The sequence below is a fragment of the Diorhabda carinulata genome, chromosome X (genome assembly GCF_026250575.1).
Source record: "Diorhabda carinulata isolate Delta chromosome X, icDioCari1.1, whole genome shotgun sequence".
Classification (NCBI taxonomy): Eukaryota; Metazoa; Arthropoda; class Insecta; order Coleoptera; family Chrysomelidae; genus Diorhabda; species Diorhabda carinulata.
In genome coordinates, this window is record NC_079472.1 from 44495142 (window position 1) to 44567230 (window position 72089).

The following is a 72089-nucleotide window of genomic DNA, read 5'->3' on the forward strand; positions in this document are numbered from 1 at the left end:
TTTGGAAAACTTTTGAACATTAAAGATGGACTATATATTCAATGTTGAGATCTGAATTCACCGTACGCGAAAGTGTCGATATGAAGAATAACACTACGTTTATAATTAATTATTAAATAATTGTGTTCCTAGGTCGCAATGATAATGGGGATTGCGGGAGCCTACAGGAAGGCTGAACTGATGTTCCTACGAGAAGGATAAAAAAAGAGAGAAAAAGTATAGAAATATTAGACCTCCAGCTGTTAAGCACGAAGAATTTTTGTGTGATATCGTAATGGAAAATATGGCATACAACCCATGTGCATAAATAACATTGGAAAATTACGGACATTCTAAAAATAAAACAACATAGAGGATGGAAATCCTACAATGTAGCCAAAGACAATATTGAGAATTCATTAGAAAATAAGAAAATTTCAAAAAACATTCTGGGCCAAGACCCTGGTGTACATGTAGATATCATAGCTTCAAATGAAATAAGCAGTGAACAAGAAGTTCTAGAGAATATTCACCCAGAAAATAAACTTAATTTAAATAACTGTGTCTTTTAAATTAAAATAATAAGTTAATTGTTAATCAGTTTTAATATTGAAATATTTGTCAGTTTTTAAAGTATTAATAAATTATTTTACATTTACGTGAAGTTATTAAATAACTACTTTTCATAATTGATATATGAAAATTATGAAAAATATGACGTTTCCTAATGTCAGTGATTTAAAGTGTCACATTTGATAGCGGAATTAGATGAAATCATTTTGCTTACGTACGTTGTTTTGCCCATTAGTTAAGCTTGACTATATCTAAAGCTGCTTCTACAAATTCGCAATTACATGTATTTTTTCCAAATTTAGAGTTGTGTGATTGTATTTTGAAATGTGTGAAATATCGATTGAATTTTAACGATTATCTAGTAGTTTTATCAGTATACTATTCGGGAAACTTTAAAGAGTACTAATTTCTCGAGGATGTTCTTTTATCTGACATGTTAAAGCAATGTTGGGAACTGAACTCTCTATTATTTATCCAAGAAATGATGGCAGAGCAATGAATGGCGAGCTAAATTAATATATATATATATATATATATATATATATATATTCAGATACTCTGGAAAAACTAAAAAAATATAAGGAATTGTACAACCCACGGCAACATCAGATACGGAACGAAATTTTTTAACACTAAATCGGAACGTTTCCTAGAAATCTTAAATCGTTTGACAGCTCTTGAAATGCTGTCAAAATTTTATTTCCAGAATAGTTCATTTTAGTGACAAAGTGATCAAAAGATTCACAAAGATATAAGAATGTAAGATGGTAAAATGTTCATAAGAAATAAATTGTAACATCGCAAGAAACTTATTATAGTTTAGTAAACAATCTCTCAACATCAACAGTTGAGTTACTAGAAGTGTTAAATTTATTGACATTTTTGAAACTGACCCATTGCGAGTTTACTTAAGACATTAAAAGTAGAGTGATAAAATATAGTTAAGACCTCAATAAAGATGGAAAGTAGTACTTGTTGAATAATATTTTTCAAGCATAATCTGGTTAACAGTGATAAATGAGCAGCTCATTTCTAACTTAATCTAATAAAAGTTTGAAATTTAAAACTAAGGTATACTTCAGCATTCCTTAGGTTTTGTAGAATAGATTGTACGAAGTTCAACGTGCACACACAAGCTTCACTTTAACGGAAACCTCAAACTAACTCAAACTTTATCCTCTTAAGTCTTCTTTCTAACTCAGTATTAACAAGGAGCCTCGACATTGACTTGATGATGGAGGCCACTATTGCGAATGTACCAATAGGCATCTAATATGTTGTTCAGTGCTTTGTTTGGGAGTGAAGTTTTTTTCAAAACATTGCAGAAAACCTAAAATTTCTTACCTCAAGCCGCCACTGTCTTAAAAACAGTTCAATAGAATATATGGAATTAATTGCAACTTTTTCACATCTATTGCGTTCCTCTAAATCTAGATTACATTCTGCAGCCTAATGCTTTTTATGAAACTTCTCAATTTAAGGACTGGATGCTTCATATAGCTCCTTGCTAATAGCTTGTCTGATTTCACACAATTTTACTTCTTAAGAAATTTGGCGATTCTTCTAATATAAATTATTTCGATTGTCTTTGACTTCTTTCATCATAATCTAGAGTTATCTTCCACTCATTTTTCAGCGGTCGTTTCAATTATTGATTGTACAATTTTTTAGAGCAAGAAGATTTCATCAACATAGTAGGAGCTTGCACTGATACTGGCGTAGAGGATAGGGTCGAAGATGTTTAATAAAATATCTTAAAGGAGATCTGGATTATCAATTGGGCCAAAGAGAGTAAAATACACTTTTTACCAAGACTACTTAACGAACCCTATACAGGGTGTCCCAGAAATTGCACGCCAGGCTGACACGGGAGGTAGATCAGCTTTAGATCTATCAAATAAAAGCAACATGACCTCAGTAAAAGTTTTTTAGTTTTCGAGATATTAACACTTTTAGGTTTTTTCAGAAAATCTCTACTTTTGCCCTATTTTTGTCTGTTATGGGCATAAAAAACCTCTAATTTATAATTCTTTTTTTTCTGGGCTACCACTAATAGTTGGTTGAGACAACCCAGTATTCATTTTAATAAAAAGTAGCACGACATTAACAAAAAAAAACAACTCAATCTTACCTTTTGTTTCAAAGCGAAAACCTTAACTAAAGTTTGGTTAGCGACTGTGAAAAAAAAATGTACCAGACTGAGTCAGAAAATGTTTTTAAAAACTAGCCTACTTAGTGCTCTTTAAAAATGGTATAATATTCATAGAATTATAAATTAGAGGTTTTTTATGCCCATAACAGACAAAAATAGGGCAAAAAGTAGAGATTTTCTGAAAAAACCTAAAAGTGTTAATATCTCGAAAACTAAAAAACTTTTACTGAGGTCATGTTGCTTTTATTTGATAGATCTAAAGCTGATCTACCTCCCGTGTCAGCCTGGCGTGCAATTTCTGGGACACCCTGTTATAAGAAATTCATGTAGAACAGGCTAGAGAGAAAGCAAACGACTTTCTCTTGCAGGGAATTCGTCCTTGGATTTAAAAAAATGGAACAAAATCTTAGCAATTTGACGGATAAATGAACCACTACACAAAAGGAAAAGTCACCATCCACTTATAATAAAATCAAATTTGTGAATCGTAATATATGAGTAACAGATTGCTAAAGACTTGCAAAGAAAGGTTTTGGAGAATAACATTTAATCAAACTAAGTGAACACTCAATATCAAGTCACTGACGACTTACATTCAGATAGAGGAGAACCATCGAATGTTTTTAATTGAAAAATGCGGGACAGTGACCAACCAAGAGAGTGCCCAGCCCAAATATGGTATCACGGGTTGACTGCATCATACACCATAACTATGATTTCAATGCAAAAGAATAATTTTAATTCTTATTCTTGTTACTTTTGAGCCTAGCTCCTCAGAAAATACTATGAATATTTCATTCAAAAACTATCTGACTAATTTTGTTGCAATTGTTTAACTTTCCACGATAATTATGATTAAACAAGTATGGAACTATCTAAGTCCTGGCCTGTATACACTGTTGTGTTTCCCGCATGAAGCAAATGTTTGCTAGTGACATTTCTGAGATTTATTCACGGCAGTCATGTAATTTAAAATAGAGCCTCATTATATATTCCTCAGTGTTCCATGAACTGAAACTACTGTAACAATGCCATAAATTTGGCAACAAATGAATGTTACCAAGTGCTAATAGACCTATAGCCAACTTCGTACAACTTAGAGTTATCTTCATATTACGAATATAACACGTTTCCTGTTCTCAATCATTTAGATAATCTCTTACAGATGTCAAATTTAATAGGGGATTTCATCGATTCCATGCTGTTCTTTGATGAATGCACTGAATAGGTGGGAGAGTTTCTGTTTGGGTTTGAAGATTGTGCGAATACCGTGGGGTTTAAAGATTCTGAAAATTTTGTCCGTGCTTTCTTATAAAAAATCAATATTTTCATAAATACTGTCGATAAGTCGGAACCTCAATTTTGATCAATCTTTCAAAAATTTAATACAGAAGAGACCTAAATAAAAAACATTTGGAAGCATTTATATATATATATATATATATATATATATATATATATATATATATATATGGTGGCAAGGAAACACCAAAGTGAACTAACTTCAATATATTTTCCGAGATTTCGAATACATATATATATATATATATATATATATATATATATATATATATATATATATATATATATATATATATATATATATATATGGTGGCAAGGAAACACCAAAGTGAACTAACTTCAATATATTTTCCGAGATTTCGAATACATATATATAATATATGACAGAGGACAGCAATATTAGATATTAGTTTACCTACCTTAGATACGTAACAATATATAAATTTGAAAATTGAATTGATTAAATTATGATAAATTATAATAAAGTTTTTTTATGTCTTGTCTATCATTGATTAATAATTGATTTTGTTTTATAGATAATTTCTTTGCTTGTTAAAGTTTTGATAATTTTGATATTTTTGAAATGAAATTCAAACTCAAGAATTTTAAAAAATATATATTCACTTAAAAAGTTGAAGGAAACAAGTAAATATATAATTAGAAAGTAATAATTCCTATTTGTCCAACTTTCCTTAACATTTCTGTGACTGTGTGTATATTTTCTCAATTTTTTCATCATACACATCTATCATTTAACTTATTCATGAGGACTATTTATACCAAGATGTACTTTAAAAAAAATTCTCTCAATTTACGCTAAATTGCTGTAAAAACCACATTATGAAATTTTCTGCATTGACTCAAAAATGTATTAAATTAAGTGACTAATGAAAATTTATGTAGAAACGACTGGACTATTGATATGTTTCCAATAAACTAGTTCACGATTACGAAAAACAATTTTAAACATTTTGCTGACTAGGAATAACATCGAAATTGCACTCAAAAACATAACACACAAACTATGTCACATAAATTATAAAGTATTCATTCAAATCGCATGGTGTTCATATAAAATGTTCTTTTTTATAGCAATAATTTTTTTAACACATACTTTGCGAATAACAGCATTAAGTGATAGTGAGAGTGATTTAATGAAATATAAAACAGATTTGGATCAAATCGGTAACGACGTAGAAAATTTTTTATACGATATCTCAAAAGATATATTAAAGAAAGCAGATAAATTTGTCGGTATTGATTATGGTTCAGGATATGAAGACGACGTTGAAGATGAAAGCGAAAAAGAAAAAAACAAAAATAAAATTAACAAAGAGAAAATTGAAGTTTTCACCACGCCAGCTACAGTAAATGTTATTGAAGATTACACTGAAGCAGAAAATGAAAGAAAAAAAAGATCAGTTTTGGAAGATTACCCATCCGGAAATATTTTGACTGTAGCTGAAACTCCTGACTGTATAGATAGGACAGAAAGTTTTGATGATCAATCGCTCAATGAAATAAAACAAGAACTTAGAAAATTAACAGAGCTTACAATACTTCTCAAAGATCAACAAAAAATTCTGTCCGAGTTGAATAAAGAAGGAAACAATATAAATAATGATTTATCTGATGAATATAATCCTCGAGATCTTATACATTTGTTAAAAACTCTGGAAAATGATAGGAAAAGCATAAAACCAAAAGCTGAAAAACAGAAAATCTTTGATAAACTAAAAATGGAAATTCAAAAAGCAATTTCAGCTCTTAATGAAACAAATGATGAGAGGAATATACAGAAAGGAAGAGAATTAGTCATGGAAACAAAAATTAAACAACAAAATGAAGATATTGTCGCATTAAAAATTCTTGTTAAGCAGCTTTTAAATCAAACTCATATTCCACATAAAGAGAATAATAAGAGTACTGATAAAATAAAAGATATTGAAACTAATGATGAAATAGTGGGATTACCTCTATTTTTACCTCAAACATTACCAAAATTTATACCGAAAGTAGAAAATAAAAAACACCTGAGAATCAACAATATTGCTCAAGAGAGAAGTAGACAAGACAAGCCAATCGTAAGTAATGTCGAAAATACCGAAAAATTGAAAAAAGATTTTAAGAAAGTTGAATTTACAACTAAGGATAGACCGATTGTGAACAAAGTAAATAATAAAACTGAAGAAAAGGAACCAATAGAACCAAGATCTAGTTCTGCCGAAAAAGAAATTGTAAAATTTCTTGATGAAGTTATAGAACCTCATAATTCAAACCTAGAAGATAAAATTAGAGAACTTGAAGTCAATTTGAGTGAAGAAAATAAAGAAAAATCACTCAAACAGCAACTCTCTATTTTACGAAGGTTGATAAAAAAAGAAAGAGACGAACCCTCATCTAAATCTCTATTCGAGGACGACAGTGGTGAAGACGAAGATATCCAATTTTTGAAAAGGTTGCAAATTGCAATGAGAGCTTTAGGTAAAGAAAGGTGAGGAAAACTGGCTTAACAATTGGTTGAATATTTATTTATAATTCAAATATTTAAGTTTCTGATAGTATATTTACCGTTTTTTTTTTCTGATTACAGTAGTAAACCTGAACGAAAGCTAGATGTTGGCATTGAAACAAGACTACAACAATTACAAACTGAAATAGAAAATCTAAAACCAAAAGAGGAGATTACGATTCCAATTCAAAAAAATATTCCACAAAATAAGGGTCTATTAGATGAGCTAAAGGAAGATAAGCAGCCTTCACGTCTATCGGCTGATCAGCTCAGGCAGCTAAGGAGCAAAATAGATGAACTACTACAAAAGGAGAAAAGTGATAACGATCACATTATTCCATCAAGCAATCCTGGAATAAACTTCTCACCTCAAATGTACCCCAATTTAGGTAAATATTCAGAATTATTCCTCAGATTATATCTAACAAATCTAAAGTTTGTCCTTTTTTCCACTCCATTGTTTATTAGTTATGAGGTTCACCACAAATTCTTTTAAAATGCAAAACAATTAAAATGGATGCATTTTCAGCCATGATTAATGAAAATAAGCATTATAATTTTTACACGAAAATGAATATTTTTTACACAAATAAATACTTGATATTAAGCCTTTTCCATTTGACACTTAATCACATGTTTAGGATTAATTCCACTTGGAGGTGAATTAAATTTATTTAACCGACCCGACGAATTGAATGAAAAGGCTGCTTAAAAATTTATTATTAAATGGTATTACTCTAGTACAGGGCGATTCAAAATCCATTGCCAATTATAGATTTCTCATTGTTCACGAAGTCGAGTAGGGCTAATAGATTTTTTCAATTATTTGATCTTCGTTTATTTATTAGATATTGTAACGTAAAGTTTTTCCAAAATTTGAGATCATTGTCGTATCAATGATTGGTTGACTTCAATGATATTGAATGGATTTGAATCTAATTTCCCTGAAACAGTTTTCCAGATGTTCAATTCTAGTTTTCTAATTAATCACAACCATCTCGGTCACACTCTACATAGGAGTATCCTGGTATTGGAAACAACAATTGTATCAATTATATCTACATAGTCTTAGCCAAACATTAACCTCATAATGAAGATAGCGAAATACGGTGAAGTTTTTATTTTGACATCCACATAAATCGCAAAATATGTGCATCTAGCATCAAGCTGAAGAAAGTGGAAATGATAATAAAATTACACTATCACATTTGAGATTTTTTTTCCTATAGTTTCAGAATAATAGTAAAATTTAGTACTTCTTGTATACATGAATATTGAAAGAATTTAAAGTCTGTTTTATTTTATACTCGTAATAGAAGTCATTAGTGAAAATGTTAGGAATAGGCATATTTTTTTTCAAAACCTACAGCAATAACTTTAAATTAACACTTTTAATTGCTGGTATTCTACGCGCTTTCTATGTTAATAGACCGCAGCTTTATCTTTGTGTGTTTTGTTTTCCTTGGTAATTTTTCTAATAAGGTATGTCCCAATAGCTTCTGCACGAAATATTTAACTTTATATTTTTGTAAGTAATAAGTATCTTTACTGAAGCTTTTCTCATTTTCCATAATTAACGGCTTTATAACTAACAAAGTTAATAACTTAATCTGAATGAAGGGACCTGTGCTCTTCAACTAGACGTAATTTTCTGCGAACATCTCTCTTAACCGACTTGAATATCGTATCGTATTTTTCTAAACATTCTACGTCATAATTGTTTCTCATTTTCGGCTTGCCACCTTCAATCATACACTATGCAATATAAAAGTTCCTAAAATTCTTCAATTAATCGGACTTAAGGTAAATGAGGAGGGTTATCTTGTCTTGGATCTACAAAAGGTATGTTATTTTTTTGTAGCCAATTATGAGTTGCCTTGCAAGTCCGACCAAAACATAATATCGTCTCTAGCATGATGTTGAGGTACATATTCAACTAATTTAGTAATGCATTTGCTATTATATCTTTCAGAATCTAAAGCTTCCCTCTTACTCGACCCGTATAAGGTCTGGATATCCCTCTTGTCGAAATCATACATCAGACCAGAACGTTATCAGCGAATTTTGCTTTTTCTTTATATTTGACATTGTTAGGGTATTCTATAAAACCATCGTTTTCTTTGATTACGAATGTGATAAATGTGACGTTTTTTCATCATTCATAACAATGACTGTATATATAAAATATACAAAATGTATCCGCATCTTGGGATACTTGTTAATTAGTTTGGAGGATATTTGGGACACTTTCATCTTTTACTGTGTTTTGGCTATTTCTTGCTAATTCCCGCGATACAGTACTATTAGAAGTGTAGTATTCACGCACCAACCCTGCCTTTTGTTGATCTTGTCTTTCTGCTTCTTCTCGGGTAAAAATACTTGGTTTACCACTTTTTAGGAGGTTCAAACATGGTAATCCTTCTTTGCATTCGGCTATATGAGGGTAAATGCTTCTGCGTGAAATATTTTGGTTTTGAAACATTCGAACTATATTATGCTTAATACATTGTCTAACCAAATTATAAATGCTTTTTGTTATATTCAACTTTTAATACATTTTAATGCAATTTACATTGAAAAGGACTTGTCTAACTGGTATCATGACAATAAACAATTTTTTTACAAAGACATTTTGATATTGTATTATGTCAACCTATTTTCAAACTCCTAAATTTTGTGCTAAAACCATTGCGACTTATATAATGATCCTCTATTTCTTTTGAACAGATGTGTTATTTCCTATATTCGGCTTCTGTTGGAGCATATTTATACCATCACTCAATAAGTCGTATAACTGACACACAGATGGCGCTGAAATTGTCAAATCCATACGACGTTTATGAATTACCAACTTTGGTTACATAGTACAAGACTATATGTAAAATTTCATAACATTTCAATTGGTCAGAAAAAAGTGTCAGCCGTTTAAGTGAAGCTACTTTGGTTATTTTCAAAACAATGGATTCAAAATAATTTCGTGTGTTATTTTATCATTGCTTCTTGATGGAAACAAATACTGTACTCTCTCAGCAACGGCTTCAAAAGTGTTTACCGGACTCTGCGATAAAACCAGTTGTTATTGGTTTGCTGAATTTAAATGTGATCCTGCAGACACCGATGATGATGATGAGCATTCTGGTCGTCCAATTGAGGTGATTACTCCAGAAAATATCAAAAAAGTTCACAAAATGATTATATCTTAATCGTAAATTGAAATTACGTGAGATAGCTGAGACCATAAAGATATCAGAGGGCAATGTGTCACAGTCGATCAAAAACAACAACGTGTTGATAATTCAGAGCAGTATTTGGCATGTTTACACGTAATAAATACGATTTCTTGCGTCGTTATCTGATAATGAATGAAACATTGATCCATCACTTCACTCCGGAAACAAAACGATTATCAATTGAGTGGGCTGCAGCCGATGAACCACGTCCGAAGCCTCAAAAGGAGTCAGGTTATGGCTTCAGTACTTTGAGATGCGCTCGGAATATTGCTCATAGACTATCTCCAAAAAGGAGAGACAATCAATAGCGAACACTACATAGAGTATTTGGATCAATGGAATGCAAACATCAAGAGATAACGGTCTTGTATGTCGAAGAAAAAACCCTATAGTGTAGATTTGGTCCCCAGTAATTACTGGCTATTCACTGATCTTCGCCGGTAAGAAATTCAGCTCAAATTAAGAAACAACTGCTGAAACTGAACTAGGATAATCGAAATTGATTTTTATTCAAAATGTTGCGATATGTTTCATATAATATAGGAGAAGAATTACTGGTTTTGTATGCTGCATGTGAGGTACACGTATTTTTATGAATATTCCAACTTTCTCAAGTTTTCGAATAGACCTGTACAAAATATTTGCAAACTTTATTTTAAATGGGAATTTTATTTTCGTTTATTTTCTTTTTTAAGGAGGCATATGAATATACTATTTTCTACAACCATATTTTTATCCTAACCCCAAAAATAATAAAAATTTCGCCTATTGTCCTTGGACTTTTTATATATAACATGTAAAATGACAATGATTTTTACAGATTCGAAAAGAGACTGGTTACCTTATCCGCTATGGATTAGAGGACAGCAATTTCTAAATACGATGGCTCCACCTTTTTTAGATTACAGATACCAGCCAAATAATCCATATTATTACTCGGAATTTACACAACCACCTCTTGATGGGTTTAAACCAATGGGAATCGAACCAATACCCGCAGAGACTCCAAAATTAATAGAACCATCCGTCGCAAATTTTAGAAACCAGTTTTTTCCAGTCCCCCACACATTTCCAGGGAGAGATTTTAAAGAATTTGGTTATTATCCGGAAGGTACGATTTTAAAATTCTTTATATAATGATCAATAATTTGCAATAGTGGCAAAAAGTTTCACCAAAGAAGTTATTTACATAATTTTTTCTGTTTTACTTTTTTTTTAAATTCTATGTATAATGATCAACAATTGGCAATAGTGACACAAAAAGTTTTACCAAAGAAGCCATTTACATAATTTTTCTGTTTTACTTTCTGTTCTATACAAAATCATAATCATTTTCATATATTTTCTGTGTGATTTCAATAATGTTTAGCATTATGGCTTATTCTAAGGCTCGGTACTAAAAGCATTTTGTACATATCACTTACTTATTTATGTATCTCATAATCAACATCTTTGTACTTCCTCCCTCAATATAAATCAACTTGAAAAAGGGATATATTATAAGCGTTTCTAAAATCTACCCTATCACAGACTTTCTCAATATTAAGTTGCAATTTCGAGAACCGTTGGTGATATTCATACTGAATACACTGTTTACACCCTCACTACATCAACACTCACGATTACACTGTCTGACGCCAAATTATCGTCTTCAGAGACTGAAGGTAAACTAATCTAATGACTTGACTTTCCTGTTTTATACCAAATTTTCCCGCGAAAATTAATTCCAGCAGGATAACCTCATTGGCGAGAAACTAAACTATAGAGTGGGTTGTAAGATATTTGCCTTTTGTCCCTATTTAAGCAATGATTTCCAATGCATTCAACAACTTATTATTGAATATATTTTTTAACAATTTTAAATAATTAATATTTATGTCTTGATTGTGACTAACAGCGTGATCGGCAATACCTGATTTTCCGGTCAGTCCATATTTTAAATGAGCTATGTGCTCTTTAAACCGGACAATAACAGATCTGTCCAATATCCTCTCCGTTACAATAAGCACAGCTAATTTCACATATATCACTCTTTTCCAAATTTGGTATATTATTCTATTATTCTTAGGATTGCTCAACAATTGTTTTAATGTATTATTGGATATATAAACCAATTTAAATCCCACTCTGCTATATATATATATATATATATATATATATATATATATATATATATATATATATATATATATATATATATATATATATATATATATATATATATATATATATATATATATTCCAATCCTTTTGTATGAACAGGATTTGAAGATATCAGAGCAAATTTTCTTTGTTCTTCCTTTTGGTTAGGAAAAAAGTGATTTCACTTGAAAGATTTCTTAAGCCTATGACGATTGCTTAACCTATTTACCATTCTTTTATCATAACTGTTGAGGACAGCTACGTCCTCAATTAAGGTCTTTTCCTAATTGTATCTCTGGATGGAAAGTGGAAAGTGAATTAACTGATGTAACAGGAAATGGAGACTGGTCATCTTATGTTGGATACAATGTAAAGAATCAGCCGGGATGTACCTGCTTAATGTTTGCCTTTTTCGTATTGAATATGGCGAAAATCTCATCCACATACATGTATCATATCCTGGGAAAATACTGAAACCCTTTTCAAAATGACTCATGAATAATTCAGCAATAAACGGTGATAGGCAGTTGACCATTGCTGTTCGTCATTCTTGTAAAATTCATTATTGGACTGGAAATGATGCCATATTCAATACGACAAAGGTAGACGTAGACGAATTCATTTTGGATAATAACTCAAAGTATCCATCTACAAAGTTCATCTATGAAATGGAAAAATAATGGACAATGACCATTTTTAGATACTTTAGTAATTAGGAATAGAATTTGATGTGGTCAGTCTCCATTTCCTGGTACATCGGTTAATCTACTTTCCACTTACCATCAGGATACAAGGAAAAGACCTTAATCGAGGATGTAGCTGTTCTCAACGGTCATGATAAAAGAATTCTAAATATGTTAATTAACCGTCATAGGTTTAGAAATCTCAATGTGAATCCACTTTTTTCCAAACCCAAAATGAAGAACAAAGAAAATTGAAAAAATCCAACAATTAATTAAAACAATTGTTGGGCAATCCTAAAGATGAAATACCAAATTTGGAAAAGAGCGGTAAGTATGAAATTGGCTGTGGTGATTGTGACGGAAAGGATATTGGGCAGACTAAGATATCCGTTATTGTCCGGTTTAAAGAGCGTATAGGTCATTTAAAAATTGAACGAACCAGAAAATCAGGTATTGCTGATCACGCTGCCAGTCACAATCATGACATAAATGTTATTTATGTTAAATTGTTTAAAAATGTATCCAATAATAAATTGTCGGATTCATTTGAAAGCATTGAAATTGTTAGATGTAAGAGTAGCTTAAATAGGGACAAAAGGCCAATATCTTATAGCCCACTCTATAGTTTAGTAGTCAAAAAATGAATCTGAAGATTCCCGCCAATGGTGTTTACTCGCTGGATTTAATTTTCGCGGGAAAATTTAGTATAAAACAGTTAAGTCAAGTCATTAGATATTAGTATTCAGTATTTCTCAATATTGGCAATTTATAATTGGTTTTATCAAATATAAGGAACAAACTTTCTTTTTATTTTTAGAATTTCTGTCCACTCTTTTAGTTTATCAAGTTTTTTAAACCACCCAAGCATTTTTTGAACAACAGTGAACGATCAACAGTCTTCGAGAACTAAGGAAAAACCACGTTTATATTTTTATTTGCTTTGTTCTGAAAATTTTCAATTGCACAATTTACACTAATTTTTAACTTGTTACTCTATAGCAGGCTTTCTCAATATATTCAACATTGCGACCCCTCTTTGGGTTGAGACAGCTATAAGTAAGTTTATTAACAAGACGTTGGTGATCACTAATTTATTATTAATTGATAAACGAAATTGAAAAAGAAAATTTTCAACTTATCTATTTTCATCTTTCTCATTACTTATATCATCTTGACGCCTGGTTAAAACAATTGAATGAGTATATTCCTATTAAAGATACAAGTGGATCTATGTAGATAACAGAACCTTTTTTCTGAAAAAACTGAACAACATGCTGGCTCCCACTTCATAACTTTATCAACTGATAGTAATCAATTAATGAAACTCAATTTTCACGAGGTTTCTTTCCGCAAATTTTACTGAATATAAAGAAGGTACACCCAGAATTATCTACCCAAGTAGCGGTGAAGCTTTTGACACTTTTCTCTACTTCTATGATTGTGAAAAAGGATTTTCCACAAAATCTAGAGCTCGGTTGGCACTGAAAATTGATATTATGTATTTGGTGTTCGATTTTGCAATTCCACAATGTATTTCGTGTAGTGTGTCTTTTCTGGGTAGCAACTTTTGTCGTACCTGGCCGACGTTACGATAGAAGCGAGACAGGCCCCATCATTTTTAACATCGCTGTTGAGTCAATTAAAGCTCAACTTTGTTCCCTTTTGTTAAACATAGTTGTGTTTGGAAGTTGTATAGCATTAGTTACAATTGATATTGAACAAGCGAACGCAACTTAGATTCTTAATAATGACATGTTCACTTCATTTATTATCCGCCAGTCATGTGGTTTCTATAGTATGATTGATCAGGTATTATATTTATTTGGCCACAATTACTGGTGTTTATTATGTCAATTTAGTCATAAAATCAAGTAATGCGATAAAAGAAAATTACTGGAGTAAAGATAATGTACTCAGTCACATATCTGCTATTGCAGCAGCTCAAACAGGCTTGGAATTAGTACTAAACGAATTACTACATTTAAAAAAAGAAATGGTATCAATCATTTTTTTTGTATTCATTCTGTTTCATGAGATTTATTGAAACGTGACATATATAATTTGATCGGACTATTATACGATCTCCAGATAATAGAAAGACTTTTTTCATTTCAGAACCTGCAGGATATGGCCTACCACCACCTGGACACTATCAGACAGAAGTTAATTATAATGATTTGAAAAAAAGTATGAGTATCAACGATTTGAAATCAGAAATACTCAATTTAGAGAGTATTTTGTCTACCATGAATACGCCCCATTACAACGAAAAATATGGTGATAAAGTAGAACTGGAACAATTACAACAACAAGTAAAAGGTTTAAAAGGCAAGTTTTATCAGATTATAATGAATTTAAAAAAACTTAATATACCATCTTCAAAAGATATCAAATGCTGTATTATCAAATTTTCTCTAATTCCTTTGATTTCTCTGCTCATTCAAACTCCATATTTTTCCACCTTTCACTGCAAAACTTATTGGAAGTTCTATTTCCATACTTTGTCGGTCCATGTTACCATTTAAACTCTATGATAACTTCGGGTCGCCTACCTGTGTTGCCAAACAGTTTTCGCTCCGGGGGGCCGCCGACCTTTTTGGGTCAGTCTTTCTACATGTATTTTATAGTTGATACATTAAATAACAATTTTTTTTGTTCATAATTTTTTATCTTCTCAATGCTATTTTATTAAACGCTATGAAATTACATTTATTTTGGTTTTTAAATTAGCTATTACAAGCTATTAATCAGATCTGTCATTTGTTAAATTTGTTCGATTTTTTGCATTTGAAAACCAAAATAAATGTAATTTTATAGCGTTTAATAAAATAAGAATTAAGAAGATAAAAAAAGATATCAGCACTTATCAATATTTACGAAGGCGGTGAGAGGTTCTCACTAAAATTTCAGCCACTTCCCCGGCCTTTCTACAAAGGTCGAATCTACTCCAAACAAGGCAAAGACGGTTTCATATGCTGTAAGAGTGAGCCGTTGTTCAGGATAGTCTTGAATTTATCTTCATACACTAGCTTCAAAAATCTAAAACAGTAATAAGAGAATATTACTCATCATTTTTTGATCAGCTCAAAGAATAAGAATATTTAGCAAAATGGAAGAAAGTGCTTTTCAATTATAGTAGAAATATTTTTATAATATGTTATCGAATACGTAAACGCCTATTTTGATTAGAAAGGCACTATTATTTGGAAAGGTTTAAAAGGAATACGTGATGTTGAAGGTATTTTATTTAGGGATCACCCAATTAAATGTAGAATAAACTGTAAAAAATTACTGTGGTAGCCACTATTTATATTCTGACCTGTCATTTGAAAGAAAACTTTCATGAGATCAATGCAAAAATATAGGACGAAAAATAAATTCAATAGCTTGTTCTTGTAAGACAGGGCTGGAAAAAAAGTATAAGCATGAAGTAGCAGCATCATTTGACTGTCATCGGTTTTCTATTTCTATATTTCTAACGTCTAAATATACAAGATTCATATAAGTGAAAAAATATTTTCATGTATAGAATTTTAGTGTTTAATTGTTTGGTTAAGATTTTCTTACATACCTGGAAATGCATAATCGGTTTTATTAAATGGAAGGAGTACACTTGATTTAATTTCTAGAGTTTCTGTCCATGCTTTTAGTTTGTCAACTTTTTCCAATCCACTCAAGCATCTTTTTAATGCCAGATTCGTTTAAGAACAACTTTGTATATTAAGATATTGTTCTCAAGAGATATCTCGGAGTATCGTCCAATAATCCAGTAGAGTTTATGCAACTTGAGGCCAAGTTGTTTCCTTTTAGTAAAGATTTGTTTTTTACTTTAGTCTTCTGTTCAAGTGTTCCGAGGTATTTCACGTATTTCCTTACCATTTAGACTCAGGGTGGACAGTTGACGATTCAAAATCTTTTGGGCTCAGGTCTTCCACCTGCGTGGGATATTGAAGTTACAATGTAAGCAGTAGAAAACCAACCTAGTACCAGTACTCACTGATTATCAAACTCTCTTGGACCTTCTACCTTATATCAACATTTGAAATGATTATAAAAGTTGGCAAATAGTGCCACACGAATTAACCGAAATGTCGAGTAAATTTTGTAAACAGCTCCTTGCTCTACTGAAATGATCGTTTCATTAGATGAATTGCTATGGATTGATCTAAGCAATGTGTGGTGAAATTATGAAGGTTTAATATTATTCGAAATCATTCCAGAATTTCAGATGGTCGAGCAATCAATGCTATATATATATATATATATATATATATATATATATATATATATATATATATATATATATATATATATATATATATATATATATATATATATATATATATATATATTATGCGATTCCCCAATCATTAGAAACTTTTCTTGCCAAATAGCACATTTGAGGAATTACAGTTTGTTGAATCGCCCGGGTAATATATCATACTAGCCAAATCGACAGAAATTTCACACTACGCAAAACTATTTCGCAAAATGAGTCTCATCTTTGTACTCACATGAAACTATATTCGCGAGTATGTTTAGAAGTAAGTTTTCAATCACGCATCAAACTGCTTCGCCTTCCTTGTATCCTCCAGTGTATAAGTACACCGTGTATTTCGCGCCAAAGATGGATCAGGAGAGCAATATAATTTCTCGCACAAACTGACTGAATTTCGGGAAACAATTTCGGGCAATGACAATCCGCCTTTAGGTGTTTTGTCATAATTCCGAAAAAACTCTCAGTTTCATAAGCTGTTTAAAGTAGAATCTATTTATAAAAATATTTAATTGAATAAATATTTAGAAACTAATTTGTTTTATATTTAATTCATTGATTAAAAGATAATAGGTACTTACGTTTCACTATTTTCTGTTTTTAATCTTTTTGGGTTTGGCTCCTTCAGTGGGTGCATACTAACATTGTCATCAAGTTTTGATTCTTTGGTTTTCAAATTTCGATCATATTCATTTAATTTTACTATATCCATTAACGCAGCCATTTTTTTATTTTTATTTTCCAAACATAATTTCCTTTTGGTAGAGCCGGTCATAGTTTTTCCATAAAATAACCTGTAACTAAAAGCACACAAGTGTCAAACCGTACAAAGACAATGCGTTCATTTTGTTAGTGGATGTTACCTTAGAGTTATGAATTTTAAATATTTCGTTAAAAAAGTGATAGAAACATTTATTACAATTTTTATATAGTCTCGTAACATTCCATATATTTTGGAACTTACGCTGGAGTGACAGAAAAAGATTAGGTTACAAAACACGAGACAAAAGCCAAATTTTTAAATTTAAATCTATTTACCTGATACATTATAAAATGACATCAACTTATAATATATTAATAGTTTCTATTTTTTCAATTCTCCAAATACGTTTAATTTCGATTATTATTATTAGAAAGAATATGAATATATGAATTGGAATCACTTTTTTAACACTGAATTCCGGTTTTTAAGAAAGCTAATCGAAAAAAACAATTAAGTTAGTTGACGTTAGTCCTAATTGATATTTTATCACTATTATTTTACTGGGAAGAATAATAGGTAGCAGTCCATGTAACTCTAGGGTTAAAGAGTATTTCTTCTCTCATAGAAATCTTAGTACTGCTAGATTTTCTAGTTTTTCTTACCGTCTCATTTGAATAATGAAAGTTATAATTCCTCATTTCTTTCGTTCATTTCGCTCTTCTTCAACTATTACCTATAACTAGTTCTCAAACACTCGGTGTGGAACAGCCGAATGAAACAAATTCGTTTATAAATAAATAGAAGCGAGTTGGAAGAACACTCGGGCACGTCGATTCGTATTGTTAAATGCTCATTTTTTCATAAACAAAGTTAGACATGTGACAGTAGCTAATGCCAACTTTCTTATTTTAAATGCAACTCGCTGTATATTATTTATTTTTTGGATTCTTCTATTCTAGATATAATTCAAATAGAATGACTTGTACCTATCTTCAAGTGTTTCGAAATTTTAGGTGTTTTCAGATTTATCACAAAAATTAACATGCAAAAAAGATGCAAATTCGCTACATTGCACCAAAAACCCAATAAGTGACACCGATTATTTCTGAATAATGTAAAGAAAACATTAATGTTAATATAGGAGATATTCAGAATGATTACTGTGAACATCTTGATAACGTGCTAATCTGGTATAGAAATGTCTTTTAACGTTGCAAGCGTGAATCAATCGACATCTAATTTGAAGAGTTAAGTTTTGTATAAATTTTTTTTTGATATATCCCCACAAAAAAAATATATTGGCATCAAATCTTTACATCATCCCATCCACCGAACTGGAAACATTGGGTGCAGGTACTACTTGACACTGATTTGGCAATTAAACGGTGCTCCGTTTCTTGTTAAAACTATATTATAATCGTAGGATCTTGTGGATTTGCTGAATCAGAATATAAGCTTGACAAAGTTGCTAGGACATTATTTTGGGGCAGTTCTAAATATTTATTTCCATTTAAGTTGCTATCAATGGAAAAGGGACTTACGATTTCCAACAATTTCTGTCCAAGCATTAACTTTTTAGGATACTGCGTTTGTTCTTCTCTCATCCAGTAAGAATTATCAATAGCGGCATTTTGACAATTAACATGATCGTGAAGTGTAAATGTTCTGTCATCAGAAAACAAAATAACTTCTGATTGGATTACACTGTTATCTAATATTGCCATCATTTGTAGGGAAAAATACGTTCTCCTATAGAAATCGTCTTCGATTAACTCCTTGGTTGGTATTATTTTATAGGGATGAATTTTATTTTCCATTAATATTCGAAAAATTAATTTGAGGTTAAAGTTGAACAGTTCGACCAGAATTATGTGGGTTTGCTTGAAATTCAAGCTTAATATCCAAAGTCGTGATATTAATATGTAATATGTCGTCATTCCCATGGGTTATCTCCATAATCGATCATTATTTGGAGAATGGTTATTTTGTACATTTCTGTCAAATGAACCATTATCTGATATAGTGATATAACATACAGTTAACAAAATTCAATGATAATAGCACTGATCACTACTATCATGGAAGCAGAGAAGTTGCTAAGGTTATGAGATTGACCGAAAATAAACAAGACTTCAAGATTTCAAATTCATATCGGTAAAAAATAGGACATTGTACATGAATTGTATCTAGAGTTTTCTGAAAAATCAAGAAAATATTTCATACAAATCGACGTGTCCAAGAGTTTTTCTCAACACGCCTTCATTTATTCATTAAGGAATTTCTTCCATTTGGCTGTTCTTCGCCGTATGATTAACATTATTTAAAAAGTTAAGAAATATTAAAAAATTGTCTTCTGATTGTTATTATTATTATATTATATTAAACTCTCATAGATTTCCTTTCCAAAACAATGTGCAATTAGATAATAAAAAAAACTAAATATGATTATCTCCTTTATACAGTTATTATCAACTCCATAACTGATGATATAAAACCGAATCAGATGTATCCACAACATTCACCAACTAATAAGAATTATCGTTCTACAAGATCTATCGATTCCACGACACAAAAAGTATTATCAAATACGCAAGTCGACGATAGCGTCACTTCGAAATTGAGGCAGTATTTTCTGGAAGAAGATATGAAAGTTAGATCAGCTCATTATAATGAACTCAAAGATAGATTGAGCAAAATCAAATATCAGTTAGGTGAGCCAATTCAATTTGTTATTAATAAACTATAAAAATATTTTTTTTTGTAGGAGAAACAGCTTCCAAAAGTCCTAAACAGATAGAATATTGGCCATTTGAGAAGTATCAAGACACATTCAAATATCCCACATTTATCAATGAAGAAACCCGTACCGTTCCCTTCCATACTTCTGATCTTGAAAATTTTGAAAAAGAAGATATTATTACAAACATCATTGTTAAAATTGTAGGGAAAATTGTGGCAGCGATACCACAGATTCTTGGCAAACTGTTTGGTGTCGGTACTCACAGTTTATTTGCAAACGCAGATAAATCTCATGGGAATGATTATGGGTATACTTACGATAATAATTACAGTGTATCTAATGATAACTATAACCTACAATCAGTATTTTCTAAATTGGGTATTTTTGGTTATATTCCAATAGTATTACTGAATATTATAAATGCCGTAGCAACTTTTTGTAAATTAATAAGGAAAAACCAATTTTTCACAAATTTCATAGTCCCTACTCTCGTCTTGCTTCTTGTAGCAGGTGGTGTTGTATTTTTAATATGGTGGCTACAACCTGACGTTGATTCCAATAATGCGAAACAAATTGATTCCATCGATAAATACGCAACAAGTTCAACCAATTATTTGTATGACAATTACGAAAGACATAGTGGTAACAACAATTATAGAAAGTACTATAATTCATACAGCTATTATCGTACACCTTGGCATGAAACTTATTTGAGAAATGTTGATAACAAAAATACTAACTTGTTAAGTGGAGCTTACTATAGAAGTTATTTTGATGATGGTTCAAAACGAGTTTGAATAAATTACCAATATAAATAATGTTTGTAATGTGTTGTTGGGGTATTTGGTCAGGAAAAGTAATAATAGAAACATCTTCAGATACAAAAATCACTGGGTGTTTATTACGTTAACATAGTACATAGTACAACAACATGTGTTTTCATTGCTATTGTCTACTCGACAAGGCTGGTATTGTTTACCTCTAATGAAAGTGAACTCGATCTGTATTTGTTTCTAAACACGTACTGTTTTTAAATTCCTTCGAGTAATTTTAATAATTTAAAACATAAATCTTATGATCTTTTCGAGTCGCGTTAGTTCGCTTAATAATAATATCTAAATTATTTTATGAAATTGTTAAATTACTTATCAATTATGTAATTAATTAAAAATAGATATATATAATCAGATATGGATTCGGTACAGTAGGTTTGTAAATATAATAAGTTTCGGAATAGATTTGTGTATTTTTTATGAATCATTGAATACGTAATAATATACCTAAAACACAAAGTATTTGGACTTAAACCAACTCCAAAAATGCTAGCTAACAGAAACAAAGTAGACCTAATGTGGCTACTAGGCAATGAGAAAGCATACAGTCCTAATTCCGACCAGGGCCCAGCCGTGGCCTCATGAGATGTGATATCAACAACAAACTGAGCGGATGGCTGAAGGATCAAATGAAGTCTTACTGATGAAGCACTCTAAACGTAAGACAATCCAAACAATTCATAACCATATCAGCTAAGAACTCCAGAAATAACACTAAGCTGATATTTGATCTTTGGCAAGCCACTGCTAGATCAAATACCATAAGACGAGAGCTGCAGATTCTGTGAGCAAATATATAAATAACGGATCATCTTCTCGGGGAATGCCTTGTCCATTTTAGCAGAAGGCTTCAGCACGTCGAAAGAGTAATACTAGCATATTGGAAAGTAGGACAGAAAATCACCAGAAAAATAGCCTTTTTTGGGAGAAGTCTACGTATTTCGTATGTAGAAAGATGAGATGCGGAGTCATGCACATTTCAAATGGGATACGTTTGTCAATAAAGCCGTGAGATTTAAATTTCCTGCTGAAACACTGTCAACAGATTTTCCGTTTGACTTTTGTCAGAGTTTTAACAAACAGTGTCGTTTATTTTTTGTTTTACATCCATTCAATCTAGACTACCTCCTGATTTGAGAAAAAATAAAATAAAGTGAATTACACATGCTCATTGAGCATTATTTTTGCGAAAAAAACATATCACTACAATCAAAGCTAACCTTGATAAATACTATAGGAAATCTGTACCAATAAATTCAATGAGGAACAAAGTGGTTTGCTGAATATCGTTTTGATGGTACAAAATGCCAGACGTTCAGGACAACTATGATTTCAATTTTGAATGATCACACTATAAGAAAGTTTTGCATAAGATGGGTGTCGTAATTGTCATCAAACACAAAATGGACGAGTTTATACGCCGTAACTGTGGACGAAATGCTGGTCTATTAGGCTGGATTTTCACCAAGCGGACAGGACAAAAACAAAACAAGAACTCGGTCCGTTTGTGACAGTCCGCGAACTTTTTTGGACCGTTTTCTAAACTTGTTAGCCGGCGAATAAAGTTTTTACGAACACAAACAGTGTCCCGGTGAACGTGGGTAACTCCAAAGGACACGTGTTCTATGAATTTTTGTCAACTTGCTGTAAACATCATTTAAATTATAACCATTTCGTTGTTGGGATTTAGTGGTTGTCTGATTTGGTACGTGAATGGAACAAGTCGCAATATCTGATGTTAGTAATTTATTTTATTATATCAGAATACTCCTACAAACAGGTATATGCACTTCTAGAATACTTCAACGGAAAAAACCTTCAACCTAATTGAGGGCTACAGACATTTCAAATGCTTATGGGATGCCAAACACGCCGACTACAATAACAGAATTAAGTTTATATCCTATTAATAAGAAGTACCTAGCACAACAAAGAAAACACAAAAATTTTAGAAAAAAAAATTTATTGTTCAACGTAATCTCCTTTTAGCTCCATACACTTTTCCGAGCGATGTTCAATAAGTTCGATACCCTTTTTATAATAAGAATCGTCAAGCTACCAAAATAGCCATTAACTGCCGACATCACCTCGTCATTGTTGAAAAATCTTTGAGCCATTTTTTCAAGTTTGGGAACAGAAAATCATCCGAGTGGGCTTAATCTGACGAATAGAGCAATTCAAACTTTAATTCATTAATTTTGACCATTGCTTCACGAATGTGTGAGCTGGTGTATTCTCTTTATGAAGCAACACTTTCTTCTTAGCCAAATGCGGCCGTTTTATTTATGTGAAACATTGATGACTCCATTGAAATATTTTCACGGGGTTGTTTTTGTTCCATTGTGTTTTTCCCGTGTTTACATTCACTATTGATGTTCATGTTTTGTTTTTACCAGAAACCAAATAGCAGTCGAACCAGTGAGTTTCTCGGGGTGAGCTGGCGCCGAAGAATCGCGTGGTGGGTTTGTCAATCGATAAATTCAGTTTTGGCAAGCACACAGTATAATTCACGTTAACTACGTTGAAAATGGTGAAACAACCCATTGCGAATACTATGACATAGACTAGTAATACCAAACCAACTAATTGTGACAACTAACTATCTAATCAGCGAAGCTGTTGAATGTGGTCCGGCTCTGTTTAATTGGCATCTAGTTCAAGCTGTAACGCAATCTGAACCTGTTTAACCCCATCTAGGTGAATCGTATCTAGGTTTAGACCGAAGACGCACAGTTTGGACGAACATCTGCTCTGGATTGAGCCCGGATCCGGCAGAAAACAGGGAGTGTTGAACACACGACACGGGCAAACGCTCGGATTGTGATAGGTTCTAATTTTACATCAATTACTCGTGAGTTTTTTTGCAAATATGAAATTGTAAAAACGTAAGAAACCAGCATTGTTTGTTTACTTCGTTGCAGGAGGAAAAAAAACGTTTCAAAAGTATTAGAAAGGAATCAACTTTATGGCAGGATGATAATAGTAGGTTTTTCGCCATTTTTGTAGCTCCATTCCGACGAACTTCTGGAGAAGATACAGGTGCACAATTAAAGACAAGATACCAACATATGAAACTGCGTTCTACCATACGAGATTATTCAAATCAAACCTGAGGTAGGTTTGCTTTGTCTGTGCCACAACTAATTCACTTATGTAATATTTTTTTTTGAAATAGTTATTAAAGTGAGAAAAATAAATCGGCATTAAAAACTCAAAAATCCACACTAAAGTAATCCAGTATAGGACGATTTCTAAAAATGCATGAACTGTATGGGGATTGAGGAGAGACTGCGATAGTACATGTTGTGTTTTCATTTCCATTTGATACAATGTCCCACGATTTATTTTTCGGTCCGGACGAGCAGAAAAACCTGGGCGAACACCCGAACACTTTTACGCCTGGCTGTACATAGTGTAGACTCGATCTATGCTACTTAATATAATTCTAATTTTCCCGTATCTGAGCAAAGCCCGATTCGGGTGTTCGCCCGGCCTTAGTCGAGGACATATCAACACGCAAGATTTTTGTACTATGGTTAATACGTGTAGTACCTACGTTTTTATTTAAATAGAAGAATTAAGTATTTTAAAAGTGTTTAGTTTGGAATATTGTTTTTTCTTTTTTCCACACAATGTGTATATATTTCTGCATACAGGAAATTTTTTATTTCCTAAAACTACTACTAATAGTGTGAAATCAATCATTTTCGTATATATCGTCATATCATAGAAACATTCGCCGCTACTGTTTTTATCTATTATAAAGTGCTCTCATCTCCAACGGTAGATGATGACGATGTATAGTCATAATAAATCTGTCCATTCGACTACTACTCCATTTATATTCTGTCGCCAGCCGTAATAATCGATCGATTTTATTTAGATCTTATATTCGAAAACGATTTTCATAAAAAGAAAACTACACATATGACAATCTACGTATGGCAAAAATTAAAAATAGTATAGAATTTATGTAAGTGGTGCTCATTCCTTTTCGAAAACTACATATCCAGAGGCGGCTAGTGCATAAATGTTGCAGTGCATGCTATAACAAAAATTAAATAGCGGTGCCGATTTATGCAATCAGACACTCTCAATAGTATTGGAGGCGTCCTGTGTTTAAAAATGTTAATATTAGTAAAATTTATTTGAATGGTGCAGGTATCATAATGTTATACGTTCGTGTATTAAAATCATGGAGGTTTTCCGGGACGCTTTCATAAGCGGGACAAGTGGAAAAAAAGCGGGACTGTTCCACAAAATCCAGAACGAATGGACACTTTAAGCAACTTTTCCACGAGATATTTGTTTCAACAAACATTAAAAATGAGATTAATTCGATAAGCTAACAAATACATAAGTGGCCATAAACGAGCGGCGATAAGTAAACAAAAAATTTGTTAAAAAATGAGGAATCTAAGAAAAAAACATAACTATAACGAAACAAAGAGGAAACATGTGGTTTGTTCTATTATTTATAAGTAAACAGTTTATGAGAATATGAAAAACTCGATTAATATTCCCGTTTCTAGGTTTTGTTCGTGTCATCACTGCATGTTTACTTACTAACTATCTGTTTTTAAATAGTACTCAATAAAAAAATATGATTATTTATAAACATATTTTCCATTTTTTGTGATAAATTTAGATTGTAATATGTGATTATGATATTTTCAATCCCATGACCGCTTTAAAAACTCTTTTACAATTGAAAATGGTATAGTGTATACCTGGCATTTCGAACATTTTTAATTAAATATTTGTAAATGTAAATTGAGTTAAGGTACTTGAACATCTTAATTTGACAAGGCAAATTTATAAATATAAACAGGTGAATCCGCCTCTAGGATGGATATAAAATTAGGTTTTCTTACTGAATGTTTTGATAAGTCTCTGCTCAATAGTTCAAAAGTTGTTCATATAAACTTTGATTCATTCATCTATGCTTGAAAAATACGTCTGGATCTATTTCGTTCATATTAAAATATATTGTAGTAAAGTAACTGTAGATATTTCTATTCAAATTGAAGGGTCTCACCCACTAACTCCGTGTCAAATATCGCTTTGTAAATATTTCTCTACACATTTCATACAGTAAAGAAGTATATGTATAATACGTATAAATGATTTAAAATCGTTGATCACCGTTCAAATTTTTTTATATACATGCACAATTTACTAACGTCATGTTTGCTTTCATTCTGTGCACCGCTTTAGAAGATTACTGAACAATTAAGAAAAACAGTGTATGTTTATTTATGAAAATGAAGGACATTTTGACAAATACTCGAATTGAATTTTATTTTACGGTTTTCGTCTTCATTTTAATTTTTTTCTTGTGATTCTATATTTCATTAGTAACTTTATCATTAACATCGATTATTACTTCATTACTTTTAGTGAAGAGTGTCTTTTTGGTCTAAAATTTAATCATGTTTAAGTTTACTTGAAATTAGTATTGATAAATTTAATGTTAAAAAAGTGTATGAGAATCCGATATAAAAACAAATTATGGAGATGTATCAGCTTCCAAAATTTAATCGTATAAAATTTCATTACAACGTTGCCGGAGTTTAGGCAAAATCGTAAAAAAGGTGAACAATTTTTATCTTCAACACCCTTTATCTCTAATACGGATGGCGTTAAGAATTTTTTTACTGAGCAAATCCCAATTATTTTTTAGTTTTCTACCAATAAATGTACTTATTGTATGACACATTTTATTATAAATATAATCATATTTATAGTATGATGAAACACCAGTAATCTGATCATCAATACACATGCTTTAAATTGCATTTATTTAATTATTCAAAACAATCCGGAAGTTTCTAAGAAATATAACCTCAAATACAAAAAATTTCACTTTGTATTGATGTTTATAATTTAATAAATTGGTTCGAATCAACCACCGAGAACTTCAGTCTCTTTTATATCAAAGAAAAAGCAAGCATATGTTGTTTTTTCAATAGGTATTGAAAGACTAGAATTTTTTTTGTATCGTCTACACAATTCACAGCGTATACCATATATATTCTATAATTGACGTAATATATTTGAAAACTATTATTTTCACTTTACTTACCTTCTCTCAATGAAATCTACTCAGTATTAAAAATGTCCGAAGCAAAGTCCAGGTCATAAGGTCATAAAATATACATTAATAAATAGTATTTTCATAAGCAACAATTATAACTTCAACAACAAAAGAAAAATAGTATACAAAAAAGTTTATTTGGCGTTGTTACTAATTTGAATGTACCTAGTTCACGAAAATCCATTACGTACGTGAATAAAATCCAAGTGGGCCGTGCAGGGATGTGGTTTATTTAGTTATAGTTGTCAGTTAGAAATTAACCTAACTTTTTAGAAAACAACCAATGTCAAAGACAACGCCAAAACTATTAGCAAGGAATAAATTAATTTGTAAAATTAACGGTGTAATAAATCTAATTATGGACATAGATCCAGTGGATTTTTTCCCTGGATATAATCCTTGTGCGTGTCTTGGAAGATGCAGATGTGTTCCAGAAACTCGATCGTGTAAGTAAACAAAATATATAAAATTCTGTTCGACATTTTAGTCATTTTACGGTAATTGTATATATTTCGATAAATTCTTTTATGCGGGTGAATATGTACATATCTAAAAAAAAGTAAAAATACAGTACATTGCACAAATAAATTGGAAGTAAGGTATAGCTTCGTTAGAAATACTTATACGAATTTAAAACCAACTATAGTAAACAACCAATTGTAATGGTAACGTTAACAATAGGAACATGTTTTATTAAATAAACATTACAAATTTCATAAATTAGGAAGTTTTCAAATTAGATTTGTTTTGGTAAAGTGGCGACACCTTTTGACTAATATCGTAGCGTTCCTACTAAAATTTAGATTTGATTAGATTTAATCATAAAAATATTAGCTAATAAACTTACAACATATGAGTAAATATATCATATAACAAACTAATCAGCAGTAGGTATTGTATTAGTTTTACAATTATATACAATTGTAATAATTATTATCCCAAAAAAAAATATGTAATTAATGTCTATCTATGTTCATAGGCAGATAATCAGTTTACATATTTTTGGACACCTTATATATGTCTAATAAAACTAAATTAGGTTAAAGAACGTCCGAAGGTCCGCGGTTCTGCAGTGTATAGGGACATAAAGTTGTAAGTGCATATATACAATAAAAATTATTTTTGTAGCTTTTTGGACATATTGCTTTGCTATTCTTGTATCAATAGCCATTTGTGGATCTGGTGTGTATTGTAAGTATTATAATTATTTATCCAAATCTTTATATATAAGAGACATGGATTATATTACTAAAGATTTTTCAACACTTTTAACTAAGAAATTTCCATCAGAAAAATATTTTTGGAGTAAATTTTATGAGGGGCATTCAATAAAAGTGCAAAATATCCTGCTTTATTCTTAGCTTCCTTCCATTTAATTTTCCAAATGAAAGGCTCCGTAAATTTTTCAAAGAGGGTACAAGGAAGATTATTATTATTTCAGGAATTATGCTTTTGTTAAATTTATATCAAAACTAGGTGTGCCCGATCAACCTATAGTTATATATTATTAAATTATATTAAATACAATGAATTATAAGATGGATTCTCTTAATTCTAATTTGACACCTAGGTTTATGCAGCCAAAATTAAAAATTACTATTAAACTAAAAAATAAAATACAAATTGAAAGACACTGAAATACAACTTGTAGTTTATGCAGAAAATTAACAGTGACTTTTAATTAAAATTACACTAAGAGTTTGCCAACTTTTAACTGGTGTTAAAGTTTTGTTTACATCATCCTTTTTCTTTGGTTGTGAAAATATTATTTACGTTATTGCGCTGATTTCCGCCATGGTGTTTTATTTTTAAAACTGATGTAAAAAATACTAAAAAGCTATGACTGAAAGTCAGCAATGTCTTTTAGATGATGGAATAGTTCAGAAGCTTTCCACATTTGTATAACAAAAAGGACTCATACTGGGAATTCCAATTGGTTTAACAGTAATTTATAATTATCCTTAATTCACTACATCAACCAAAACAGTACCAACAAGGAAATTTAGTATCATATTAATATTAATTTCAATTTGGTTTAAATTTTGGCTACATAAAATAAGCTTAATTAGTTTTATAAAATTAAACAAACGCATTATACTGCACTTTATTTCTTTGAGGTTATACCAGGTCAAATGGTTTTGTTCAGTTCAGTAATCTGCCTAGATTTGCTGCATTGGCCAAGGGTTGGCATGTTTATGCAGCTTTTTTCTTCTGTCACAGTAAAGATGGTAACATTGGTTTGTTTGTGAATCATTGAATCTGGTAGATCCATATAGGGTTTAATGTTTGTATAGTAGAAATTTATTGTGTACAGAAAACTGCAGTTGTCTACTCAGAAACCAATATATTTTTTTATATTTAATATCTGGCTCTATTTTTTTAGTAAAATCTATTTATAAATTGATGAAAGTAGGCATTAGCCTCTCCATTTGTACTTCATTATCATAGTATCATGCACTAATAGCTGCTTTCCATTTACACCAAAACTCAGATAATTCTAACCTGTGACATCGTAACTCAGTTCAATGCACATTCCTTTTCTGTCTCACAAGTGAGACCTAATTGAGTTTTTCCAGCAATCTGCACAAACCGTATGCTTTAGTGAGTTTAGTGAACTCACTGAAATTTTCTCATAAGCAAATAAGTATACAATACTAAATTATTGAAAACATTGATGTAAATAATCTTATTGAGAATATTAACTCACATTACGTATTCCTTTTATTCACTGAGCACACGCTATTATTTGAGTATAGGTTACTCACATAACTGAGTGTCTAAGTTCAACTGAATGTAAATGGAAAGAAGTTAATAGATGGAAATTGTTATTTTAAATATTTCAAATATACACATTACACGATATAAGTTCTATAAATCTGTTGTATTCAGTTTCGATATTATTGAATTGCTTATTATCTATTTAAAGATTATGAGGAGTTTGTTAAAAGCCTGCTTGAAAAATGGATTAATTCCACCAATGAAGAAAATTGTATAAAACCCGAACAGTTACTAGCTATCAAACAAGATCTTCAAAATTTAAAAGATAAGCTTGATGCATCGGAAATGTGGCGGTACGTACGTACAAGATGGTGAATTAATAACTTACTCAAATAATTAAAATCAATTTTTTTTGTATATAAAACTATTTGAAACATTACATATACTTTGATAGAGATATAAGATGAATGCTTAAAGATGCATTGAAATTTTTAAGGCTTTCTCATAAAATGGAATTAAATTGATAATTAGGCTTTTCAAATGATTATGATTTGAGTTTTCAATTTGTATAGATGAAATTGCTTCTTTTATTCTTTATTACACGTTTATAAACTAATTACCTATTACTTTTAGAAAGCAGCTTGATAGCTTCCAATCCAGCTCTTGTCCTCATCTAGAAGTCAACATTGAACACATAGTACAAGAAGCATTGGACATATATGATTCAGACAAAATCGGTTTGTTTGGTATTTATCCAATTTAATATTTGTTTTTGGATGAATTTATTTTCATCATAATCACATATCAGATACCCTGATATGTGACAACTACATATATTGATATTGAAATTGATATACAGTGTGTTTATTTGTCAAGTTTAGAAAATTTGTTAATATAAATTGTGAAGGCTAATTTCAGCAAAAAAAAATTTAAGTAACACATTACTCCCAAATATATCAATGTGTATATCAATATAAATTCATTCATCCTTCACCATTTGAAAGTTTTTATTTGTATTCATGGCAACATCTAGATTTCTTTAAATGCTTGGCTAGGCTTTTTTATTTCAGCCCACTGTACATTTTTCAAAAATCTAGTTTGCACCCACTTAATATATCATTTACCAAGTTTGAGAAAAATATTGTGTTTAAACTTTCTCGATGTCCTCTATTAATGTATAAGTTGAGTTATTGCTAGCAGTTTCTGCTTTACTTGTCTCTCTTTTAAATAAATTTTCTAAACAACTAATCTGTTTTGTTTTGTTTTTAATTCAAACTATTTTAAATATTATTTTATTTTTTTTTTTAGATTTTGCAGCTTCATATGCTAACGGTGCTATAGTTTCTACTCCAGAAACTTATCCATATCCACTAAACAAAACTACTACCGTTTTTGGATTAGTATATATAAATATGTTATCAAATCCAGAAAATTTATTACAAACTGGCAATCTCCCAGGTAACTGCTTCGCCTTTTATGGTAGCCAAGGAAGGATACGAATCAAGTTAGGCAAAAAGATTGCTATTAAGGCCATTACTTTAGATCATCTTAAACTACTTCCAGACAGAAGTAGTGCCCCGAAAGATTTTGAAATCTATGTAAGTTGTTATTTTATTACTTTCATACTAAAATTAATTTTGAATTCAAACATTGAAATCAATGGTGACCAATCTTTTCTGTGTGCTGACCAATTTTAATTTCCACATATGTAAAAAGCAAATCATTTCATTAGGACAATTGTATAAAATCAAATAAAAAAACTAGAAAGTTATGTGAGTTAAGGATAATCCAAAAGTCTGGTGTTTTAAATATCTATTTTTTTCACTAGATTTGATATTTTTATTTTAATATTTATGTTATGATGTAAATCTTCAATAATACATTTTTCCACTGCTAAGGTTATAATATGTTCTGTTCTTTACTGTTTTATTAGTTCCAGGGAAATTCTGTTTGAATTTTTTCATTAGAAACTTTTCTTGATTCTATTCTATTCCATTGTGCCAGTTTTGATTTTTTTAGTATTTCTTCTCTTAATCTTTGATTTTTTTACATTTTCTTCTTCATTTCATTATTTATGAAGATTTTTTCACTTGTTTCAGTTTGTTTTTGTATATATTTTGACTTTTTCAGATTCACTTTCATCTCTATTTTTCTTATAAACTTGTCTAATTCATATATTCTCTGCAACTACCAATATAATGTTTGGTTTGGTTTTATCTTCCTTTAATATTATACTACCTTTCAATATTTTTATTTCTTCTGGTATATTGTTATTTCAACTTTCTATAACATTTTTGTATTTCCATCTTCATAATTTCCTCCATTTCGTGGTCATCATGTTATGACAGTTGAAATTAATTTTAATCATTTTTTTATTTCAGGGTCTTGCTAACCCATACGCTTCATCAGAAATATTATTAGGAACATTTACATACGAACTGAATGGAAGATCTTATCAAACTTTTAAAATTAGTAGATATGACGATTCTCTTATGTTTGAATATGTGGAATTACATATATTGAATAACCATGGGAAAGAAGAATTCACTTGTTTATACAGATTCAGAGTTCATGACAAGTATATTGAAAAACATTAAAATTAATATAATATTTCTAAGTATATAAAACCATCGTAGTATATTTTCCTTTTGGTAGAATGTCAGCTAAGGTATTTATTTGTTGATGAATTATAAATATGGAGAAAATACAACTTTTATTTCACTTTTTAGTTATTTCTTGGTGATACACTTTGGCATAAACAAAAAGTATCCAAATGTTATAGTCGTATATAAACATAATAATTTCAGTTTAAATAGATGATTTTGTCTGGTGCACCTGATAATTCGCTTCCAAGTTTTAAAGATACTTCAAGAACTTCAGAGATATACTCATCCAAAATTTTTAGTAGCTAGAGAAGCAGTTCGTATAAGTTGCCTTCATAAGACTTTCCAGAGGAAAACATCTGCTAATTTTATTGTCAACTCTATATTACCTGATAGAAACTCGGCCAAAATTTACATTTGAGAACAGTTTCTATAAGCCAAAGGCAAAGGACATCTTTTCAGCTATATTCAATTTTATACATTTTGATTGAAAGAGTACAGTTGTGATTTTAGTTGCTGAACAGAAGGTTTAACTAGGTTCTAGGTAGGGCTGAGTGAAAAAAAATAAATGATGAATAGCTCAGTTATATTGACAAGTACAGGTTTTGATAAATATTTCATTCGCTTCACATTTGGAGCTATTCAAAAAATCTCTATATTTTAATACATCACTAGCCATTTCTGCTAATATGAATATAGTTCCAATAATATTACCACTGGTTAGGCTTGGAATGACAGATCCATCGACTACAAACAAATTGTTGGTACCTATGACTTCAAAATTAAAATTAACTACACTATTTTCGTCTTCATTGGGGCCCATTTTACAAGTACCAACTGGATGATAAGAGGTAATAGTTATATGCCTCACATAACAACTCCAATATTCTCTTGAACTGAATTGATATTGTTTACATGGAGGAAATATTTGCTCATTAAAACTCGCACCTAATTTTTTCATCGCTTCAGTATTGACCAGTTTTCGTATAATTTCTAATCCTTTTATTAATATATCGACATCATGTGCATGTGTAAGATATTTTGGATCAATAAGTATTGGACTGCTAAATTTATTATCTTGGAGACGTATATTCCCTCGACTTTTGGGATGTAGAAGAACAGGTAATATTGTGGCAGTCAAAGTATTATATGGTTCGTTGAAATAACTGTTCCAAGTTTCATCTGTAATACCCAATAAGTGGCGAAGATATAAGCCGTTATCTTCTTTTAACCCTAAAGGCATAACCATCAACTGAAGATCAGGTGGATCATCATGTTTTCCTTCAGTATTAAAATAAGCTAGTATATCACATCCTACAGTTGTCCATGGACCAATACCATACCAAAAATATTCAAACAATGAACGAAATGACAGTAAATATTCAATACCAATTCCTAACGAGTGCTTAAGCAATACCAAATCAAAGCCTGTAGTCAGATGATCTTGTAGGTTTTCTCCAACTGGTAAATTTATCTTTGTTTCAATATTGACTTCATCCAAATGTTTTTTTTGACCGATTCCCGAGTGTAGTAGAATTTTTGTAGTACCAACTACACCTGCAATTTGTGAAGAAAATTAAACAATGATTAAATATTTATATCTTATGCTTTAAGAGATTTCATTGTGTACCAACCACAATTTTTTCCACAAATTCCATTTTAAAGGTGGTTTTAAAACTGCTATAAATAATGATGGAATTAATTGAATGTGTTTTTTTATTGTTGGCGTAAAATTGAAAGATTTGAACAAAACATTTAGTATATGAGTATGAGATAAGTGAGAAACAGGAATTATCTGCAATTTTGGAGTGCCCTATATTCAATTTACAAAAATTAAATTAAATATATATATATATATATATATATATATATATATATATATATATATATATTTATAAGTTTTATTTTATATATATATTTATATATATAAAGAAAGCTAAATGAATATAAGGAAAATAAAACTTATTATGTGGTCTTTATCTGAATTATAATTAATCTAATTATAAGACAAATCACAAATATAGTTCCATGCAAAGGTGATTCAATGCATTTTATATATATATTATAAATATATATATGTACTATATATATATATATAAATATATATAAATAAATATATATATATATATATATATATATTTACTGGAACCGTGTTTTTTAAAAACTAACTTTATTTTTAACATAAATTCTACCAACAACTTCATTTACAAAACTGATATTTTTTATTACAAACGTGAATTAAATAATCTTTTAGTAAACACAAACTAAGCAATTTCACAATAAAATAAGTTCTTAATCAGCACAATATACTGTCCACCTAAGGGCAATGGCGTAGGTGACACCTCCTCCTTTAGAAGGAAGCTTCTCCTGGAAGCTGGATCCCATCTTCTGTTGCCTGCGGGTGATTCTTACTTATCCTTCCTGAATGTTTCCTCTTATACAAAATCCACAAGAAGGCCAATATCAATACTGTATAAAGAAGAATAGTCCAAATACTGGGAATGTGAAAATTAGTGTTTTCCTTGAATATTGGCGTTACGAGTTGATTTGGAATATCCTTTAATTTTAACCTTTTTAAATCAATCTTCATTGGAGAAACGTGTAATTGATTTAATTTTAAATTTAATTCATTTATTACAAAAGGTTGTCCAAACGTTTTTTGTTGAAATATTAACTCTTGGTTCCTAAATATAATTTTACATGATGAATTTTCTATTAAATAAATGCCTTTAAGAGTTCTCACTTCAGTTTCTTGCTTACATTTTATGATTAATTTTTCTTCTACGGGAAATATTGCCAAAAATTGATTTATCTCCGGAATAATTTCAATGTGATTCTTAATTATTTCAATTTTTGTATATTGACAATATGTAGAATTTCCTGCTAGCAATATGTTTTCTTCGCATCCATAATTATTATTGTCTTGCAAATGGTTAGGACATTGAAAAATATTGCCGCGAGTACAAATGTCATTTAGAGGTTTAATGACATTATTTGAATTAGGTATTGTTACGTATTCTGATTCAACTTCTGTAGGTATAGGTAACATATAAAAAAGATTAAATAAAATATCATAGTTAATGGGTATCGATAATATTGTATTTGATTATTTTCTACTTTACAAACTACGTCTATGACGGCTACAAATTCAAAAATATTTTTATGTTTTAATTCAAAGGGTATTTCCGCTTGGTAGTAATAATGCACTTTTTGCAACTCTACAAATAACTCGTGAGATTTTATAATACTTGGATGTAATGTTGTAAGTTTACAGAAGGTCAAGGAATTTTCAACCGTTTCTAAAATGTCTTCATTTACATTGAATGTGATAAGAAGTTCATTGAATAACTCTTTTAAATATTTAATATTTTCCGCATTTGCTTGAAAATCTAGAATATCTCTTATCTCAAATATTTTCGTTTTTTATATTTTTTCATTATACTGAATGTCCTGAATTGTCTTTTAAAATTATCAATTATTTGGTGACTAACAGAATATTGCATTCTTATTTGATTTTGCAAGTTTTCTTGGTTTTGTTTTAAATGTTCCATAATTGAATTAATTCTTTTTCCATCTTCAGAGTCCAAGTTTCCTGTAATTGTTTTTACTATTGATCCAAGACCGTTAATTAACCCTCTCTTTGGCCTATCTAAGGTAGAATGAATATTAATGTTATTGTTGTATTGAATGATGTGGACTGTATAATTTTATTTTATAATTAAATTTTCTATTTATTTTAAATGAAACAAAGTCCCATTTATTTTCTGGAAGCAAAGCTTCTTTTATTAGAACCAAAAACGTTCTTACTTCGGTCTATATAATACACATACTCGTTCTCGTGTCGCTACATAAAAACGACAAGTAACGAAGAAAGAGAGACTGCCAGAGGCGTAGAGTAGAATGAATTTCTAAATAAAAATTAAACTAAAATTAAAACAAAATCAAACATAGCGCCGGCCTTGAAAGTACCAGCTTTCAAAAAGAAAAAAAATATACATTAAAGAAATAAACATAGCATAAAATTATATACAAGTAAAAAATAAGTACAACCAAATAACCCTTAATCGTCTATAGGTAAAACACATATCTTATTTATGGCACGTTTAGTGATACCACTGTAAGTCTTTACTGTCACTACTCTAACAAGTCCATCACTGCCTGGATGAGTCTTTACTATGCGTCCCAATTTCCAACTCATTGGAGGGGTATCATCTTCCTTTAAGAGCACCATAGATCCCACTTGGATAGAGTCAATTTGAGTACCTCGCCATTTGGGTCGCTGCTGGAGTAAGTTCAAGTAGTCCTTGGACCACCTAGTCCAAAAGTGCTGTATCATCATAGTAATGTGCTTGTATCGAGATAACTGAATTTTATGGTCAGCAGGAACAGCTGGCTCTGGAATTGTTTGAATCGCAGTACCGATTAAGAAGTGTGCTGGAGTCAAAGGCTGTAGATCATCAGGATCTTCGGTAAGAGGAAGGAGAGGACGAGAATTTAGGATGCCCTCAATTTGAGATAGAAGAGTATAAAATTCTTCATAAGTAAGGTAAGTGTTGTTAAGTACACGTTTCAAATGGTGTTTAGTAGAGCGAACTGCACGTTCCCACAATCCTCCCATATGAGGAGAGTAAGGAGGATTGAAATGCCAAGTAATCAAGTTATCGGTTATAAACTCTTGAACAACTAGAGATTGGCTTAATTTAAAATACTTTAATAAATAGATATTAGCCTTTACAAAGGTACTTGCATTATCTGAATAAATGTGCCTACATAAACCACGACGAGAAATAAATCTTTTGAATGCATTAAGGAAGCCATCAGCGGTAAGATCACTAACTAGTTCTAAGTGAGTGGCCTTGGAAGAAAAACATATAAACAAACATATATAAGACTTAATGTATTTCTTGTTACGCAGCTTGCTGTCCTTTATTAAATATGGGCCAGCATAGTCAATACCTACCGTATGAAATGGCTTTGATGGGTTAACCCTTGATGAAGGTAGTTCACCCATTTTTTGAATTAGTCCAGTAGGCTGTACTCGAAAACATTTTACACATTTTCGTAAAACTCTGCGGATAGCTTGGCGACCAGAAAGAGGCCAAAACTCATTTCGAATGGTAGCTAGTACTGTTTGAGTACCAGCGTGAAAAAGCCTTTTGTGCTCATGATTAACAATTAATTCTGTGAAATAATCCTTACAAGGTAAGATAATTTGATGCCTTTGGTTATAAAATAGATCAGATTTGTTCAGCCTGCCACCAACTCTCAATATGTTTTCGGAATCTAAGAATGGTGAAAGATGAAGCAATTTGCTTTTATGTGAAATCTGTTTTCCTGATTTGAGTTTGTCTATTTCTGGTTTAAAATTCTTGTACTGTACTGATTTTATCAAAGTACATTTAGCGATATTAATTTCTTCCAAAGTTAGTTCACCTAAATTTCTGAGTTTTACTGACTTTTTGCAATTCGATGCAAACCTAAATAAATACGCAGTCACATGCAATAAAGTTTTGTAATTAGAGTATTTAGATATTATGTCAAAATCATTGCATATCTGTGTTCCCAAGGATAAATTTATAGAAAGTTTTGTTTCTGGTAAATTTGTAATACCATTATTTGGAGCTAAAGGCCATTGGCTAGAATGCGGCAAAAAGGAGGGCCCATTCCACCACATTTTATATGAGCTAATTTCTGAAGGTTGTACTCCCCTTGATACGAAATCGGCTGGATTTTCCGAAGAAGGCACATATCTCCATTCATTGTCCATCGTTAAGCTTTGAATTTGAGATATTCTGTTAGCTACAAAAGTCTTAAGAGTACTAGGTTCCCTTTTTATTCACGCCAATGTAATTGTGGAGTCACACCAAAACATTATTTTATCAAAGGATAAATTCAACGATTCCAGTAGCCTTGAAGCTAATTGTGCGCCTAAAAGTGCTGCCATAAGCTCCAGACGGGGAAGGGTAATTGTTTTCAAAGGTGCTACCTTGGATTTTGCACAAGCTAAACTTACCTTATAGCCAATATTATTTCGGGATAAAATATAAATTACTGCTCCATAAGCGCTTGTGGAGGCATCAGTGAAACTGTGAAGTTCTAAGTCAATGGCATTATTGATTATCAGACAACGTGATATTTTTAATTTATTAATTTCACATATGTTGTCATAAAAATTTAAAAACGATTTAACATAGTAATCCGGTAAAACATCGTCCCAATCTACCTTGAGTGACCCCAATTTTTGCAGTAAAATTTTTGCCGTTATTGTCACCGGGGCGATTAATCCCAACGGATCAAAAACTTGTGATATTATAGATAGAATCGATCTTTTGGTATAAGTTTTTATACTTAATTTGTTAGCGGAATAACTAAAAACGTCCTCTAAGGAGAACCAAGAATATTTATCAAGTGTTTGATTAAATAACTGGCGTCTTCTACGCTGTCGGTTCCTGAGATTAAATCATCCATGTAGAAATTGTTTTCTATAACGTGACTTGCCTCGGGAAAATCCTTTGAATTTTCTATAGCCAGTTGCTTCAAGCATCTGGTGGCTAAAAATGAACTAGGACCTAAGCGTAAGTTACAGTATTAAGTTCATATTCTTGAACCGATTTGGACTTATCTTCTCGCCATAATATATGTTGAAATTGTCGATCCGAGGGATGTAACTTTATTTGTCGGTACATCTTCTCTATATCTGCCGTAAAGGCAATTTGGTGCTTTCTAAATCTTAACAATGTATTAAATATATCAGGTTGTATGATTGGACCCACCATCAAAATGTCGATCAGACTGATATTATTAGTTGATTTACAGGAACCATCAAAAACTACCCGTACTTTAGTAGTCAAAGAACTAGATTTTAGTACACAGTGGTGAGGTAAAATGAATTTAACTTCTGACCCTAAAGATTCGTTTACCAAAGACATATGCCCCAACTTGAAATAATCCTCCATGAATTTAGAATATTCCGTATTCAAGTAACTATTATTCAGCACCCTTTTTTCTACAGACTTCAGTCGCTTTAGTTTGGCCAAAAAAAGGTTTTTTTTTGAAAGGTAATTTAACAACAAATCGGCCATCACCTTCTCTATAAAAGTTTTTTACGAAATGCTCCTCACAATTATTTTCTTCTACTGAGTAAACGGATTGATTCGTATTAGAAACTTCCTCAATTTTCCAAAAGGACTCTAATTGTTCCTGAACGTCTATTTTAGAAAGATTACAAAATGTAGCCATTGAAGGGGCTGTAAAATTTCCTGAAATGATCCACCCCAAATGCGATTCCTGTAGAATAGGTAGCCTCTTCCCTAACTTGATTTGATTGCTTAATAAAAGTTCGTAAAATATATTACAACCAAGCAAAATGTCAATTTTAGCTGATGTATCAAAAGTAATGTCAGCCAGCAATAAATTTTTAGGAATTTTAATGTTTGAAAGATCTATATTAAACTGTGGTACCTTACCTGTAATTTGATCTATGACTAAAAATGGTAAATTTGCTTCAAATTCAGTATGAATTGATTTTATTTTTGCCTGAAAAATTTTAGAAACATTCGTAGAATTTGTTGCATTTATACCTACTACTGGAATTGAAACAGATTTATATGGTAAATTCAATGCATGTGCTAACTCGGTCGTACAAAATGAACTTTGGCTTCCGGAATCCAAAAGAGCTCTGCACCGCACTGGTTTATTATTAACATCGAAGATATCTATCAATGCAGTGGATAAAATAACACAGTTATTAAAAATACTTGTAGAACTCAAACTATTAATTTCGGATGCAGTTTCACCACTTTTGACGATTGTAGATTTAATTTCAAGTTCATTTTCGTTATTTGTTGTATTAGACAAATTTCCTTTAGTATTAAAAAATTTAGTTGCATTACTAGCTTCATTTATATGTAATAATACGTTATGTTTCTTGTTACATATGCTACAATTGTATCCTCTACAAACATTAGCAAAGTGGCCCTTTCGAAGACAATTTACGCAACCCTTTAATTTCCTTACTGAATTTAGCCTAGAGACTGCATCTAACCGCAAAAAACTTTCACAATTATAAATTAAATGATCAGATTTATTGCAATATATACAAAATTGACCTTTAGTCTGTAAAGAAGCGTGACTTAACACTTTATTCTGTTTTACATTGGTATTATTATTTATATTTTTATTTATGCTGCATCTTTCATTTAAAAAGTCAACAAATAAATCAATTTTCGGGGATTTTATTTTATGTATTTTAGTTTCCCATTCCTTACGTGTATATTTGTCAAGTTTCTCTTCTAATAAAAATAATAAAATTCTGTCCCACTCATCTACGGGTTCTTTTAGTTGCCTTAATGCTCTATAATTTAAATTGAATATGTCTAAGAAATTTCTTAAGTCAGAAAAATTTTCTTTATTGATTTTAGGCAAATCAAAAATATTTTTTAAATGGATTTTAATCAAAGATGTTGTATCCTCGTACCTGTCTTTTAACATATCCCATGCTATTTCATAATTTGAATCAGTACTTTCTAAGTCACCTATTAATTTTGCAGCTTCACCTTTTACTGCTGATTGCAAACAGAAGAATTTTTCTGTTGTAGACAAACTCGAATCATCATGAATTAGTGATTTAAATCGGTCGTGAAATGATGACCAACAATTTTCTTCACCAGAAAAAGATGGTAAGGAAATTTTTGGTAATCTTAGATTATGAGATATACCTGATCGCGGCCTAGAACTATCGACTATCAAAGATTCAATATCTGATACACCATCGTTCGTGTTCATCAAGGTTTTAGCATCATTTAGTAACTCATAAAATTTGTTTTCAAATTCTCTACGATCCTTATCAAAAACAATTTGATTTCTTTCCGTATCTTCTAAATTTTCCTCAATTTCCGATTGAATTGCTTCAAAATCGTCTAAAGATACTTTAAATCTTTCGAATCTATCGGCTACGTAAATTCTTTTTGGGGGATCTTGTCGATTTCCTTCAAAAAATTCTCAAACCTTGTAACTGATGCCTTAATAATAGACCTTTTCTTATATAAATTCTTCATTTTTTCCGACTCTGCCATTTTATTTTATTTTTATCGCGCGCCTATGGAATGAGTTTTGATTTGTTTACTAGTAATAACTTTACAGAAAAACTGCGACCCTTTTGTACTTAGCCGCTCCGCTGGCGACGTCCGAATGTTATGTCTACTTGGCTAATGAAAAAAACGGAGTATATTACTTTCTTACTAGGATCTAGGATGCAAATATTGCAAATACCTTTCTAAAGATACAACATGAATAATTCAAGATAATTTGTTGTGTATTAATCGATATTTATATTAATTGCTAATTACTTGTGAATTCATCTCGATACCTTAATATTGAATGATAATATTTGAGCAAGAAAACAAGGCAATTTTTTTATAATAAAGTAAAGAACAATACTATATTCCTATATTGAAACCAATTTTTACCTGTCTTTAAATTTACGTCAAATAAGTGTGCCTTACCGACAAGGTAATACCTATAGTTTTGTTTAACGTTAACCTGAAATATTTTATGTTGCAATTGTATTGAACTATATATTATTTACTGCAAAGCAATAATAAAAAAACTCTTCCATCAGAAATCGACGACACTATGAGGAGGAATAAATAATAAAATGGAAAGGACTTACAGGTTTCTTCTTCCTGTTGCGGTAATTTGAACGGATCTTCTTGTGCACAATACAATTTTATTTATTTATAATTTGTTAAACATCCGGCTCGAAGGACCAAAATGTTGTATTGAATGATGTGGACTGTATAATTTTATTTTGTATTTAAATTTTCTATTTATTTTAAATGAAACAAAGTCCCATTTATTTTCTGGAAGCAAAGCTTCTTTTATTAGAACCAAAAACGTTCTTACTTCGGTCTATATAATACACATACTCGTTCTCGTGTCGCTACATAAAAACGACAAGTAACGAAGAAAGAGAGACTGCCAGAGGCGTAGAGTAGAATGAATTTCTAAATAAAAATTAAACTAAAATTAAAACAAAATCAAACAGTTATCAAATTTTTCTTCTATACTATTCCTAGTGTACTCCATTATAATTACAATATTTTCTGTTTCAGAATGAAAAAATGTATTATTAGACATATTATATTTAATGTGATTATATTGTATACTTAACTTATTATATTCTACGAGTAGTGGACTTAAATTATAAAAATGAACAAAGGTATGACTGGATTTCTGCAGCTTGGCATATCCAAGATTTATGGGAAGTATTCCCAAGTTATAGGTAACATCTTTTATATTGACTGTTGCGTCTCCGGCGGTGACGAACCTAAAATAAATTTATAGGGAGTCTTTTTAGGACGTGTTATTTTTTAAAATGAATATTTTCTGAAGTATTTTTGTGTCTAGTAGCGATTTTAGCTGTTTTTAGTCGGATATTTTTGCTTTTGATTTCTTCACTTTTATATTTATTTTTGGTTTTACCTTGTGCCTGTTTATTACGTACGTACACTTTAGTGGGTATTGTATCTGGTAATTCTTCACGGCTTTTATTTGCTTTAGGGATTACTTTTGATTTATTTTCCTGTAATTTTTTATTTAAATTCGAGTATAAAATTTTCATTTTATCTTTATGATTTTGTATATAATTATTAACTACTTGTTGATCAATTTCTATATCGAAAGGTGTGTTACTGTTTATGTGTCCGGTAATTATTTCGTTTGGTTTCAATTTTGTTGCAGAATGAACGCTATTATTATAGGCTAATAATGAGTAAAGTATTTTATTTTCAATAGTCTCATTTTTAAAATCTTTTTGATTATTCAAAAGTCTGACGTGTTCAATAATCTTAGAGTGGAATCTTTCAGCAATTCCATTCGATTCTGGATGCTGAGAACTTATGAAATGAATTTTAATTTTATGCGTTTCTAATAGTTCTTTTACAACAGAATTTTTTAACTCAGTTCCATTGTCCGAAATTATTTGTTCTGGTATACAGTGGTGTGTAAAATATTTAATTAGACTACCTCTATTCCTTGTCTAGATTTTAATTCATACATTTGACCATATTTGGAAAATGAATCTATTATCGTAAGAAATTTACTATTTTCTAAGGTTATCGTGTCTAAATGCAAAATTTGGAAAGGTTTAGTGGCTGTGGGGGTAACATTTAAAAATGGTTTTATTGGTTTTCTATCATATTTGCTTAACTGGCAAACTTCACATTCGTTTATATAAGTTTGTATAGATGCTCTTTGATTTGGCCAGTAATACAAAGCTTTTAATTGATTTTCAGTTTCATCTAGTCCTTTATGATTAGTCTTAGCTTCGTGGTAATTTTGAATAACTTCTTTAATTTCATTTAAAGGAACACTATTAATTTTTTATTACATTTAACAAAGTCAATTTGAGAATCTTGAAAGTGATTTTGTAGAACAACACTGAATTTTTCATAAATTGGGTCTTCGAAATAAATAAAATATTTAGTTTTTGGTACTATTTATTCTTTCACGAAATTAATGACATCTTGCTCAAAATTGTTTTTAGATAATTGCACAACAATTCTTTGTTTATTTTCATATAGTTTCATAATAGTAGGTACGGCAGGTTCGAAATTTACTTCTGAAAATATTAATTGATTTTTACCAACATTTATCGCTGAATCTGAAATTGGTATACCAATTACAGGATTTTCCTCATTTGTATGAACAGTTATCTCTTCGTCGTCATTCTCATTATTACTTTCATTATCTGTTTCAACTATTAACGATACATTATCGTCGGGAGTTGATGAGAGTTTTTTATTAAATTTGTCCATATAAACTAATAATTTTTTAGAACATTGTGGTTCTTGTAATTCAGTTTCATTGATATTTATTTGAATTCGGGATAAACAATCGCTATTGGTATTTAAAGCACCCTTTTTGTATACGATATCATAATCATATTCCTCAAGTTTCAAGCGCCATCTAACAAGTTTTGAACTTGGATCTTTAAGTGAGAATAACCACTGGAGTGGTTTATGATCGGTAACTATTGTAAATTTTCTGCCAAAAAGATAGGGGCGGAAGTATTTGGTTGCCCAAACTAGGCAAGAAGTTTTTTCTCGATTACAGAATAGTTGCATTTTGAATCATTTAGGGTTATGCTGGCGTAAGCCACAGGTAAATCAGAGCCTATTTTGCCTTAACTTAGAACAGCACCTAAAGCATAATTGCTGGCGTCTGTGGTAAGGTTAAAGGGTTTTGTAAAATCTGGATATTGAAGTATTGGTTCATTCATCAACAGATTTTTACACATTTCAAAGCATTCGACGTAATCTGAATCGTTTACATTAATAATTGCATCTTTTTTCAGTTTAATAGTTAATGGTTTAGTTAATTTTGAAAAATCTTTTATAAATTTTCGATAATACCCTAGGAGTCCAAGGAAACCTTTTAATTGTTTTGAATTTTTTGGTATTGGAAATTTTTGAATTGCTAAAATTTTATCTGGGTTCGGTTTTACACCTTCTGGCGTGACAATATGTCCCAGATATGCTACTTCTTTTCGCAAGAATTTGCATTTATCAATTTGTAATTTAAAATTAGACTCTCTTAATCTATTGAATACTTCTTTTAAATTTGAGATGTGTTCCTGTAAACTGGTACTGAACACAATTATATCATCAAGGTACACCAAACATTTTTCGTTCTTTATACCCATTAGGATATTGTCCATGACCCTTTGAAAGGTTGCAGGAGCTCCTTTCAGACCCATGGGCATGCGCACATATTCATAGTGCCCATTTTCTACATTAAAGGCTGTTTACGGAATATGCTCCTCAGCCATTTCAATCTGATGAAAACCAGAAGCGAGATCTAATGTTGTAAAATATTGACAACGTCCAAGCTTATCTAGTAACGGCAATGGATATCGATCTCCAATTGTGATCTCATTCAGTTTTCGATAATCAACAACGAGTCGAAGCTTCGGTTTTTGAGAAGCATCTAGCTTCTTTGGGACTATCCAAATGTTGCTAGACCATGGAGAATTGGATGGTCTAATAATATCATCACTTAACATTTTTCGTATTTGATTTTGAATTTCCGTTCGGTGAATCTCAGGATACCTGTATGATTTTGAATAAATAGGTATTTCATTAGAAGTTTTAATGTGATGTTTTATTTTACTTGTGAAGGTGAGCTTCAACATGAAAAATATCACTATACTCTTGAATTAATTTTAATACAGATTGTTTCTCTTCGGAATTCATGTGTTCAGTTCTAACTTTCGAAACATCAAATTTAACATTTTCACATTAAATTTCATTAAAATTTGGGTTGAGGGTTTGTTCGTATTCATCGAATGTCTTAACACTAATAGAAGGGCTTAAATAATTACATTACCATTTTTTACATTTTCAATATTTAATTTAATTACTTGTTCACAACGTGGAGGCACTACTATACAATTCGTGGATCCAGTTTTAATGTCAAAGTAATTCAATTTAATTTGACTATAAGGATCATAAGCAAATTATTATTTAAATCGATAATTGCATTAAGTATTTTTAAATTATCCAATCCTAACAAACAATCAAAATGATCGTGAAATTTGAAAACGCAATATTCTAAATTGAGCGGTTTCCTATAATTAAACATTTTAGGGATTGGAATGAATGTGCAGAAACTTTGTTGACTGCTACCAAAGGCAGATTTTACATGGAAGGGTTTTTTGACAAAAGATTTTTTGAAATATTTCTCAGTCACTGCTGGTGTCACAAAGGATCTTGTACTACCAGTATCAATTAAAACTTTAAGATTTTGTTCTGGGAAAATTATATAGGGTAACACGCTTTCTGAATTATTTAAGTTTAACAATTCGATAATGTTTGGTTTGGTTCCGAGGCTGGTGTCTCTAAAAAATTATCGGATTCATCATTAGTGCAATCAGAATCGTCTATATTATGGAGTTCTTCCGAGATAAAATTTCTAGGTTGATTAGGATTGTGTTGGAACCTATTTTGATAATTTTGAGGTTGGGGTCTAGATGTATTTCTTGTAGACATACTCATTGGAGTTGGATTTGGAAATCTTTGGTTCTGATTGGGTTTAAAGACGTTTTGACTATTATTAGAAAAGTTTGTATTATTCCTATTAAAAGGGATATAGGAAGTTGATGGACGATTTTGCGGGTTTGGGAATTTCGATTAGTATAATGATAATTCTGCATAGAATTTTGCCTAGGAGGTGGTTGCCTATATGCCACATTATTTTGGAAAGTGGTTTTATTTTTATGTGAATTATTTTGCGTATTCAAGGATGAAAAAACATTTTTCGGATGATTATTGTGGGTCATATAAACTTAAAAATCATTTGTAAGAACATTTAAAGCAATATTCAAATTTTCTGGATTTTTCGTACGCATTAATGTGCCTAAAGGTTCTTTTAAACCGCGTAGCAATACTCTGAGAGCCAAATTTTTTAAGTAATTACCCAAAATTAAATGTTCACTAACATTAGAATGTGTCGTGAGATAAGAAATTTGAAGATTTAATAAATGTTGAATTCTATTATAAAATTCGAAAGGCGTTTCATTACCTTGTTTCATTTCTGAAAGTTCTATATTTAAAGTGTAAATATCTCTTTTGTCAGCGTAAGTATTAAGAAGTGCATCTTTTAGATTTTCCCAAGTCTTATCGTACAAGAAGAAATGTTTATGGCTGCTTCACCTTTTATTTTTGCTAAGATGCTGGACATCAAATATTCGTTTTGAAAATCCCCTACATCCACAGTATTATAAAACTTACTTACTAATTTCTCTGAAATTTCTATAAATCTAGGAAGTAATGCATTGTTTCCATCAAATTCGGGTATCATATCAAGATATTCTTTTTTTAAAATTTTATTAAAATTATTCGTAGAAAAAAGTTTTGGTGATGCTAAGTTAAATTTTATTTTAGTATTAACAGAGTTTGAGCCTGAATTTGAGTTATTTGAATCAGAATTTGAGTCAGAATCGTCAGATGTGTCAAGTAAATAATTAATATTTCCTCTATATGACATTAAAAACACTTACAGCAATAGAATGAAGATCCTTTCCATTGGCTCGGACTGCACAGGAACAACCAATATCCTCTTGATTCTTCCGGTTTCTAGCACAACACAGATCTTCTAGTTGAGTTAATCAGTTCGCCCAACTAAGAGTTCCAATAATTTAACTTTACTTGTTCGAATAGTCAATAAATCGTAAAAACGAACCGAATGTTATATGCCTTAACTTTCGATTGACTATCCTACTGACTGCGCCACTTAACTTTTAATTTACTGGAACCGTGTTTTTTAAAAAATAATTTTATTTCTAACATAAATTCTACCAACAACTTCAATTACAGGACTGATATTTTTTATTACAAACGTGAATTAAATAATCTTTTAGGGCAATGGCGTAGGTGACATATATATATATATATATATATATATATATATATATATATATATATATATATATATATATATATATATATATATATAAATTTCTTATTTCTTAGACCTGTTGATATATTAATGCATCTTAGTGTTCTTGATTTTAGGTCTCTTCTGTTTCAAAATTAGTTTTTTTGATAGTTTTTAAAAGAAAGAAAAATTTTGACGTTTCGACTTTTCTTTAAGTCTATTAAAATATTATGATAAATTGTAAATACATATATTTAGAAAATAGACTAAGACTAACGATAAAAAAAAAATAGAACTGCATTAACGAACCATGAGATATCAAAAAAACATAAATTCAATTATAAGGATTCAAAAATTCTTGAAACGGAATCTAATACACGAAAAACGGAGTTTTTAGAAATGGTTCATATTCATAAGAACGAAAAAGCTATAAATGAAAAAAAATATCTAAATAATTTAAGTAAAATTTATAGCTCTATTTTGTAAATTCTAATAAATTTAATTGATTACCGCTACATATTTGAGATGTGGAAACCAAAGAAAAAATTAATTTTTCTTATTGGAACAAAGTTCTAAGTTGTTTTTATCCTTATTTTGATATTCATGATGAAGGTGATCTATAGATCAATATAAATAAGCAAATTGTCAGTGTCAATTGTCAGTATATATAGGGTGATTCATTAAGAATGTCCAATCTCTGAACTGTAGATTCTAGACCTCAAAATATGATGATTCTGCTCAACATGCCTTATGCAAATATTGCTAGTTTTTGATATTAAGAGATCTTTACGAAAGCGGATCATAAGCATAAACATTTGCTTTAAAGTTTTTTATTTTTGTTTACAAATTTGTTATTGTTACATATTTAAGGAATAATAATTTTTTTTTATGAAAAAATTCAATTTATTGAACTTTTAGAAGCAAATAACTCGTTAACCGATTGAGTTACACGAATCAAAGAAGAGTAACTTTTTTTGTAGAATTTAACGCTTTTTAATATTTTTTTATTTAATTAACACAAACAAGTGTAACTAGCGCCCTCTATTAGGAATGTTAAATTAGAGTGCAAATTATTATTCCTCATGCCAAAAGACGTAAAATAGCCAATTTTCAAAGAGAAATTGTGAAAACAAAAAATTATTGCGAAAATCAAAATTTAAATTTTGAACGCCCCGCAATATTTGCATAAGGCATGTTGAGCAGAATCATCATATTTTGAGGTATAGAATCTACAGTTCAGAGATTGGATATTCTTAATGAATCACCTTGTATATTGAAAATGTCTTACCAGCTGACAAAATTACACCTTTGGTCGCTTTAGCAATGTGGTATTGTCCTTTATAACTATACTTAACTCCGTAAGCCTCAAAATTATTGCGCAATAATACTTTTTCAACAGTTCTACCGGTTCTTATGATTATATTGGGCTTGTTCAATTCCAACAAGGTATGCGCTGGAGTCCATCTTTGGCCATTTTTTAAAGTAACTTTTGGTAAACCAAAACCTAAAAGAAATAGATAAAACGAGAGGAAGGGGGTTTAAAATTAGACAGACAGACAAGAGGAATAATAAGCAAAACATATATATCTGTTTAGTGATATTTAAGTTACAAAACTCTACCAATGGCAGCATCAAATTCCAAATTATGTCAAAGGCATTTTTAAAAGCCACAAAGCTAGCAATTTTGTTGATTTTGGAACAAAATTAATTCTCAAGCGATACCATTCAAACAATTTTGGGAGCTTCTCTCAAAGTCCTTGAAGTTTTATAATATATCAAGTATGAGATAGAGTACTCACTTATGGCGTCTTTATTTTGCTGTTGAAAAGAACATTTCAATAAACCATTAGCTTACCTTCCATACAATTTTCAGTTTCATTTGAAATGAAGTATCCTAATTCTTTGGCAGCATTTAGAACATACTCTGGTAACTTTGACTGGAAAGTTAAGTTACTAACATAAATTGAGCCAACAGGGTTTCCTAAAAATCATAGTTAACTGTGTTAGATTGACCACATAATAATAGTGGTATCATTGTTGTAATCCACTGTTCCATTCACTAGTTATTTCTAACACTTGACCCATATCTACAGTTAATCTACATTCAAAGATTCAGAACTATACACAACATTGTTGACCAGAGATTTGACAGTTATTCTAGTGATATAACTAATGTCTCAATAGCAGTTTTTATACAAGAGTTACTCAGCAAAATCAAATCAATTCCACTTCCTATTAGTTTGCAAAAATTTTCTCCACTAAGACAATTACAGTACACACACATGTCCCGAGGTAATTTAATTTTGAAAGCACAGTCATTCAATATCAAATCAACACGGGGCATAAACCTGACTTCCTAAGAATGTAACGAAATTTAGTATGAAAGTTGTCCTCTAGAGATTAAGAAAAATATAAAAATGCCGTTTTTTCAAATATATCAAATGGTTTAAAAATAACGACTATGTAAAATTTCCCAAAATCCACCAAAAAACATAACAGACATATTTTGAAATCATCAGGTTTTCTCCTAATTGAGCTAGAGATATAAAGACTCAGTTTTAATTGATCTTTTTTTGATATTCTCAATTAGGAGAAAAGCAATGGTGATTTCAAAATATATCGGTTACATTTTTTTGGGGAGATTTTGGGAAACTTTATATAGATGTAATTCTGAAACTGTGAGATATTTAAAAAATAACCTTTTTCTTAATCTCTATGAGGACAACCTTCATACTAAATCTCATCAAATTCTGAGAGGGTCAAGTAATTTTCTTTTATTTTAGTGTATTGATTTCATATTTAATAACTAAGCAGTGAAAAGCTGAATCGTTGGAACATATGCCATACAGCCTCATCTAAGTGCCTTTACTATTCCAAAAATTTAGAATGTTATCAAAAATTTAAATTGTCACAAATCATAGTTAATGGCTTCAAAAACCTGTTGTTTGACAATTAACAATTATTTCTAATTAAGTAACCCTTACTTGTATAGATAGTCTGCTCTAGTCTCTTAAAATATGGTAAAATATCATACTCAAATGAATAGCCTTCTTTTTGTCTAAACCAAGAATTAAAATCTTCAGGATGTCCTCTTACATATAGCATATTGTTCAGCCTAGCAGTTCCTCCTACAATTTTTCCCATAGGCCATATGCTTTTCTGAAAACAAAATAAACATTTTTTGAATATTTTTAGGAATTAAAGAATGTTTTGAACTGCTAATGATATTCATAGTGAATAATACACTATCTATTACCACTATATTGTTGAATGCACATCATGATCTTCTGAGTCTAAAAGAAAACTGAACTAGTTTACATTCTATCCAAGATGATGACATGGTTATCAAAAGCAAGGGTACACCAAAAGAACTTACATTGTTATACAATGAAAAACAACTGTTTTTCTGGGCAACAGTCTTATACTGCCAATCAAAAGCTGACTTCTGCAATAACAAACCAAATGAGGGGATATCCAATAATGTATTTCCATATTTGCCAGCTTCCAATACTAAAATTCTAGCACTCTTATTCTCTGCTAATCTTCGACTTACAATAGCACCAGCAGATCCAAAACCAACTTAAACATTAAAACTAATTAAACAAGAGATAATTTGAGGGAAATATAAGTAGAGCATTACTAAAACTCTGTTTTGGATAAATTCTTTATTCACCCATGATATCCATAGTTATATTGAAAAGGCTCTAAAGTTTATTCGGCGTAACTTAATATTTCCTGTCAATTTGTTATAAATTTAAGAATATACAATACTTGAATACCATTAAAGAATCTCAAAAACAGTGAAATAAATATTAGTTACTTATTACTGACCTACAATATAGTCGAATGTTTTACTATTTTCTTTTTCTTCACAATTGTAACATAAAAATAAATCATTATACTGTAAAAAATTGATAAAAAATTCGAAGCATAGTATGCCAAGCATATATAAGAATATTAAAAAAGAATGTGTATTTACAATCATGTTAAATGAATATAACAAGCACTTATTTTTTACTTATTAAATTAATTTCTCATATTTACTGATAAAATAGTAATTTTTGATTTAAAGATTAAAAAAAATTGAATATAAGAATTTGAGGGCTTTTCTTCATTGAATATTATTATCAATACGATAGATAACCATTATATACGGGTCAATATATTCTTAATCTTATAATTTAATTAAAATTTTTCAAATTTGATTAAATTATAGGTTACATTTTTATTCATTATACAGATCACAGAACTAAATACTTTTTTCTTTGATCCTCGTTCTTCAAAATCATTGAACTAGATCTACATCTGTGATCACAAAGCTCATTCCCTAGATTTACAAAATATATTTAATAGCATTTTAAACGATTGGATAGTGAACATGTTTTACATGCCATTTTGTTTGTTAATCGCCTATACATACATATCATACGCTGGTCAAAAATATGAAACTCTTATATATCTTTTAATTAATTGATAGTGTCAAGCACAATGTTATCTATAGAAATGTGTTAACGAGATTATAACATTTAATCACAAATAAACATTCAGTCAAAGAATTAGTTCTATGTATTTAGTTCTGTGCAAATGAATGAACCTGAAGATAGCTGTTGATTTGACATATACTTAAAAAGTTGACGTAAAGAGATAAAAAGTTCTTTTCTTGTAGCTGTCCCAAGTGGCATCTTGCTTCGTAAGTTTTAAATAAAATATATTCTCTAAAAACTTAATCAATCCATATATTTTTACTAATTTTATTCTATGGAATGAATATTAATAAATGCAATTAGAACAATATTTCTAGTATTATGTGTAATATTTGATATATAATAATATTACAGCATTTTCTTTAGGTTATTTCTAAATAAATATGAACTTTGTAAAATTATTCTGCAATATTATTTTCAATATAAATTATGCCTTTTAGGTTTATCGTAACCCTATATAAGCGTAAAGATGTCGGGAGGAATTGATGTTTTAAGTCTACGAGAGGATGATGTTACCAAAATGTTGGCCGCTGGTACTCATCTCGGTACCGCAAATGTTGACTTTCAGATGGAACAGTACGTTTATAAGCGGCGTCCTGATGGTACTCGTATCATAAATTTGCGTAAAACCTGGGAGAAACTTTTGCTTGCAGCACGTGCTATAGTTGCTATTGAACATCCAGGTGAAGTGTTCGTTATTTCATCACGTTCTTATGGCCAACGTGCCGTTCTTAAATTCGCCGCTCACACCGGAGCCACCCCTATAGCCGGAAGATTTACTCCTGGTTAGTATATTTATTTCTAAATCAACATTGGTATGAATGAGTAATTGGGCTACATTCATTTTTGTGTAATTAAAAAACTTGATAATTTTTGAAGAAGAATCCAAAGAAAGTTTTTAAAGGAATATTATTTTAGCATTTGTGCTGGGGGTATTATAATAAATATTTATAGTTACCTTTGTTTCATACTAAAAGTTATTCACCCAATCAATAATTGGTGTATGGTATCCAATCAGTATTGAATTTTGTATATATTATGTCTTAAAATTGTTTAAGAAATCCTTTTGGAAGTTTTAAGCCTTCCTCTTATTATCACTTAAATATTTAATGGCAGTAAAATACTAAAGATTTCTCCAGATTCTCAGTTTTAGACCTTTAGATGAAGATCAAAGTTGGGTTAAAAAATATTTTCTCAATTAAAAATAAATAAAAATAATGATAAAAAATAAGGATATTCAATCAAGAAAATAGCAGTATGCTTAATGGTACATTTTTTAAATCTAAAGTGATATTGAGTTAATTCTCTTGTTTTCCAAATTTTTGTGGTAAATGGATTTCTTTTTATGCCACACATGTGGTATTAATGATGATAGATAACACTAAGGAACCTATGAGTAAATGATTTTACTTTGTAATTCTGATTAAAATTCAAATCAAACAAAATTTTTTAATTTGTCCAAAATAAATATTCACATTTTTTTATTAATTTTAGGTGCTTTTACTAATCAGATCCAGGCTGCTTTCAGAGAACCTCGTCTCTTGATTGTTACTGATCCAGCTTTTGACCACCAGCCAATTACTGAGGCTTCTTACGTAAACATTCCCGTTATTGCCTTGTGTAATACAGATTCACCACTTAGATTTGTTGACATTGCCATTCCTGGAAACAACAAGTCTGCACATAGTATTGGTTTACTTTGGTGGCTCTTGGCTAGAGAGGTAATTGAATTTGATATGAAAACTTTTGTGAGGTAATCAAAGTATTATAATTTAGATACTTTCACATCTTCACTAGTGATTATATTCTATTAGTAATCCCATTGCTGTGATTATAAAACAAAAATACATATATCAGCATTAATTGCTAGTAGTGAGTGACAAAATTTTTTTTTGTCATAGAATTACTAGAGTTGATTGTGAAGTACTTTAGACAGCTTTCAAAGTGGGTTTTACTGTAGTATTGTGTCCCATTATCAATTAGAACGTGATTTATCTGTAGGCCTCCAGTCATATTGATAATTTTGCTAAAAAAAGTGGAGTTTGTGAATTTAATTTGTAAAATATTGAAGTTTTGGAACAGTTACAATTTGATATGTCTTGAAAGTCCATTCTTTAATTGTAAATATGATGATTGATTGTTCCCATATTAATGATCTACCATGATTGTTAATAATTTTTCCACCTGAAGCTTCTGCAACTCTTGAAATTTATGATTTTTTTTAAAATATATTGTTTAGACTGTTAAATTTTTAGGTGCTTCGCCTTAGGGGTACCATTCCACGTGACACCAAATGGGACGTTGTTGTTGATCTATTCTTCTATCGTGAATCGGAAGAAGCTGAAAAAGAAGAACAAGCAGCGAAAGAAGCAACATCTGCTGTTGTTAAACCTGCAGAAATTGTTGCACCAGTTCATGAACCCCAAGATATGAACTGGAACGAGAGTGAACCTACTGATTATACAGCAGATATTGCTCCAGGTAATCATTTAAACTATAATTGAATGTGGACAGTGACTATGACTATTTTCTCTTACTATTTTTACATATCCTGTTCAGATGTATTTTGAACACTTATAAAAATACAATTAAACCTTTACTATCATTTTGTATCTTACTAAGGTCTAAAAGATTGAATCTCACACCATGCCCTTTCAATTAGAAATGTATCATTTTGGCTTCATTCCATTCTGGTTTTGTAGTACCCAGTTGAGAGCTTACATCTTTTCAATGACGAAGGATGTCTGTAATAGTGGAAGTCATAGCCGGTCAAACAACAGTTTGATACACATATTTTCATTTAATTAACAGGTGTATTACTGAATTTATTTCATTGGTCCATTGAAATATTTTGAGTGTCATAGATTTAGCTTACACTGTACTGGTCAATGCTGACTTGGTCGTTGCGTAACTGAGAATAAATCAAAAATTTTGTTTTGGTTTATGGAATTTTTTAATAAGTTATCTTTCCTTCAATGTTCTTTATTTATTGTTGATACTAAACTAGCTGCTTATCAACAAAGGCTCTACTTCTTCCATTTTGATAGCAACTACAATAGCAATAGCTTTGTAGATTCTGATTGTGTTAGTTAAATGTTAACCTTTTATATTTTTCAGTACCTGCTGCACCAGCTTATAACGTAGGCGCAAAACCAGATTGGGCAGCTGAAGTTGCACAAGAACAATGGCCAGGTGGAGCAACAGAAGCACCAAACTGGGCTAGTTCCTCTGAATGGAAATAAATGAGTTGGCATTGTTTGTAATGCACTGTTTTTAATAAAATTGATATCGACCAATGTATTTTTTCCTTTCATCTTCAAATGTCAAATATACAGTAGAGCTGCGGTTCTCAAACTTTTTTAGTGACGGAACCCTTTTGGAAAGCGAAATACTTGACGGAACCCTACAATAAAACAATAGTCTCTAAAAGTATATTCTTTATTAATAAGCATAATAAACGTAGAATGTAATATATACTTATTACTTACTTACATAACAAGTATAATAATAGAAATGGAAGATATTAAAAAAGAAAAAAAATAACTAATGGGAGGTATGGAACTGTTGTTTATTTTTCATTAATTGGTTGATATCAGGTTTGATAGAAGACACAGAACTCATATCAGGTTCGGCGTCCAGTCTATTCCGGTATTTTGTTTTAGTGGCTGCATAGGTTGAGAATCCTGTTTCGCACAAATATGTTGTTGGAAATGGAAGAAGAATATTCAGAGCTATTTTGGCAAGCATTGGGTATTCATCACGGATTCTGCACCAATAATCGTTGAGAGATGTCGTTTTGAACAATGACTCCATACTTTTGTCTGATGACATTTCTAAAAGAGATTCATATATCTCATTTGACATACTTTCGGGCTTTTGCCATGAATTCAGTTTCAATTCGGGAAAATACTTCTCAAAAGATTCGCGCATCGAAGTGAGATATTGGACCAATTCTTCAAATACATCATCTTGAAACATTTCTGAGTCGTTAACGCTAACAAACTCACTGAGTAACGTAAAGCTTTCTATTTCTCTCTTACTAACGCAAATAAGAAAGATATCCGCCATGAAAGACAGTCGGAACATCCAAGTTTTATCATACAAACGGTCTTTCAAATTAAAAGAAGTATCTGAAAGAAACATTTGTAACTCAACTTTAAGTTCAAATAGCCTTGTTAAAGTTTTACCCCGAGACAGCCATCGTACTTCTGTATGGAGCAGCAGTGTTTTATGTTTGCTACCATAATCTTCACACAATAATGAGAACAATCGGGACTGTAGTGGTCGTGATTTGATAAAATTAATAATTTTTACCGCTTCATCCATTACTAATTTTAGGTTTGACGGCATTTGCTTCATTGCTAGTGTTTGTCTATGCAGGAGACAATGACTGGAACCACAATTAGGTACTTTTTTTTTGTATTCGTGACACGACTCCTGCTGTTTTACCCGTCATCGCCTTGGCCCCATCTGCACAAATGTCAATGCAATCGTTCCAACAGATTATTTTCTTCAAAAAATATATTTATTTTAGTAAAAATTTCTTCTCCGGTAGTGTTTGTGGGCAACGGTGAACACATAAGCATGTCTTCTTCAAAAGAACTTTCATATGGATATCTCACGATAACCAGTAAGATAGCCACACCTGCGACATCAGTAGACTCATCCATTTGCAAGACGAATCGTGTTTTTTTGTAGACGTGTAACTAGCTCTTGTTTAACGTAGCTTGCCTGATCATGAATTCGACGTGAATCAGTATCGTTTGATAGTGGCACAGTAGAAAGATGCTTTGCAGATTTTTTATCGAGCATACATTTTGTTATGTCTAACACACATGGTTTTATTAAAATCTCAGCGATAGTGTGCGCTTCACATTCTTGTGCAATGCGATAGCTAACTAAATATGATGCCTTTGTGACCTTTTCATTGATAGTTTGGATTACTTGCATCATAGTTTTTTGACTTTCCAATAACTGTTCTTTTTTACGTACAAAAAATTCTCTATTCTTGTCTTTAGACTCGGGGTGTACAGTTTCTAAATGCCGGCGCAACTTGGCAGGTGCCACGGAACTATTAGGAAGCAGTTTACTACATAACATGCAGAGAGGTGAGCCGTTGGAATCAACAAATCCGAAACTGATATATGATTCATCATACTTCCTTTTTTCGCCTTTGAAACCGTGGAACTTGACGTCGTTGCTTCATTATCATCGATAATTGCTGTACACTCCGCGCGTACTACTTTTGAACATTCGGCTTCGTTAGAAGATGTTGTTGCAACACGTTTAACGCCTTTAAGCCAACGTTCCATTCTTCTTTATTAATAATTACTTGTCAGGTGGTGGGGTCAAATTAACGCACGATCGTTACTGAGTAGAAGAGTTTAGTCCAAAGAAGATATGTACAAAACTGATACAATCAGAATACAGCAGTAGAACAAAAAAAACTTCGTTTCTAGCAAATAGGTACTTATCGCTCCGAACGCTAATCGTCGACTGACTCGAGTGTCGAAGCGCGGTCGTCGCTTTTATAGTCCTAGCATCGATCTCGAACATTCTTAAAAATACTCGAGTCGGCGCCTTTGATAAATAAAAAGCCGAAATAAAAATAGAAATACAAAAAATGCGGTGTAAACAATCTCGACTTGTTTTGAAGTTATATAGCCGAAAGTCGCTTGTTTACAACTATAGTGTCTAATCTCAGCGGCGGCTTTATCAAAGTGACTGCGCGCTCACAAGTAGATATCGGCGGTCGGTTTTCATCAAGACAAAGGCTAAAGCGGCTTGCGGATCTCATCGGTGAGACATAAAGCATAAATAAATCACCTTAAACTTAAGTATTAAGTCTTATTCTTTTTATCTAGGCGCGTGCCGTCCTGAATAAATATTTGGGCTACTGTAGAGATATATTTTTTTAATCTTCTGACTCTCGTATTTTGTACAGGGATCGGTGTAAGTAAAGAACTTGCAATAGGTTTGCCATAAAGTTTTATTGAAGAGCGTCGTGATGTTAAACTCTCCTCGTAAAATGCACTGTTTCAAGTTAGAATGAAATTACTTTACTGTGCTGGGTGGCGACTGAGTTCTAAATTCTTGCGGAACCCTAGGGTTCCGCGGAACACACTTTGAGTATGGCGGCAGTAGAGCATTTTATTCACCTTTTTTCTTTCTTGCCAAAATACTTCATTCTTTTCAAAAAAGTACTGGACATTGGTTAATTAAATAGAATACTCATCTTAGTTTATTCTACCATGTTCAAAGTAGGGGCCTTGTATCGAGAAATTTACTGGGCATTGCAAGTTTTTCTGATTCCACGAATGAAAAGATGATATATAACAACATACCTTAGACATAGTTGTAATAAGATATATTTCACTTTTTTATTAGTCCATTTGAGGACGCATTTACAAATGATATTGGATTGGAATCCTTATTATCAGCGAATAAAGACATCTTCAGCCACAAATATAGGAATTGGTTCGCATTTTTTTAATCCGCAAATAGTGAAAGCGCGAATAACATTACAAAAATATTGTCAGTGCGTCAAATATCAAAACTTTCATAATTCAGTTTATGTAGTTTATATTAAGATTCCAAAGTAGTATAGTAGGCATTAGAGATGTCTATAAAGTAAGAGTTCCAGGATCACAGAAGTATGGTTCCCATTATTGTGTTGTGATGTGACTTCAAAAGGAAGTATTTTTTACTTTTCAATAAATGGTTCAGAATGGGAAGTGGAAAATTACGTTTTATGATGTCTAGGAATGATAGTTCTGAAGACTGTGCTGAGTGGGATTTGATTTGAAATAAAGTGCCTTGATGATTTCGAATAGAGTACTATTTTTTCACGGGGTGATTGGGGTAGAAGACCTAGGTATTGATGTACAAAGTGATCAATTTTGGTGTGATGTAGAGTGCTGTCGAATGCCACTACTCTCCAAAACTCATTCCGTAACCTAACATAAAGTCGAGGAATATACTTGTTAGTTGAGAGGTCTGAGGATCAGGTGAGATTTTGGAGTGAGGCTGGTAGCATTTGACGGCAGTCTTACATCACACCAGAATTGATCACAGCCTGTCAACGCCTAGGCCTTCGACCCTCATCGTTCTGTTCCTGTAGCCTCAAATTCCCCGTAAAAATAACACTCTTTTGCTGCCTTGAAAGTGAACCCTTATAGAAAAGCACCCTGCTTGAAACGTACAAAGCATTTCTTTTAAGGTGAAAACATTAGAGCACAGTAGCAATTTTTCCGTGATCTCGGAACTCTTACTTTACAGACATGCTTTAGAGCTTGAACAAGTCTACATATATGGGCTTATATGCAGGCCGTTTAGGTCCATAGCTTTGAATTTCTTTCCACTTATTTCGGTCCAATCTCTTTTCTTCCCAGCTCTGTATGTTTTTCTCTCCAAGGTTTTCTTCCACTACTTCCCTCGACTGTTTCTTTGGTCTACCTCTTTTCATCTTGCCCACTGGTATCTTCCCTTCAACTCGTTTCAAGAGTCCATTTCTCCGTCCATTCGTTCTAAGTGACTTAGCCATTGTAACCTACTTGTCTTTATAAACGCGCTGATGGTGACTCATTGAAAAGTGTAAATTTCATGATTTGATCTTCTCTCCTACTATTCTAACTCTGTATGCTTTCCTCCTAAGATTTCCAATTTCTTTTTAGTTTTATTAGTTATTATCCAAGTTTCACACGCGTATGTCAGTAAGGGTCTCAAAATTGTCTTATATTGTCGAGCTTTCGTAGATCTGGACAAGAGCGTCGCCAGCTTATGACTAAGGGGGAGGCAATGGGGCAATATTATGGAGGATAAAAAATATGAACGCCTGGTACAGTCAAGAGCATGAAGCGTCACACTTTGGAAGTCTTTAACGATTTAATATCAATGTATAAAACTTCACAAGCCCTCGACAGCACAACAACTAAATCAAACTTTTAAATACATTATTAATTATTTATTTTAACAAAAATAATATTTAATTAAAACATAATTTTTTGTAAAATTTTTAATCACTTTATCATTAAAATTATTCAAGTTTTATTTATTATAGCTCTGTGTACACTCATCATGGCCAGACCATTAAGGCGATCTTCTGCCATGGCGCTTCTTAGTCATGTTTTTTAGTCTTCTGAGGCTGCTAAAGGATCATTCTACTGCACAGGTCGTGCTTGGTAAAGTGAATCTTTAATGCTGTTTCCGTTTCAAGAAAGAAGGAATTTGTTTCTTTTAAGACATCAACAACTGTTAGATTAAGCCTATCGTGCCAAAGTTCGATTTCATTCTTTATGTTCGGTAAATCATAAAACTGGGCAATCTTTTGCATCTCCGCCGGGTGTAACTTAGATAATGCGAATAATGGCGTGTTTTCTTCAGCAAAACGTACTTCAAGGGAGGTCATAATTGAATCCAAGTATGGTATTATTAGAGACCTCTTCCAGTATTCTGGAGGGCTTTCTGCTGGATGATTGCTTCTATGACGTTGTTTCCCCGTAATACGCGACATTAATGTAATGTCTTCCCCCAATCTGCTTTCTCTGCTACAACAGCAGCTTCTTTTATGATTTCGTCTGTCACTTTTTCCGGATTTTCACGGTGATTTTTAATTAAAAGTAAAAGCCTTTTAATGTGTTTCAAGGCTTTGACCACGTCCAAAGCTATAAATTGGACACAAATTACACACACACACACACACACACACACAAAGGCTGACTGCTTTTTCTTCTTGGCATTTATTATCAAGTATACACCCAAATACATGAAATTTTCTACTTCCCCGTATTCTATTAACGACCCATCATATTTATGTACTTTGAAATTTCTTCCACATTTATTCTTTATTTCCATAAACTTTGTTTTGTCATTATTGTATAAATGTAGGCATATCTCTTCTGCTGCTGTTATTAGTTGTTTTGTGGTTTCTTCAAGCTTTCTTCTGTTTCTTGCTATCAACGTCACATCATCTGCAAATGCTAAGCATTGATAACTTGTGTTAAATATACTACCCTTTCTTATGGTACTGGTTCTTCTTATTATGCCTTCCAAAACTAGATTAAATAGTCGGCTTATCTTAAAACTTGTTATGTTTTGAAAGGTTAATTTTCTTGTTAATCTTTACTGTATTGGTTGTGCCCTCTAATGTCATCTTAACTACTTGTATTAGTTTATTTGGAATTTCTAATTCCCATAATATTTGTATTAACTTTTTTCTGTTGACACTATCATAAGTTCTTTTGAAATCAAAGAAGTGTACTTATTCATAGGTTTGGCAATTAATTATTATTTCCAATTTAAATAGATACATTGATTTTTTTTAAATGAACTATGAACAAGTATATGTTTCCGGAATACAGAGTAGTGGTAAATCTAACCACAGTAGTCTGCATGGGCACATAGTAAAACTTAAGAAAATTGTGCAAACTTAACAGCAACAAAAATTTTTAAAATATCTTCTATCAGTTAAATGATCATTTGCCGTTATTTGAATACAGTATATCTTTTATTTCTTTTTGATTAGGAATATTAGAATAGGAACTATTTTTATTAACTGAAACTAATTAAACTGCCATTTTATTTGCAACAAAAATATATTAAAACAAACATACAAAACAAGTTACACATTATGCAAAAATTACCCTTACTATATACAATTATTTAAATTACACTAATGAAATCGATAATTCAATAAGTTCTATACCCATAATACAGCAATAAAAATGGAAGTACAATACTTATTTCTAAAAAAAACACATATATAATATATATTGTGCGGAAAATGGGGCCAAATATGAGTATTTCGTCGAGGTAGTCGAAGATAATGTCTAAACATAATTCTCTCAAAAATATAAATAAAGTTCAATTTTCATAAAAGACAATCTACAGAAAAATTCACGGTTCTTTCAATTGAACAAAAATCAATGTAGGAAGTCTACATAAACTATGTGATGAAAAGTGTTTTAAAGTGAAGTACTATGTTGCTTTGTCTGGATTAGATCATCTAGATGTAGAACTTCGAAGCATATACTTGTCACCCTCCTACAACTGTAGTAATAATTACCTTAAACCTAAGTTTAAGCCGAATAAGTAAGTTTAGTATTAATTAACGCCAAAACTATGTAGCCGAATCCGTTTTATGCACGCAACCCCCCCTCCCCCCAAAATGATTAAAGTTGCACTTTTGATAAGTTAGATTAGTTTCCTAACCTTGAATATCGAAATATAACTTGAGGTAGGTGCAACTGTACTCAATTGTTGAGCGCCCCAGAGCATAACACTTGCCTTCAAAATGCCGCCCAACGAGACAAATTAACAGATTTAAATTATGACAAATGATTCTACCTTAACAGGTATGTACTATAACTTAATGTAAATCAATTTAAACCATTAGCGCCTAGCGGCACCATACGGTCCCAGCAACCACTTAGCTTTTTATCACCCTTATATCGCCTTGAGAAAAATTTTTTGGAAAGGGGATTGTGAGCTATTATAGCTGGTACTCGTATCCCTTCGTAAACCTGAATGCATTTTACTTGGAATTAGTGGTAGTTCTGTACGGTTGTGTTAAACTCGAGTAATTTTCTGTTTAGATATCCGATTCGTGTAAGTATTATTTCAGTCATATTTTCAAGTGATAAATGTTACTGAGATATATGTAGTAAGTAAAAGTGTGACTTTGTATCTGATTTATTTAGTATCTTTATTTAGTAAATTTCTTTTCCAATTTTTTTTTTAAATTAGTGGTCCCATATGGGACAACTAGGCGTTTCGCAAGACAAAATGATTCAAAACATAAATTTTGAATTTACTATTGGAGATTTGACACCTTTAGAAGAATTTTTACCAGGTGACTACAGTGCATACACTTCTTTGACTTGCGTTGAGATGTTTGAGCTCTTTTTCTCAAATGAGTTGCTAGAAGCAATAGCACGAACAAAAAATTACTCCCTTTTCAAAACCAGTCCTGATCCAAATATCTCTATTGAAGAATGTAAAGTTTTCATTGGAATTCTTATACTCAGTGGCTATAATCCTTCACCTTCCAAAAGAAGCTATTGGGAAACAGCCAAAGATATGAGGAACGAGCTTGTTAGGGATAGATTTTTGCAAATTTGCCGTTTTATACATTTCGCAGATAATAACACTATAGACATATCCCACAAAATGTATTTTACGTTTATTGACAGACGCTCTGAAAACAAAAATTTATTCAATATTTTGTACCAAAACAAAATCTTTGTTACGACGAGTCAATAATAAAGTCCTACGGCCGTCACGTGTGCAAACAATTTATAAGAGGAAAACCTATGCGATTTGGTTAAAAAGTGTGAAGCCTCAACATATCTAGTGGTTACCTGATAAATTTCGAAATCTATCAAGGAAAGAATCCAAGAGCAATTAAAAAATACGAAGAACTCTTTGGCAAAGCTGCATAGCACCACTTGTTCAAATGATTGACGAATTAGGCGAGAAAAAATTTCGTCGTTATAATTTTTTTTTTTCGACAATCTTTTTTCTGGTACCAATCTTTTGAATACTTTGAAGAACAACGGCTATAGTGGAGATTGTCCAATTGAAAACAAGAAGACAATTCAAAAAGAGCTAGAGGCGCTATTAGCTCGGCTTTGGAAAGAATATGTGGGATTTTATACGTAAGGTGGATGGACAACAGATTTGTGATTTAGGTCAGCACTAATTTCGGTGTGGCACCAATAAAACCTGTCGAAAGATTTTCTAGGAAAGATCGAAAAAACATATCTGTGTCTAGACCAGACCTTGTTCTATAATACAGCAAAAATATGGGTGGAACCGATTTGATGGATAACAAGGTATCTTGGTATATCTTTACTTATATGGTGGATATTACAATACAAAACGCATGGACGCTGTACAGAAAAACTGAGAGAAACATCAGCCAACTCGAGTTTAGAAGAAGTATAGTGCAGGTAGTGTTTTAGTCTTTTAGAAAATATAATAAAATTTGATTTTTACAGACATATCTTACAAAATAAGAAACCACCGAAATGTGATGTGGGGGTATGTTAAGAGTGTTTTAGAAATTTTTATGTAAAATTAATGAATCAATAAGAGTTGAACTTTTTTTTTAAAAGAATTTTGAATTTAACATAAAAATTCACGAAATGCGCCCAGCGGTCCCATATGGGTACGGCCTTTTGTACAATTACTTCTAGAGAGACAATAATAATGTTGATATTTTTTAGTCCCAAAAATTATGAAATTTAATATTTTTTGGGGAAAAAAAGAGAAACAAAATTTTTTTATTCTCGGCGTTATGGGTTAAGTTTTCTAAAAGAACAAACAAAAAATTGGGCCGATTTGTGTGCGTAGAAATATTTATATTGATAGATATGATTGTTATAAACAAAGTAACAAATTTTTTAATTTTTTTTATATTTCTTAGACCTTTTGATATGTATATGCTACTAATGTTCTTGAAGTCGAAACGTCAAATTTTCAACTGTCCTTAAAAAATTATAAAAGGGACTAATCTTAAACAACGCCGAAGCGGACTAACTCGCCAGATTGGCATCGGCGAACGCACCAATGGGCCCAGAACCCATTCTGGTATTACGTCTCTCAACAGCCTTCTCGCAAGGCGGGCCCGGCAGAGATGGATGGAGACATCTGGCATGAGACAAGCAAAGGCCGATATAGATGAATCCCCTCGTCTTTCACCAAACAACTGCTCCAGCTAATTAGGCGCGAAATCAGACTACTGACCGGACACTGCCATCTAAGACGTCACCTTCACATCATGGGCATCACGGATGATCCGGAGACATTGCTAAACTAAAAAGCGATTACAGTAACTAAAAAGTTGTAAGTTGAAGACAAAAGTCGGCTTAACTTTGTATTACGTATTATTTTTTATTTGAAGTATTGCGAAAGTAGTACGACTTCAATGACTATACTTGATATTATTTAATTTTTAGTAAAAAAAAGCTATGAATATTATACCATTTTTTAAAGAGCACTAAGTAGGCTAGTTTTTAAGAACATTTTCTGACTCAGTCTGGTACATTTTTTTTCACAGTCGCTAACCAAACTTTAGTTAAGGTTTTCGCTTTGAAACAAAAGGTAAGATTGAGTTGTTTTTTTTGTTAATGTCGTGCTACTTTTTATTAAAATGAATACTGGGTTGTCTCAACCAACTATTAGTGGTAGCCCAGAAAAAAAAGAATTATAAATTAGAGGTTTTTTATGCCCATAACAGACAAAAATAGGGCAAAAAGTAGAGATTTTCTGAAAAAACCTAAAAGTGTTAATATCTCGAAAACTAAAAAACTTTTACTGAGGTCATGTTGCTTTTATTTGATAGATCTAAAGCTGATCTACCTCCCGTGTCAGCCTGGCGTGCAACTTCTGGGACACCCATGTATATATATATATATATATATATATATATATATATATATATATATATATACATACATACATACATACAACTTTGGATTCTCTTGTCTAAATTCAAGAATTCAAGGTTTTTCAGCATTTTGTAGCTCACCACCATTTAAAAAAATTTTTTTTGAGCTGGTGTTTAACAACGTCACGATTCTTTCATCATTCCAGGACAATATCATTGTCCTTCCTTTTTTGTAGACAATCGATTTATTCACACGAATTTTTTTTATTGGGTCAGGTATGCCCTTGTGGTACTGACTAGCAAATCCGGTTTTATTAGTTCATGTTATGAAACTAATTTTGCCTTTGAATTTGACAAGAGATTCATAGACACATATATTTTGCCCTGGTATAAAATATATAGGAAATTTTGCATTTAGAGTCCAAAAAATTACTGACCTTTTGAATCTCTCCTTTGCTGATCTACGGTTTTCGAATGCAGCATCTTGCAAATTTGGTAAAACTATGGTACCCATACTCAAGATTGCTCCGCTAAAGGTACAAAATTCTTCCGTGTTAGTGTCGCGCCATAAATTCTACATTGAATTTTGACTCCGAGTTTTTGTTCATAATTTTTTGGTGGCGTAAATATTCGTTCTGTGATACAATTTCGTCCCACAACTCCTCTGTAAAATACTGCTTGAAAAATTCTACTGTTTCATCAATATTGAATAATTGTGGTCCTAGAACTTTATTTCCCGTTGAAAAGTTTATTCTTGGCAAGGGAATATGACTTCCCATAATATCACTCCATATATGCCGGTGGTGCATCTTCTTCCTCTGAATCCGATTCAATAAGTGGAATTCTGTTCCAAAGTCATCACCTAGTAATATTTCACTCAAATCATCTCTATGCAACACAAAATTTAGTTCATCTTCCACATCACTTATCTCCCAAATATTGTCAATTTTCGCTACACGAGGGGTTATAACGTAATAATTATAAAGAAACAAAATAAAAACACTTACCATTGTATAAACATAAAATGCAGATCACACTCATTGGAACGCAAACGTAAACACTTTTTTCTCCAACCATGAAAAAATGTTGACATTTTTGTACTACTTTCTGGTGCAAAAGCCATCAATTCCCTTAACGTATAAAAATTTGCTCGTTGCTTAGCAACACTTTTAATCCTAGAATTAATAAAAACGCTACTTTTAATTCTAGGACTAAAAGTAATTGCATTTCAACTCTCTAATTGAAATTTGAAGAAAAAAACATTGTCTTTTACAAACTTAGTAAAACAAACTAATTGGGCAACTATATAAATAGGTATTTATTTGTTATTTATAGTGATATTCAATGTACAATTAGAACAAAATATAAAGCACCACTGAAATTATCACTAACAATTTTCGAACAATTCAAAAGATTTTCATTAATGTTAGAACAACTCAAAATATTCTCCGTAACTATTGATGAAACATTCGAGGAAATATCTGAACAGGTACTTGTACCTTCTTTGTCAAGTTGCAATATTTTTCTGGCAGTATTCTCTTTGTTGATACGTGATTCTTCAATATATCCTTCTGCTACCGTACTCGATTTCCAACCTCCATGTCTTTTAAGACAAGTGAGGTCACCGCCACCATCAATAAGAAGTGTAGCAGATGTTCTTCTTAGCGAATGTCCAGTGTACTCCTTCCAATTTTCTAATTTCAAAAATTTTGCAATTTCTTGCGGCACGGCACTAATTTTGTGAATACAACAACCATTCTTTGACACTTCCCATTAACATACTTCAAAAATAAACGACTTTCCTGTATATTTGATGGCAGTAGTGCAACATATTTTCGAAATAAACGCAAATAATTATCGCCTATAATGGTAAACAAACGAGGTTTCTTGTTTTTTGTCTGCAAAATTTTTACGACCAGGACCGAGTCCATATCCTCAATGTCATCAATTTTCAAATGAACTAATTCGTCACAACGCATAGCTCCTCCAATTCCTAACACTAGAACAACCTTTATCATCAAATATAAATTATCAGGTGCTATATCCAGGAAACGATCCACTTCCTCCTTTGTAAAAACCCTAGACTTTTTAGGTATATATCTATCACTTTGCCTTTTTAACAATGCTCGTAATTTTGAATATTTACTAATATCCACACCATTTTTTATATCCAGTGTGGATCGTAACATTGAATACTGTGACCAAAGAGTGAATGACTGACGGTCTTCGTTAAATTTGAGAAATACACCATAAGAAAACTCTCCGCATAATTTTGCACATTTTTTTCTTTACACCAATCCATGAATCGCTGATATGCAAGTAAACTTGGCGAGATATGGGTGGCAAAAGATTTAGATATACTGCTTCGGCATATTCCAATATATCCGCAGGTATATTTTCATCGTGTTCGGGATTCATTTTGAAAGTAGCGTAAGAACTACTACAAAATTTATATGATTAGTACGTATACTGATGTTTACTTGACAATTGATATTTACCAACAATACCAGATATCCATGACTACAGACTTGCTATCGCTGATATAATTAATAGGTGTTCAAATTTATTACCAAATTATTAACGATTTTTGATTAAACTAACTTTATTTTAATTTTGACTTGGTTGGAGAAAAAATAGTATATATCATACGGACTTAAGTGCCTATTTTTACTCGCAATTTTGGATTCACTCGGCTGTGCTGCGCTCCGCCTCGCAACTACAAATATTGCTCGTAAAAAATATGCACTTTTAATCCTTATAATATAATATACTATTAATTATTTATCTAAGCATTAAGAGCGCTGAGTGAGAGAAACAAGCAGCGACAACGGATTTATTCCTAAAATACTTCTGAGCACTTGAGACTTATTAAGAAATTGATATCTTTAATGCGTGATAACTAATGTATAAATATCTATTAGGAGGGAGACATGATGCCAGAATTGTGGAGAAAATGGCTAATAACGTTTACACCAATAAACTAAAAACATTAGCTAAAACATTCTTATTACATACTTGAAATAAATCCACAGAGTATTAAAATCCGAGCAATAAATGTGGAAAATAAATAAACGTCATTTGCTGTAAAATTTAACGTATTATATTGTTAAATCTACTCTTACAACTATGAGTAAGACTGAATAACTTTTTAGAGTAGATTAATCTCACTTATTCTGTTATGGTTCTAAAAATATTGGCAGTAGTATGAAAGTCTACTTGTATTTAAGAAGCTTCGTAATATTATAAGATGTATACTTTTTCTTATCCCTTATTCGTAGAGAAAGTATTACTTGATCCATTCGTATCAAAACTAGTCAGTCGTAAGAACTTACGAATAGTTTTTTACTACTAAAAAAAAGGGATAACATGTCCCATAATTAAGTACATAAAAATATAACCACTCTCTAATTTAGAACCTATTTATAGCAACCGTTAATGTTGTACCGTAAAATGGGATCACTTTGGGGTTAACAAAGTTTTTTCTATAAAATAGTACTTAATTTATAGAGTGTGTTACTAAGGTTAATAGCGCTAACATAGGTTATAATCATAAGCTGTATTTTTGTAAGGTTATATAGTTATCGTCTTCTGAAGCCTTTACCGAATTCACCATGTTCAAAATATTTTAAATAGTCGTTAATGGCAAATCCACCCTACATTTTTAATAATACGGTTCGCCACATTCTATGCCTGTCTTTTATATATACCTACACAATATTAATATTACATTCAAAAACTAACCCAACAAATATTTTGTTTGGTTTTTGGTATTTTTACTTAATTACTAGGTAAGTATTTTCTTATTGCAGCCATACCAAGGGAATATAAAGAAAATTGGGTTTCGAGTAAAAAGTTTTTCCATAGTTTTAAATATTGCTTGATTTTGAACTTATTTTTGTTAATTTCTGACAAATTTATTATAGAACTTTGTTTTATAGTGAAGAACAAACATTTTTGTTTTAAAGTCAATTAAGAAAATATTTATATTATAAAAACCACACATTTTTGGAATAGTGACCCAATTTTACAGTAACTAGAGTTGTTGCAAATATCAATTTATAGTTTTGGCTATATAAATTAGCTGGACATTAATGATTTATTGTGTAAATCTTCAGAGGTAGATATTACCAAATATATATTGTACATCTCATAATGAATTACAAACAATCATATTTTGGAACTTGATACAAATCGCATCAAAGTATTATAAATATAGAAGAAAAAATTAAAAAATGCAAACAATTTCAATCATTGTTTTTATATGGTAAAGTAAGCACATGAGAGTTACGAAATTCCATGATCTTCATTTTTTCAGTGATTCAACTCATTTGAATATTGACAAGTATGTGTGTCTTATTAAAAATAATGTTTTATTTATTAATTTTGTTTTCTAGTATGTTTTATTTATCTACTTTATCATTATCAGCATTCACTGATGAGTCCGGCTCTGGTCGTATAAGTGATTCACACTGTTCTTTCAGTTCCGTATTATTGAAGTCAAAAGTTACTACCGAAACAAAAGTTGTTGTTGAAAGCTGTACAATTAGAGAGGTAAAAGACGAGACAATCCAAACCCAAAAGTAGTAAGTGGAAAATTTGTTTACATCAATTACTAATTGTAAAATTCATCAATTAATTCAATCTGATACGAACAAAAAATGATAGGAGGTCAAGATAAAAACGGTTCAAGGAAGCGGTCTTATTGCCAAAACAAATGAAGACAGGACCGCGTTCAGGACAACTTACCTATAATTTGTCTTAATCCATAACAATGTTTACCTCAAACCAGGAGGTTTCTGACTACAGGAACCCCCAAAGCTCTCACCAATCGCAGCAGCCATAGACAGATAATCTCAATCAGAATATGGTGAAGAAGCAATACTCAGCAGTATTAAACCAACCAGACACAACAACTTTCCCAGAAAAAAAACAAGCCATAATATTCAATGCTATCAATGAAACAAAAATTCACGAATATATTCTAGCTATTGGTTCACTTATCGGCCCCAAAAATGTCATCTTCTGCTCAAGAATATCCAACAACAGAGTATGTGTGTACCTATCAAGTCTAGAAATTGTCGATCTGTTTCTGAGTGAACAAGGGCATATCATTGTCAATAATGAAATTCTGCGAGCATGAAAATGAATATCTCCTTCCGAGCGACTATTTATGTCGAATGTTAGCCCAACTATACCTCACTCTATATTAGAAAATAAATTAGAAAAAATAGTATTGAAGCTGGTATCCCCAACAACTTTCCTTCGGATAAATATATCAGATTCCCAATACTCCCATATACTTAGTTTCCGGAGACAAGTTTATGTATCACCTACAGATCAAATTACAATTCCTGATTCGATGCTGGTAACACATGATAATACCCAGTATCGCATATTCCTGTCGACAGACACCCTCACATGTCAGGGATGCAAACAACTAGGCCACATAGCATCACAATGCCCAACGGTTCAAACTGAATTACGCCCACGAGAAAATAATAACATTCTAAGTCAAGAAGTCGTAGCTTCTAATGACCAGGCTTATCCCAACCTACAGAATAGTAGTGCTACTATCAAAACTGAAATACTACAATAGTCAAACAAAAGAAGTATAGCAGAAATCCAAACTCCTTCACCAAACAATGAAGATGACTGCCAATCAAAGTTTGATGATTTCCGCAAACCCGAAAACACCAACACAAAAAAAAACCTTGAGCAAGTGAGTCGAGACGAGACCTATTATCTATAGAGAAACTAATGCTTCCAACTAAAGAATTTGAGGAAAACAGGAGAACTCACATATCAAGAATTGAAAGACTTTCTGGAAAACGTACAAGGATCCAGCGACCCTCTGAGTATTTCAAAACAATATACAGTTGACACACATGCACTCATAATATGATTACCAAGGTCTACCCGTACTTTACAGAAAGAAGAATAAAGACGAGATGCAACAAATTGAAAAAACGATTGATGAAACAACTACTAATGAATCGGAATCCTCCATTATCCACTCTTTCGCATACAGATAGTGATATCTCATCTTAGGATACATTCTAGACCTTATTATTTACCAATTTCTACATTCTTCTTTTTTCCTCCCCTCTTTGTCGAAGACATGTTTATTTTGCAATAGAACCTTAATGGATTCAATACTCAAATGGAAATGTTGAAATAACTTCAGTCTGAATATCAACCCATTGTAATATGCCTTCAAGAAACTCACTTCAAAGATAATAT

At 31.2% G+C, this 72089-nt stretch overlaps 7 protein-coding genes across 24 annotated transcripts; 3 read left to right on the forward strand and 4 right to left on the reverse strand.

The window, feature by feature from the left end:
• The first annotated feature begins 4816 nt into the window (after window positions 1–4816).
• LOC130901713 (uncharacterized) lies at window positions 4817–21528 on the forward strand. 3 transcript variants are annotated; one of them, XM_057813255.1, is made up of 6 exons: window positions 4817–6500; window positions 6600–6907; window positions 10569–10859; window positions 14689–14901; window positions 20015–20263; window positions 20317–21528. In XM_057813255.1, the coding sequence occupies exons 1-6, from the start codon at window positions 5083–5085 to the stop codon at window positions 21087–21089; spliced, it is 3252 nt and encodes a 1083-aa protein (XP_057669238.1). In that variant the 5' UTR covers window positions 4817–5082; the 3' UTR covers window positions 21090–21528. The 3 variants fall into 3 exon arrangements, with proteins under 3 accessions (XP_057669238.1, XP_057669239.1, XP_057669240.1); XM_057813256.1 differs by having other exon boundaries at window positions 20015–20258; XM_057813257.1 differs by having other exon boundaries at window positions 6603–6907; window positions 20015–20258.
• Window positions 14996–18435, reverse strand: LOC130901714 (uncharacterized). Of its 14 annotated transcripts, none has more exons than XR_009060312.1 (6): window positions 18215–18404; window positions 17431–17649; window positions 17088–17341; window positions 16571–16694; window positions 16145–16508; window positions 14996–15612 (listed from the first exon to the last, which is right to left on the reverse strand). XR_009060312.1 is itself a non-coding variant. In XM_057813263.1 (3 exons), exons 1-3 carry the CDS (start codon window positions 18220–18222, stop codon window positions 15516–15518), a joined length of 318 nt encoding a protein of 105 aa, XP_057669246.1. In that variant the 5' UTR covers window positions 18223–18404; the 3' UTR covers window positions 14996–15515. The 14 variants fall into 14 exon arrangements, 4 of the variants coding, with proteins under 4 accessions (XP_057669246.1, XP_057669243.1, XP_057669241.1 ...); XR_009060313.1 differs by having other exon boundaries at window positions 16571–16697; XR_009060320.1 differs by lacking the exon at window positions 18215–18404 and adding an exon at window positions 17888–18126 and having other exon boundaries at window positions 17088–17325.
• A 5725-nt stretch (window positions 21529–27253) lies between the features above and the next one.
• LOC130901336 (SUN domain-containing protein 1-like) lies at window positions 27254–32661 on the forward strand. Of its 3 annotated transcripts, none has more exons than XM_057812642.1 (6): window positions 27254–27668; window positions 28351–28413; window positions 30149–30293; window positions 30574–30686; window positions 31249–31538; window positions 32322–32661. In XM_057812642.1, the coding sequence occupies exons 1-6, from the start codon at window positions 27506–27508 to the stop codon at window positions 32535–32537; spliced, it is 990 nt and encodes a 329-aa protein (XP_057668625.1). In that variant the 5' UTR covers window positions 27254–27505; the 3' UTR covers window positions 32538–32661. The 3 variants fall into 3 exon arrangements, with proteins under 3 accessions (XP_057668625.1, XP_057668626.1, XP_057668623.1); XM_057812640.1 differs by having other exon boundaries at window positions 27316–27668; window positions 30574–30677; XM_057812643.1 differs by lacking the exon at window positions 28351–28413 and having other exon boundaries at window positions 27288–27668.
• A 451-nt stretch (window positions 32662–33112) lies between these two features.
• Window positions 33113–52235, reverse strand: LOC130901337 (alcohol dehydrogenase [acceptor]-like). The gene is made up of 6 exons (XM_057812644.1): window positions 51810–52235; window positions 51355–51557; window positions 50963–51137; window positions 49834–49959; window positions 49267–49482; window positions 33113–34100 (listed from the first exon to the last, which is right to left on the reverse strand). The coding sequence occupies exons 1-6, from the start codon at window positions 51961–51963 to the stop codon at window positions 33124–33126; spliced, it is 1851 nt and encodes a 616-aa protein (XP_057668627.1). The 5' UTR covers window positions 51964–52235; the 3' UTR covers window positions 33113–33123.
• On the reverse strand, window positions 35543–47806 carry LOC130901338 (uncharacterized). Its single transcript, XM_057812645.1, has 2 exons — window positions 47602–47806; window positions 35543–42870 (listed from the first exon to the last, which is right to left on the reverse strand). Exon 2 carries the CDS (start codon window positions 38308–38310, stop codon window positions 36604–36606), a length of 1707 nt encoding a protein of 568 aa, XP_057668628.1. The 5' UTR covers window positions 38311–42870; window positions 47602–47806; the 3' UTR covers window positions 35543–36603.
• A 321-nt stretch (window positions 52236–52556) lies between the features above and the next one.
• LOC130901792 (40S ribosomal protein SA) lies at window positions 52557–55758 on the forward strand. Its single transcript, XM_057813392.1, has 5 exons — window positions 52557–52668; window positions 52903–53247; window positions 53957–54183; window positions 54718–54943; window positions 55580–55758. The coding sequence occupies exons 2-5, from the start codon at window positions 52932–52934 to the stop codon at window positions 55702–55704; spliced, it is 894 nt and encodes a 297-aa protein (XP_057669375.1). The 5' UTR covers window positions 52557–52668; window positions 52903–52931; the 3' UTR covers window positions 55705–55758.
• Window positions 55759–56005: 247 nt separating this feature from the next.
• Window positions 56006–56821, reverse strand: LOC130900537 (zinc finger BED domain-containing protein 5-like). The gene has a single exon (XM_057811232.1). The coding sequence runs from the start codon at window positions 56819–56821 to the stop codon at window positions 56006–56008; it is 816 nt and encodes a 271-aa protein (XP_057667215.1).
• Between the last annotated feature and the right edge of the window lie 15268 nt (window positions 56822–72089).

What these genes read in the sequence shown, in the direction of transcription:
- LOC130901713 (XM_057813255.1), top strand. Translation starts at nt 5,083, where the DNA reads ATGTTCTTTTTTATAGCAATAATTTTTTTAACACATACTTTGCGAATA. An exon ending in TCAAATGTACCCCAATTTAG is followed by an intron (nt 6,908 to 10,568) that starts GTAAATATTCAG and finishes TGATTTTTACAG; the next exon opens with ATTCGAAAAGAGACTGGTTA. An exon ending in ACAAGTAAAAGGTTTAAAAG is followed by an intron (nt 14,902 to 20,014) that starts GCAAGTTTTATC and finishes TCCTTTATACAG; the next exon opens with TTATTATCAACTCCATAACT.
- LOC130901714 (XM_057813258.1), bottom strand. Translation starts at nt 17,792, where the DNA reads ATGTTACGAGACTATATAAAAATTGTAATAAATGTTTCTATCACTTTT. An exon ending in TTAAAATTCATAACTCTAAG is followed by an intron (nt 17,650 to 17,712) that starts GTAACATCCACT and finishes GTGTGCTTTTAG; the next exon opens with TTACAGGTTATTTTATGGAA. An exon ending in AAAACAGAAAATAGTGAAAC is followed by an intron (nt 15,613 to 17,430) that starts GTAAGTACCTAT and finishes TTACTGTTTTAG; the next exon opens with ATTTTTGAAGCTAGTGTATG.
- LOC130901336 (XM_057812642.1), top strand. Translation starts at nt 27,506, where the DNA reads ATGTCAAAGACAACGCCAAAACTATTAGCAAGGAATAAATTAATTTGT. An exon ending in TGTTCCAGAAACTCGATCGT is followed by an intron (nt 27,669 to 28,350) that starts GTAAGTAAACAA and finishes TTATTTTTGTAG; the next exon opens with CTTTTTGGACATATTGCTTT. An exon ending in CGAAAGATTTTGAAATCTAT is followed by an intron (nt 31,539 to 32,321) that starts GTAAGTTGTTAT and finishes TTTTTATTTCAG; the next exon opens with GGTCTTGCTAACCCATACGC.
- LOC130901338 (XM_057812645.1), bottom strand. Translation starts at nt 38,310, where the DNA reads ATGGACAATGAATGGAGATATGTGCCTTCTTCGGAAAATCCAGCCGAT.
- LOC130901337 (XM_057812644.1), bottom strand. Translation starts at nt 51,963, where the DNA reads ATGATTGTAAATACACATTCTTTTTTAATATTCTTATATATGCTTGGC. An exon ending in AACATTCGACTATATTGTAG is followed by an intron (nt 51,558 to 51,809) that starts GTCAGTAATAAG and finishes TTAATGTTTAAG; the next exon opens with TTGGTTTTGGATCTGCTGGT. An exon ending in AGGTGTAATTTTGTCAGCTG is followed by an intron (nt 34,101 to 49,266) that starts GTAAGACATTTT and finishes CACAAATTGCAG; the next exon opens with GTGTAGTTGGTACTACAAAA.
- LOC130901792 (XM_057813392.1), top strand. Translation starts at nt 52,932, where the DNA reads ATGTCGGGAGGAATTGATGTTTTAAGTCTACGAGAGGATGATGTTACC. An exon ending in GGTGGCTCTTGGCTAGAGAG is followed by an intron (nt 54,184 to 54,717) that starts GTAATTGAATTT and finishes TTAAATTTTTAG; the next exon opens with GTGCTTCGCCTTAGGGGTAC. An exon ending in TACAGCAGATATTGCTCCAG is followed by an intron (nt 54,944 to 55,579) that starts GTAATCATTTAA and finishes TATATTTTTCAG; the next exon opens with TACCTGCTGCACCAGCTTAT.
- LOC130900537 (XM_057811232.1), bottom strand. Translation starts at nt 56,821, where the DNA reads ATGAAGCAAATGCCGTCAAACCTAAAATTAGTAATGGATGAAGCGGTA.